The sequence below is a fragment of the Bufo bufo genome, chromosome 7 (genome assembly GCF_905171765.1).
Source record: "Bufo bufo chromosome 7, aBufBuf1.1, whole genome shotgun sequence".
NCBI lineage: Eukaryota > Metazoa > Chordata > Amphibia > Anura > Bufonidae > Bufo > Bufo bufo.
In genome coordinates this window covers 62,615,508-62,687,596 of record NC_053395.1, presented here as the reverse complement: position 1 = coordinate 62,687,596, position 72,089 = coordinate 62,615,508, and positions in this window count along the sequence as shown.

The window sequence follows — 72,089 nt, the reverse complement described above, 5'->3', positions numbered from 1 at the left end:
GGTGCAGATTGACTTGTGCCTGGGGGTGCTCAGACAGGGACCGAGGCTGTGGAAGTGTAATCCTCATTGGTTGAATGTGTTGGGTGACCTATCTGGGATTTCTATGGAAATTAAGGAATTTTTTGATATCAATACAGGGTCGGCTTCGATACCAGGTGTATGGGACGCCATGAAAGCATTTCTGAGGGGAGTTCTGATGAAAGAAATCAACAAACATAAATCCAGGACCAGAGAGGCGGATGTCAAGGCGCATGTACTAGTGTCCGAGGCTGAGAGAGAGTTTAGTAGATCCCCCACCATGGTTAGTAGTGAGGCGCTGGAGGTTGCTCAGGAGCAGCTGAGATGTCATCTGGTACAGGCCGCAGATAGAAAGAGAAGCTTTTACCGTCAGAGATCTTTTGAGGAAGGAGAGAAGGTGGGTCATTTGTTGTCAGTGGTCTCGCAGGCTCAGAGAGGCTCCTCTTGTATTCAGGAGTTGAGAGATGACAGGGGGAACAGTTGTCAGGACACAAAAGGAATATTAGGAATTTTAAAAAGCTTCTATGTATCTCTATATACTTCCACTGGATCTAGTTCTGATGAGGCCCTGAAGGATTTCCTAGAGGAGGCGCAGTTATCGGTGCTGTCAGAAGAAGATAGAGAGAGGCTAGAGGAGCCGATTACACTAGAGGAACTGGAAGCTGCACTTGGGGACATGGCAAGTGGTAAGGCCCCTGGAGCTGATGGTCTCCCAGTAGAGATATACAAAAAACTACAGGGGATATTACTCCCTGAATTACTTAAGGTGTTTGAGCACTCATTGGAGGCAGGTTCGTTACCACATTCGATGCAGGAAGCTATAATTGTGGTTTTGCCTAAGCCTGGGAAGGATCCTAAAATACCGGATTCCTACAGGCCAATTTCACTTCTCACGGCTGATGTTAAGCTACTGGCGAAGGTGTTGGCGAACAGGCTGTCCAAGGTAATTCTGACCATAGTACATCCGGATCAGACGGGATTTATGCCAGGAAAATCAACGGCTATTAACCTTCGTAGGCTGTACACTAGCTTAAATATTCCGGCGGATAATGGTGGTGACAGGGCCTTGCTTGCGCTTGACGCCGCTAAGGCGTTTGATAGTGTGGAATGGAGGTATTTGTGGGGGGTCCTGAGAATTATGGGCTTTGGTGAACGGTTCATTCAGTGGGTACAGGTTCTGTATTCTAGCCCTAAGGCGAGAATTAGAGCTAATGGAGGATTATCAGACTGTTTTCCCCTCGCCAGGGGTTCCAGACAGGGATGCCCACTGTCGCCCTTATTGTTTGCTCTTGCAATAGAGCCGTTGGCGGCGCATATTCGCTTATCTACAAGTATAGAGGGGTTTAGATATGGTGAACTGCATAATAAAGTGGCTATGTACGCTGATGATACCCTACTTTTCTTGGGCGATACTGGTGCGTCCCTGGATGCGGCCATGGCATTGATTGACAGATTTGGTAGCTTTTCCGGACTACGGATAAACTGGCAGAAATCCTCTTTGATGCCAATTGACGGGCAGGCCCTGGTAGGCAGACAAGTAGATAGTTTGGTGCCCTGGGTGGATAAATTTAAATATCTGGGATTACATATAACACCGAGACTAGCGGATTTTGAAGAACTAAATCTATCCCCTTTGCTAGCTACTTTTAGGCTTAAAGTGAGGTCATGGTGTAGGCTCTTTCTTTCGGTGGTAGGTAGAGTTAACCTTTTAAAAATGGTTATGATGCCCCAACTGATATATATACTGAATAATGCTCCAGTTTGGATCCCTCTGGATAGATTTAAGAAAATTCACTCTATATTTAGAGATCTTACTTGGAAGTATGGACAGGCTAGGATCAAACTGGAGACATTGCAGTATTCTAAGTCGGAAGGGGGCCTAGCTGTCCCTAACGCATGGATTTATTTTTTGGCTTCCCAATGTCAGCATTTTAAGGGATGGATTGATCTACAAGCACCAGATATGACTGGGCAGATATTGCAGCATTGGCTGGGCAGTCGTGACCTCATGGGCATTCTGGAAGGTTTAGGAATGCATGCAGGGAGGGAAAAACTTCCTCTGATTGAACTCATGAAAAAAGTTTGGGCAAAAGTGAAGCTGCTAAGAGGAGTGGGAGGTATTAGTGAACTTTCACCTATTGGAAAGAACCACTTGTTGCCAGAACTATTGGCCATACCAGGACTTAGGAACTGGGAAACTTATGGAGTGACGAGAATTGGACAATTAATTAAGGACAAGACATGTAAGTCATTTCAAAGCCTGCAGCAGGAATTTAATATCCCCAAGGAGTGGTTTTATAAATATCTTCAAATAAGACATGCCCTTGGGGTCACGATGCGGAAGGGATGTGTGATAGCTCAAATGGAGGTGGTCCATAAGCTTGTTCTTCCGTCGGGAGGGGGAAAAAGAGGGTTAATATCACAGGTGTACGCTCTTCTAATGGAAAAATTCTTAGAGGGATATCCGCTTTCAAGAATGAAAAAGTGGGAGGCTGACGTGGGGGATATGTCTAAGGATATGTGGGAAGATATTTTAGAAGCAGTCCCCAAGGTGTCTCTAAGTGAACAGGGCAAACTGTCCCAACTATTTATTATACACAGAGTGTACAAAACACCGGTGTTCCTGAAAAAGATAGGAGTAAGAGGTGATGACAAGTGCCCAAAGTGTATGGAAGATGGTGCAGACTTGTTACATATGTTGTGGTCTTGTCCAGTAGTTGCTAATTATTGGGAGGAAGTTGTAGAGATGATTAATAGTAAATTGACATTAAGAATTCAAAAAGATCCTAAGGTGTGTATTCTGGGGTATGTGTCTGAAATTGGAGGAAATGAACCGGTTAGGGTAGCTGCGGGGAGATTGCTATATGTGGCCAGGAAACTGATCGCTATGAGGTGGATCCAGGGGAGTCCGCCCACACTGAGTGAGTTTGAACGGAAGGTGCATGACATGCTGGTACTCGAAAAAGGGGTGTTTGTGAAGAGAGGGTGCCCTCAGAAGTTTGAAAAAATGTGGACTGAATGGTTATCTCATACCCACGTGGTTATATAGTCATGTGATGGTCAAGACCATTGTTAGGGTTGGGGGGTTAGGGTAGGGTAAGGGGGGGAGGGAGTTTGGAAAGGTCAAGTTTCTGGTAATTTTTTTTTTTTTTTTTTGCCCATAATATGTTTTAGCAAAGGTATATGTAGTGTATGGATTCATGTTAATACTGAGTGGTGATATACTTATGAGTATTGTTGTTCACTGAATCTGCATCGTGGATAATTTAAAGAAGAAAAAGTCAACATATTGTATTATGTTATAATATGTATTTATTGTTTAATAAAAACGATTTGATTCAAAAAAAGAAGTGTAAAGGTGAGTGAGCCACTCAACCAACTCTGGTGCGCCCTTTAAAGTAATCGCATGCGACTTCTCTAACTTCCCACTTAGGCTCTGGCCTGGTGCACCTGCCCGACCCCTACCACCCCTGCAGAACCGCCTGCCTCTTCCTCTGCCTGTCATTTTCAAAATGACTCTGTGCCTAAGTCCCTAGAGAAGAGCAGTATTTGTGGAAACAGGTATCTCGCAGGTCTCAATCAATATTTGGTGGAAACAGGTATATCGAACCCATTAATCAGTATTTTGTGGAAGCAGGTGTTTAGCAGGCCTCAATCAGTATTTTATGGAAGCAGGTATTTCAAACCCCTTAATCAGTATTTTGTGGAAGCAGGTAAATCAAACCCCTTAATCAGTATTTTGTGGAAGCAGGTAAATCAAACCCCTTAATCAGTATTTTGTGGAAGCAGGTATATCAAACCCCTTAATCAGTAGTTTGTGGAAGCAGGTATATCAAACCCCTTAATCAGTAGTTTGTGGAAGCAGGTATCTCACAGGCCTCAATCAATATTTGGTGGAAACAGGTATATCGAACCCCATAATCAGTATTTTGTGGAAGCAGGTATATCGCAGCCCTCAATCAGTATTTTGTGGAAGCAGGTATATCAAACCCCTTAATCAGTAGTTTGGGTGAAGCAGGTATATCAAACCCCTTAATCAGTAGTTTGTGGAAGCAGGTATCTCACAGGCCTCAATCAATATTTGGTGGAAACCGGTATATCGAACCCCTTAATCAGTATTTTGTGGAAGAAGGTATATCACACCACTCAATCAGTTTTTGGGGGGCAACAGGTATATCACACCCGTTGCAATTAGTTGTTCCAATAGCGTTTGTCCCTCTATATAGCTGCGGTATCGCAGCAGAACCGCACACAACTGCTGCACAATACAAATTCACTATAATATACTTTCTATGTTAGAAAGTATATTATAAGTATATCACACCCCTCAGTATATCACACCTATCGATAGAACACCTATACCAGTCATTAAAAGGACTTTTGTGGCACTATTAGCGTTTGGTCTCCCTAAAAGCCTGTCCCTGCTCCACACAGCAACCTCTTCCTACACTGGCAAAAGAATATGGTGCGGGCGGACTGTGAACGCGCAAAGTTCGCCGCGAAACGACCGCCGGGCGAACCACAATTCCATCTCTAATAGCTGATATCTTCATATGATCCAGAGGATGGGTCATTAATATTAAAACCCTGAAAACCCATTTAATGCTGCACGCTCTGAAGAAGTGGATGTCTTTCTGCTCCCCTTCCCATCTCAGTGTGCAGCCTTAAAGGGAGAAAGTCTGCATCAGCCTCCTTCTCTCTTACCTCCCCCTTTTTGGGGGACTTAAGAGTTTTCCATTCCAACTGTGTACATCCAGACAAGGCACGAACATTCAGAAACAGAAATTCTTTTTCACACAGAGGCCTGCTGTTACCAGGAAGGAACACAAGGAACCCCGCTGAAACCCCTTTTTGGAAGAGCTGTACTAAGCATGTCACGTGACATGACACATCTGCTGTATCTCTTCTTTATTATTCTTACTAGAAGTTTACAAAAACAGTACAAGTGGGTGTTACCAGTTGTAGTTGTGTCCCTGCACAGTCTGCCACTGTCTAATCAATGCTGTCAATATCAGACTGTGAAGGGACACATCACAACTTGTAACACCAAGTTCTATCTTTATCTGTAAACTTCTAGCAGGAATAATAGAGGAATGGCACAACATACAGTTATATGAAAAGTTTCCCCATACATAGTTACATATACCGTATATGCCGGCGTATAAGACGACTGGGCGTATAAGACGACCCCCAACTTTTCCATTTAAAATCTAGGGTTTGGGCTATACTCGCCGTATAAGACTACCCCTGAATGCCCAGCCCTCCCTGTGTTCAAGACGATCTTCTCCAGTCCAGGGAACTGACTGGGATCTGTGGATGGCACTGTTATGGGGAGGGGGATCAGTGGATGACACTGCTATGGGGAGGGGGATCAGTGGATGACACTGCTATGGGGGGATCTATGGATGACACTATATAGCATCTTATGCTATATGTGTCATCCACAGATCCACCCCATGACAGTGTCATCCACAGATCCACCCCATGACAGTGCCATCCACAGATCCCCCTCCAAATAGTGCCATCCACAGATCCCCCTCCAAATAGTGCCATCCACAGATCCCCCCTAAACAGTGCCATCCACAGATCTCCCTACCCATAACAGTGTCATCCACAGATCACCCCCCATGACAGTGTCATCCACAGATCCCCCCCCATGACAGTGTCATCCACAGATCCCCCCCCATGACAGTGCCATCCACAGATCCCCCTCCCCATAACAGTGTCATCCACAGATCCCCCCCCATGACAGTGCTATCCACAGATCTCCCTCCCCATAACAGTGCCATCCACAGATCCCCCTCCCCATAACAGTGTCATCCACAGATCCCCCCCATGACAGTGCCATCCACAGATCCCCCTCCCCATAACAGTGTCATCCACAGATCCCCCCATGACAGTGCCATCCATAGATCCCCCTCCCCATAACAGTGCCATCCACAGACCCCCTTCCAAATAGTGCCATCCACAGATCCCCCCCTAAACACTGCCATCCACAGATCTCCCTACCCATAACAGTGTCATCCACAGATCACCCCCCATGACAGTGTCATCCACAGATCCCCCCCCATGACAGTGTCATCCACAGATCCCCCCCCCCATGACAGTGCCATCCACAGATCCCCCTCCCCATAACAGTGTCATCCACAGATCCCCCCCCATGACAGTGCTATCCACAGATCTCCCTCCCCATAACAGTGCCATCCACAGATCCCCCTCCCCATAACAGTGTCATCCACAGATCCCCCCCCATGACAGTGCCATCCACAGATCCCCCTCCCCATAACAGTGTCATCCACAGATCCCCCCATGACAGTGCCATCCATAGATCCCCCTCCCCATAACAGTGCCATCCACAGACCCCCCTCCAAATAGTGCCATCCACAGATCCCCCCCTAAACACTGCCATCCACAGATCTCCCTCCCCATAACAGTGCCATCCACAGATCCCCCTCCCATGACAGTGCCATCCACAGATCCCCCTCCCCGACGCTCAGAGGAGTATACATTTATTAACTGTAATCTGTAACTTTAACTTTAAATGAGCGCTCATCTCTTTAATAGGGTACCTTACTCTCAGCTCTGGTAATAGGCAGTGCGGGCGGCGCTCACTCACTGACGTCACGCGCCTGCGCCACCTAGTGGGAGGAGCAGGCAAAAAAAATCGAACGGACACGGAAAGAAAATACGTTTGTGTCCATGAGCCCTAAGGCTAGGTTAACATCTGTGTCAGGGTGATCCGGACACCAGTTCCGGCAGAGAATGCCGGGAATCGGCCGGACATAAGTCACAGTGTGCAGTGGTTTCTGTCTGGCTGAGTCTCGGAGTATTTGCCGGGCAGCAGCTGGATGTATACCAGACCCCAATATAGTCAATGGGGTCCAGTTGGCAGTATCCGGCAGGCTGTTCCGGTAAGAATCCTCTGCCGCAGATGTGAAACTAGCCTAACGCTTCTTTCTTATTACTCCACCTTCTACACAACCAAACAAAAAATGTTTGTAGTGGCTTAAAGATGCAACATTTTAGCAAAAAACAAGCCCAAAAAATCTCTAAGCCTTTTGAAGCCAGAATTAGGCCTCATGAACACGACCGTATGTATTTTGCGATCCACAAAAAACGGATCTGCAAAAATACGGATGACGTCCGTGTGCATTCCGTATTTTGCGGAACGGAACAGCTGACCCCTAATAGAACAGTACTAGCCTTGTCCATAATGCGGACAATTATAGGACATGTTCTATTTTTTTGCCGAACGGAAATATGGACATACGAAAACGGAATGCACAGGGAGTAACGGACACGGAAAGAAAATACGTTCGTATGCATGAGCCCTTATAGAGAGCAAGACTTGATAAATTCCCCCAATGTCTTAGAAAAGCTCCAGCTCTACAGTCTTAAGACCTGTCTGATCTTATCAATGTTAATGAAATTTGTAAAAGATTTTTAATAGCTTTACTCTTAGATTTTTCCTTAGAGTATGCCACCTAGAGGATGGTTTTCAGTATTAGCCATTTATAGGACTATTTTATGAGTCATGCATTTGAAATTAAGAAAAATTAACCCTTTAGAGACCTGATCATATGTCAAAGATAATAGCTGAAGCTGATTCTATTTCTGCTCTTTTCATTCTGTACTATGTCTAATGCTCTAAGGACAGAGTTTGGCCTCTTACCGTTTATTACATGACATGTGCAAATATTGAAAGAAATGTTATTTGTCCAAGAGGATATTTTATACTGTAAACATTGGCCTCAAATATTGACTGAGGCCTTGTGAAAAATGTATTCTCGCACATGGAATGATAGGCACTTTCAGGGTACATTCACACCACTGTATGTATTTTGCGGTCCGCAAAATGCGGATACGCGAGATACGGATACCATCTATGTGATGCATTTTTGCAAACCCATTGACTTCAATGGTTCCATGGTCTGCGTATGCAGCCAAGAATAGGACATGTTTTATCTTTTGCTGAATGGAGACACGGATGCAGGAAGCACGCGGATATGTTGTGCTTGTTCTGAAAAGGATAGAACATGTCCTATTCTTAGAACCGACTTTCCCTGCCGAAGCCATATCATAGCGGTGAAACATGTCGGGAGGGTTTTGCGAGCATCTTTTAGGCCAGATGACCAAAATAAAAAACAAAGTGTGGATGTGAACTAGGGGCAGTTATTAGATATTTAGGAGAAAGTTGACAAGTCTCCAGTATGAATGTGAATACAGGGGAAGTGCCTCAGTAGGCAGGGAGAGTGTGGGAATGTGCCTTGGTGCTTGAATATGACAGCAATATAAAAAGCAATAATTGAATAATTGGATAATAACATACTCCAGAAGCGATACCCTCTGATGTCTAATATCTGGCAAAAACAGAGTATGTATGAAAGCTGGTTAAGTTAACGATTCAACAGATAAGGAGTATTGTCAAAGCAAAAATAAAACTTTGAATCGCTGAGCTTAAGGGTACTTTCATACTAGCGTTAGAAGAATCCGGCAAACGGATCTCATTTGTTTCCGGATGCGGATCCGTCTGACAAATGCATTGCAATACCGGATCCGTCTCTCCAGTGTCATCCGGAAAAACGGATCAGGTAGTTATCTTTTTCACAGATTTAAAGGTCTGCGCATGCGCAGACTGGGAAACCGGATCAGTTTTTCTGGAACACTTAATACCGGATCCGGCATTAATAGATTTCAGTGGAAATTAATGCCGGATCCTGCAATCCGGCAAGTGTTCCTGAATTTTGGCCGAAGAAAATACCGCAGCATGCTGCAGTATTTTCTCCGACCAAATACCGTATAAGGGACTGAACTGAGGACATCCTGATGCATACTGAACCGATTGCTTTACGTTCAGAATGCATTAGGACAAAACCGAAGCGTTTTTTTCCGGTATTGAGCCCCTATGACGGAACACAATACCGGAAAACTTTAACGCTAGTGTGAAAGTAGCCTAAAATAATCTGATATTATTACTGCACCATTTGCTTTACAAGTTTGTAGCAAATTGCATCACTGAGTTACAACAACTCTGTTATCAACATTGCACTGCAAGTTTTTGGCAAAGTCAATGCTACTCTTGAAATGAAACAGTTCAGTGCATAAATAAATAAACTAGAAAAGCTACAATTTCTGGGGAAAATGTGTGAAGTGTTCTTGCCTCCATTAGTAGTCTACAACTGGAGTCGGTGGAGTAACTGGGTGGAGTGGCTTGAGTAACTGTTGTGTGGTTGGAGTGGCTGGAGTAACTGTGGAAAGGTTGGACTGGGCAGAGTAACTTTATGGAGTGGGCAGAGTAACTGTGTGGAGTGTTTGGAGTGAGTAAAGATAGTAAACATTTACAGTAACCAGTTGATTGATCAAATTTAAAAAGTGCACATGGCAAGCTTGATAGAGTGAGAAATGCATTTCAACTTTTATTTATTAATATAGCACATTTAATTGCAATTATGTTGCCCAAAGTGCTTCACAGTTACATTAAAACATACATTTATAAAAAACATTAGCAGCCGATTTGTGCAGGTGGGATTGAAAATGAGGGGGTGGTGGCAGTTTAGAAATCATGTCCTGATTTTTCAGCTCACACTCTAGCTTTTGTCACTCTGCTGGCTGCTCACACACCTGGGTTCCTATGGCAACTCACTGAAGGGCAGAGAAGAGCGGTTAAAAACAAACTGCTCCAACTTGCTCACTTCACTATAAATCCTACAGTGAAGAGCTTTATATTGTGAGAATCACAAGACCCAGACCTACATTTTGATGCATAGTATGTGTTTGAGATATTAAAAATGAAGGCACAGTCGCAGTTTAGAAACTGCCCTTCAAATTTGAGGTGGCTAGAGTGGAGTTTCAATGAATGTCAATGGGCGGCGTGAGTTGCAAACAAATGGTCATATTGTGAAAACTATCAGGCCTATGGCTTAGTGGCAGCAGGGATAGCTGAACGTTTTGATATAAGATTTGTGTAGGTGGGCTTTAAAATGAGGGAGAAGTGGCAGTTTAGAAATCATGTCCTGATTTTTCAGCTCACACTCTAGCTTTTGTCAGCTCCCACTCTAGTTTTGAATATTCCGCCATTCATTCCTATGGGACCAATTTCGCCACAAAAACGCCGATATTTCATTAACCATTCGGTGAAACATTCCACAAAGTAATACCACACCAATCGGGAACAATTTGCACGTTTCGGTATAACTGTGGGAGGAGTTAGGGTGGTAAATTTGGCTATAATAATAAGAATATATATGTGAGATAACAGTAAGTGGTCTTGCCGTGCAAAAACACTTAATAAATATATGCAACGCACTAATCACACAACACTCACCTGCCATAACTCCCCATTCCAATCCCCTAACTCCATGCTTCAAGAGCCAATACTGGATTTACAAATACAATATTGATAAGTCAGCTGATAGTTTTAATCTATACGTTTTTTTCTTTATATAGACGACTAGTATATAGGTTAATAAAGGTTAAGTTTTAATGAAAAAATAAGAGGGTCCCTAGTGATATTTGTTGGTGATCAATTTTGACCACAGTGATAGTTGATGACAGATGTCCTATTCTTGGCCACAAAGGTGGACAACGGATCCATTGAAGTCAATGGGTCCACAAAAAATGCAGACGTCACACGGAAAGATATCCGTATTCTGTGGAAAACAAAATACAAACGGTGGTGTGATGTCACAGGGTTCCGAAGGTACACTCGGTCCCCCATTGCCCGCAGACCTTCTGCTTAGCTTCGGGAGCGAGGATCTGTGTTTGCCCTCGTTCCCAGGGTGGCTTTGCTAGCTGGGAGGCTCCCTGCTCCTAGGTCTGCCTTGAGCGCCGAGCTGATCACTCGGTGCTCGACTTGGCTGTCTGTCGGTCATGTGACGCTGGCCACGTCATATAACCCTCAGACCCCACTATAAATACAGGCAGCCTGCTGGCCACAGGTTGCCTGTTAATTCTAGGTTCCTGGCTATTTGTTGGACTACTGAATACTCACCTGATCCTGTTCCCTGACGATCCTTTGCCTGCTCCTCCTGTACTGCGCATCCCTCCTGGTATTGTGACCTCGGCTCCCACCTGACTACTCTTTGCGGACTTCTCTGGTACTTCTCTACTCTCCTGGTATTTGACCCCGGCTTCTCCTGACCATTCTTTGCTTAACCCTTTGTACTGTATAGCTCTCTTGGTTCTGACCCGGTCCGTTCACGTTCCGTATTTTGTCTTGTCTGTCTTCCCTGCACATATCCTAAGTATAGGACTGTCGTGCAGTTGTCCCCTGTCATCAGGACTCGTGAGGCAAGTAGGTAGGGCCAGGGGTGAGGGTGGAGCGTCACCCCTGGGTGTGTGTGAAGACGTGACCGTTACAGATTAACAGGCCCAATAACTACTGTATCATGAATCCTCTTGTGACCCTGACTGACCATGTCTCTAACCTGACACAGATGGTGCAGGAGCTAGGAGAGAAACTCTGTTCTTTTGAGTTAGGGCAAGGTTCTTCCACTCCTCAGCCCTCCAGTCCATATTTTGAGCCCCAGATCAAGCTCCCAGAACCCTTTTCTGGAGACCGGAAGATGTTTCTCTCCTTTAAAGAGAGTTGCAAACTCTACTTCCGTTTGCGCCCCGTGTCCTCCGGTCCCGAGAGCCAACGGGTGGGCATTATCATTTCTCTACTACAGGGTGATCCCCAGGACTGGGCATTCTCGTTACCTCCTGGGGCCAGTTGTCTAACTTCTGTGGAGGTTTTTTTTCAGGCCCTGCGTACCCTCTATGACGAACCAGACAGGGCACTGGTAGCCGAGACGGCTCTTAGGGCACTGGTTCAGGGCTCCCTGCGGAGAAGTATTGCACCCAATTTTAGACGGTGGTGTATCCCCTCAGGATGGAATGAACCAGCCCTGAAGAGCCAGTTTAGGTCCGGTCTGTCTGATAATTTAAAAGATCTATTAGTCTGTTCTCAGATGGTGGTCCAGCAGAGGCCTTTTCCAGGGACAACACTGAGGTCTCCACCGCGGAACCCATGCAGGTTAGCATGACCCGGGGTAATCTTCGTCGCAGACGCGGAGAGTGCTTCTACTGTGGATATCCTGACCATTGGATCAACAAGTGTCCTAAGAGGGTCCTCTCTGACAAGTCTCCTAAGGCAAGACAACCTAAAGACCCGGTACACCCTGATTTTTCTAAATGTAAGCTTTTGGTACCCATAACAATTTCTCTGGGGGTTAATATGTGGTCGGGTAAGGCCTTTATTAATTCCGGTTCAGCGGCCAGCTTTATTGACTTTGAATATGCTAGTAAATTGAGTATTCCAATGTTTGCTTTACTTACACCTATCCATGTCATGGCTATTGATGCTACTCCCCTGATTGGTGGTACGGTGAGGTCATGTACCTCTGAAATTTCTCTAACCGTGGGTGTGTGCCACTCTGAGAGATGTTCTCTTTTAGTCCTGGAGAACCTACCGGTTTAGGTGGTACTAGGGTTGCCTTGGCTCCGTTTACATAACCCCATAATAGATTGGTCCAAAGGAGAGTTGGTGAAATGGGTACCTAAGTGTGACTCATGCTTATCCGTGGTCCAGGCTGGGGTTTCAGTAAGGTCTAATACATTACCCTCAGTTATTAAGGAATATACTGATGTATTCTCATCCCCTACTCCAGAGGTTCCACCCCCCCCCCCATAGACATTATGATTGCGCTATAGAGCTAATAGAGGGGGCCAAATTTCCTAAAGGGCGAATTTATAATCTTTCAGGGCCCGAACGCAAAGCTATGGAAGATTATATTAAGGAGAGCCTTGCTAAAGGGCATATTAGACCTTCAGTCTCTCCTATGGGAGCAGGGTTTTTCTTTGTTAAGAAGAAGGATGGTGGTCTTAGGCCTAGTAATGATTACCGGAGATTAAATAAAATCACTATCCAAAATAGATACTCTCTCCCATTGATTCCGGATTTATTTAACCAGGTTCTGGGGGCAACCTGGTTTTCCAAGATTGACCTGAAAGGGGCATACAATCTAATCCGAATCAAGGAGGGAGACGAATGGAAGACAGCGTTCAATACTCCGATAGGACACTTTGAATATCAGGTGATGCCTTTTGGACTCAGCAATGCCCCAGCTGTGTTCCAAAACTTAATGAACGATATTCTTAGGGAGTTCTTAGGTAAATTTATTATTGTCTATCTTGATGACATTTTAATATTCTCTCCTGATTTCGAATCTCATGTGTCTCATGTCAAACAAGTATTAGAGGTGTTGAGGCAGAAATGTGAGAAATGTGTCTTTGGTGTACAGGAGATACTGTTTCTAGGGCATGTTCTGACTCCTCGCGCCTTTAAGATGGACCCTGGTAAGGTTTTAGCATTTAAGGAATGGGAAAGGCCTTCATCCTTAAAAAACTTACAACTGTTTTTGGGTTTCGCTAATTACTATCGTAAATTTATCAGGAATTTTTCTGTAATTGCTAAACCTTTGACCGACCTTACTAAGAAAGGGGCGGATTTGGAGAATTGGTCTACCAAGGCCATTTCTTCATTTGAAACATTAAAAAAGGCATTTAGTAGTGCATCCAGCCTGATCAGGAGAGACCCTTTATTGTAGAGGTGGATGCGTCCGAGTACAGCGCAGGAGCAGTCCTTTCACAAGGTCCTGCTAGCCTCACTAACCTGAGACCGTGTGCCTTCTTCTCCAGGAAATTCTCTCCCACGGAGAGAAACTATGACATAGGGAATAGGGAGCTGCTGGCTATTAAATTGGCATTTGAGGAGTGGAGGCATTTTTTGGAGGGGGCAAGGCATCGGGTAACTGTTGTCACTGACCATAAAAACCTAATGTTTCTCGAGTCTGCTAAGAGGTTGAATCCCCGGCAAGCCCGATGGGCTCTGTTTTTTACCCGTTTTGATTTCTCCATTGCGTTCAGGCCGGTAAGTAAAAATGTGAAGGCAGATGCATTATCTCTGAGCTTCCATGCTTTTCAACCCACTGAGGCTCCGCCTGAACCCACCCTACCAGAAAACATCTTCTTAGCAGCTCTAACCCAGGATATCTCTGCTCGCATTAAGGCTGAACAACATCTGGCACCGGCATCCACCCCAACAGATAAGTTGTTTGTTCCCGTACAATTTCGTCTCCAGCTGTTGGGTGAGTGTCACGATTCTGCCTTTTGTGGACATCCGGGTTTTGAGGGCACTAAGGATCTGGTTTCTAGATCTTATTGGTGGCCCACTCTAACTAGGGATGTCAAGTCCTATGTGTCAGCCTGTGAGGTTTGTGCCAGGTCCAAGACACCTAGGACTCGCCCTGCTGGTAACCTACGACCCCTACCCATTCCCAATAGACCCTGGTCCCATATCTCGATGGACTTTATAACTGACCTACCGCTGGTGGAGGGTAAGACTGTGGTTTGGGTAGTGGTCGATAGGTTTAGCAAGATGGTTAATTTCATTCCCCTGTCTAAACTTTCGAATGTAAAAACCCTGGCGTCTATTTTTGTGAGAGAGATTGTTAGTTTACATGGCATCCCGGAAAATATTGCTTCTGACAGGGGTGTGCAGTTTGTGTCCAAATTCTGGAGGGCCTTCTGTCAAAGATGTAAAATTTAATTGTCTTTTTTCTTCCGCCTACCATCCTGAGAGTAATGCGCAGACTAAATGCCTTAATCAGTCTGTGGAACAATTCTTGAGGTTGTATGTTGCTGATGGCCAGCAATTATGGGTCCAATTCCTTCCGTTGGCTGAATTTGCTTTGAATAACCGTGTCAATTCTTCTGCTGGGGTCTCCGCTTTCTTTTGTAACCATGGTTTTCATCCCCGTTTTCATTCTGGGTCGTCCGTCTCCTCCTCTAACCCTGAAGCGGATAAACTCTCCTCCGAACTGTGCACAGTTTGGGCCAAGGTTCAATCGAACCTAGAAAAGGCTCAAAGTTCTCAAAAACTCAAGGCCGATAGGAGACGTTCCAAGGGGGTGAACTTTCAGGTTGGGGATAAAGTATGGTTGTCCTCCAAGAATCTATCTCTCAAGGTAGCTTCTAGAAAATTTGCTCCTCAATTTATTGGACCGTATAAGATCACGGAGGTGATTAATCCGGTATCGTTTAAATTGGAGCTGCCCGAGTCGTTCCACATTCATAATGTATTTCATAAATCTCTACTTAAAAAGTATTATGAACCTGTTGTACCGTTGAAAGCCTCACCTCCGCCGGTTCTTGTTAGTGATGCTGTCGAGTATGTGGTGTCTAAGATAGTGCGTAATTCCTTACAGTACCTGATTCACTGGAAGGGGTATGGACCCGAAGAGAGATCTTGGGTACCCGCCAGGGAGGTTCATGCTCCTAGACTTGTTTGAAAATTTCATTTAGAACACCCTGAAAGGCCATCGCCTGAAGTCTTGGGTCCGGTGGCCCCTCGTAAAAGGGGGGTACTGTCACGGGGTGCCAAAGGCGCACTCGGTCTCCCATCAGCCACAGACCTGCTGCTTTGCTTCGGGAGCGAGGATCTGTGTTTGGCCTCGTTCCCAGGGCGGCTTTGCTAGCTGGGAGGCTCCCTGCTCCTAGGTCTGCCTTGAGCGCCGAGCTGATCACTCGGTGCTCGACTTGTCTGTCTGTCGGTCATGTGACGCTGGCCGCGCCACATGACCCTAAGATCCCACTATAAATACAGGCAGCCTGCTGGCCACAGGTTGCCTGTTAATTTTAGGTTCCTGGCTATTTGTTGGACTACTGAATACTCACCTGATCCTGTTCCTTGACCATCCTTTTGCCTGATCCTCCTGTACTGCGCATCCGTCCTGGTATTGTGACCTCGGCTCCCACCTGACTACTCTCTTAGGACTCCTCTTGTACTTCTCTGATCTCCTGGTATTTATGACCCCGGCTTCTCCTGACAATTCTCTGCTTGCTCCATTTGTACTTTGCAGCTTTCCTGGTATTGACTCGGTCCGTTCACGTCCTGTTGTTTGTCTGTCTGTCATCCCTGCACTTACTCCAAGTTAGGGATTGCCGTCCAGTTATCCCCTGTCATTAGGACTCGCGAGGCAAGTAGGCAGGGCCAGGGGTAAGGGTGGAGCGCAGTGGTCACTTCCCTCCCCCCTGTGTGTGTGTGTACGCGACCGTTACATGTGAATCTACCTTTAATGTGTTAATTTGTCATTGATTCTTATGATTTTTTAAGTTGAGACATTTATTATGTATTATAGCTTTTATAGTTAAGACATATGGGTTATTAGTAACTTTGAAGTTTTTCTTTTGAACTTGTACACATGGAATCTACAGTCCATAATACATATTTGGTACATAACAAAATGACAAAAAAATTTAAACTGCCAATTTCAGTTTGTATTATTGCATTCTGCTCTTCTTGGGCTAAAACATACTTTTTCCAATTGGCCTTTATTACAAATGTTTAACAGTTTTTTTTGTCTTCTGCAATCTACATCCTCACGGCTCACGGACATGACCGTATCCATTTTGCGGAAACATGTATTAGGCTCCTGAAGAAATGACCTATCCTTGTCTGTATAACGGACAAAAATAGGACATGTTCTACCTTTTTTGCAGGGCCGCAGAATTGGCATACGAGCTGTCTGCATCTTTTGCGACCCCATTTAAATGAATGTGGACAGAATATACAGTTGTGTGCATGAGCCCTTATATGCAGACAGTTTCTTCCCCTTCTTACTGAATTTCGACTTTGTCAGAGAGCTGCCCTGGCATCTCAATCTGTGGCCATTGTCTCTTCACTCCTGACAGGTCAAAAACACTCATTAGCTAAATTATGATCAAACTGATACGATTTTAGCTCAAATGAGTGTTTAAGAGTAATAACCATACACATATAACCATAAGCAGAGTGTGCACTGGATCTCTACTTGTTTATGAGCTGTCGGGCAACTAGATGTAAGGGTGTCTGCATACGATGCCGATTAAATGCGCCTTTTCAGTGTGGATTTTGGTGCAGAAAAGCTGCAGGGTAATTACAGTACCAGCAAAGTGTATGAGATTAGATAAATCTCGCTTTTTACTTAGGTGCAAAAATTGACCTGCTGCGCGGACTTTGGAATCTGCATGTCAATTGGTGTTGCAGTTTTCTTGTGCGAGTTCACCCTTTTCAATGGAAGGTGATATCTGTGGAAATCTGCACCAAAACCGTAATAAATAGTGCAGATTTATGTGTGTGTTTTTGTGTGGTTTTAGCTACATGCACACAACCGTTCCGTTTTTTGCGGTCCGGAAACCGCGGATCCCCAAAACACGGATGGCGTCAGTTTGCCGTCCGCATCTTTTGCATGCCGTGTGCATGAGGCCTTTGGTTCCGATTTCTTGCAGATTTTTTGCACACACACCTGCACCGCGTGCAGCCACCCTAATGGGCTCCAGACCGAGTCGTCATAGCGTTTCACCGAAAAGGAGCAACAGTCTGCAGATGCAGTAAGAAGTGAAAGCTGTAGCAGACAAAACTGTTGAAAATTGCAAATAAAAACCAATTGGGAAACTCAGCAACAGTTTTCTCATTTAATGTTTAAAACTCCACCTTGTGCACACAGTGTAAAATGGTAGAGGTGTTTTCAGAGGTCCGCAATGCACAGGCACCTACCGCATGCACGCTGTGCTGCGGATGTGAAACCATTGACTTGATTGGGTCCGCGATCGGCAAAATATAGCACATGTATTATCCTTTGTGGTGCTGCGGCATGGACCCAAAAGCCCTTCGTAGCGTTTCCTTGGGCTTTCGATCCAAGCCTCCGCTCTGCAATAGATGGGACATGTCCTATCTTTGGCTGTATCTTGCAGATCCCAACCCATTCAAGTTGCACAAGGCCATTACATTCGTGTGCATGAGCTCTTAGGCTGGGTTCATAAAAAAACGGACCCTGTATCTTAAGCATCCGTTATGCTCAGTTATGCACATTTTGCATCAGTTTTAGGCTACTTTCACACTTGCAGCAGAGTGATCCGGCAAGCAGTTCCGTTGCCGGAACTGCCTGTCGAATCCAGCAAAACGTATGCCAACTACATGCATTTTAAGACTGATCAGGATCCTGATCCGTCTTAGGGCTCTTTCACACTTGCGTTGTTGTGTTCCGCATAGAGTTCCGTCGTCGGGGCTCTATGCCGGAAGAATCCGTTACGATTTTTTTCACCTTTTTACCGGAAGGACGGATCCGGTATTTTGAATGCCAGGTCCGGCACTAATACATTCCTATGTAAAAAAAAATGCATTCAGGCAAGTCTTCAGTTTTTTGGGCTGGATATATATGCGTAGCATGCTGTGGTTTTATCTTTGGCCTGATCAGTCAAAAAGACTGAACTGAAGACATCCTGATGCATCCTGAACGGATTACTCTCCATTCAGAATGCATGGGGATAAAACTGATCAGTTCTTTTCCGGTATAGAGGCTCTAGGACGGAACTCAGTGCCGGAAAAGGAAAACGCAAGTGTGAAAGTACCCATAGCCATTTCTGTTTGAGATCCTGCATACAGGACTTTTTTTTTTTCAGTCTAAAATAACAGATCTCAGACAGAAATGGCTAAAACTGTTGCAAAATGTGCATAACTGAGCATAACGGATGCTTAAAGAGGACCTTTCATGGGTTTATGTGTTTTACAAAAATACCTCTCTGTTCCGGCGCTGTGTCCCCCGCTGTTTTTGGCACCTGATATGTCAATTTGGACCATCGGTACAGGGAGGAGGAGACATTTTGTTTTCTCAATGGGCGCCTCCTTCTCCCTAGCTGTGACGCCGTTCAATCGCAGCAGATAGAGTCACAGCCTGGAAGAAGGAGACCAGTTTTTTCTCCCTGGCTGTGACGCTCTCCGCTACATTTGGACAGCATCACAGCCAGGGAGAAGGAGGCAGCCATCTCCTCCTCCCTGTACCGATGGTCTAAATGAACATATCAGGCGCCAAAAACAGCAGTGGACACAGTGGAGCGGTATTTTAGAGAGAAAAAAAGTGCTTGCATCTGTAGGGGCCGCCCTATCTGGTAAGCATGCCAGTTTGTAACACATAAACCCATGAAAGGTCCTCTTTAAGATACAGGATCCACTTTTTTCTTTATTTTCAAAGTTTCAAATCTGACACCAAAAACGACATGTTTTCAGCTACTAATATGCTACTGATTTCTCTATTGCTGTGTGAACATTGCCACAGATGTTTCCCTGTCAGGAATCCTTCATATATAGTGGACAGCTCTGGGAGGGGCGCTCGGCATGGTGAAAGGCTACAGTGGAAATATTCAGACCGGTAATATCAGCTGATCATCGTGATTCATAGGGGGTATCCCAGTTTGTTTAGATTGTCCTCCATTGGACACCATAAATATACAGCATGCATTTTATACATAAGGGTCACAGATCTGGGACATTTCTAACCATGTTCACAAGCATTTCTATGGGGGGGCCACAAAAAATGCGGACAACATATGGATGACGTCCACATCCATGCAACTGTGTTGCAAATTGTAGAACATGTCTTATTCTTATCAGTTTTGCAGACAAGAATAGGCATTTTTACAATGGGGCCCGCAAAAAATGTGTAATGCACACGGACTACATCCATATTTTGTGGACTGCAAAACTGATACAGTTATGTCAATGTAGTTTAATAGGAAAAGGTTACAGCCATATGTTGTGTACATATGGCACACTTGCATGCAGAATATACTGTGGCCCTTTATAATAAACATTCACAGCCAATGCACATTCCATTTGTAAATTTCCAGCTTTTTTTAATTGTTCAAATATTTGCACAGTTTTTGTAATAATGAATATGACCACAAGAGGGCACCCACCGGCAAAGAAATATAGAATACCATTAATCCAGTATTTTAAACATTTGATGTCTGGCTTTACAGGGCTCTAAACAGTGGCGCAACTAGAAATGACGGGGCCCCACAGCAAATTTTTGAATGGGCCCCTTCTCCCCAGCAACTTCTTCACAACCCCCTTCTCCCATGCAACCCCCGCTCCTGTAGCTAGTCAAGATTACTCTCTCAGATGAGGCCCGGCAGCCCCTCCATCCATTTCCTACAGTGTCTCTGTATATAATGTAATTTTATAATATTGTTGAGGGGGCCCTGACAATAAAAACTTTTAGTCCTCTTCCTAGGGAGGCCCCTTCTGAGTTCGGGTCCCAAAGTATCTGCTTCCCCTATAGCTACGCCCTTGGCTCTGGTTTCTGATCTTTAATTCCTTAAGGCTACAGTTTAGCCAAAATACAATCAATTAATCGGGTGATTGCTGACAACTTGTCTCACTTTAGCAAATAGCATTTTTTTATGCAGAGGAATTTAATACAAGCCACTTACTAATGTACTGTGATTTAGGGGTGGGCGATATAGACGATATAGGCGATATGCGATATAAATTTGTGCCACGATATGGATTTTGAGCATATCGCCTATATCGCCGGACCGCGATATGATCGCGCTCTCTGGCGCACCATCTTCTCCTGAGCCAGCACACTGGGCACAGTGGAGAAGGAGAGAGTCCCTCCCTCCCCACTGTGTGCGGCTGCCGCTGACCACCAATGACAAAAGAGGAGGAGGGGAGGGACTGACAGTAAATCATTGAGTTTTCACGATCTCAGTGAGCGCGTGAAAACTCAAATCCGATGGTATATTCTAACCCCCAGGTGTTCCCATGGTGACAGGGACGCTTGCCTGGGGGTTAGAATATACAGGGCCACGCCGCTGACAGTAGAACATTTTAAAACTAATCAGTAACTTTAACTTTATTAATTGATGATCTCTTTACTGTATACCTTACTAGGTCTTAGCTCCGGTAACAGCAGGCAGTGCGGGCGGGCGGCGCTCACTCACTGACGTCACGCGCCTGCTCCTCCCACTAGGCGGCGTGGGCGCGTGACGTCAGTGAGTGAGCGCCGCCCCCCGCACTGCCTGCTGTTACCGGAGCTAAGACCTAGTAAGGTATACAGTAAAGAGATCACCAATGAATAAAGTTAAAGTTACTGATTAGTTTTTAAATGTATTCCTGTGAGCGTCGGGGGGGGGGGGAGATCTGGGGATGGCACCGTTTAGGGGAGGGGGGGGATCTGGGGATGGCACCGTTTAGGGGAGGGGGGGGATCTGGGGATGGCACCGTTTAGGGGAGGGGGGGATCTGTGGATGGCACCGTTTAGGGGAGGGGGGGGGGATCTGTGGATGGCACCGTTTAGGGGAGGGGGGGGTCTGTGGATGGCACCGTTTAGGGGAGAGGGGGGGTCTGTGGATGGCACCGTTTAGGGGAGGGGGGGATCTGTGGATGGCACCGTTTAGGGGAGGGGGGGGATCTGTGGATGGCACCGTTTAGGGGAGGGGGGGGATCTGTGGATGACACCGTTTAGGGGAGGGGGAGATCTGTGGATGGCACCGTTTAGGGGAGGGGGGGATCTGGGGATGGCACCGTTTAGGGGAGGGGGGGATCTGTGGATGGCACCGTTTAGGGGGGGGGGGTCTGTGGATGGCACCGTTTAGGGGAGAGGGATCAGTGTGTACTGTGTGCACAAAGCACAGGGCAGCAGGGAGAGTGTAAAGTCCTATTCACCCTAATAGAGCTCTATTAGGGTGAATATGACAAGGGTTCTACGTTCTAGCCCTTAAGGAGACTAATAGTTATTAAATAAAAAGTAAAAAAAAGTTTAAACACGCCCCCCCAAATATAGAAAACAATATATCGCGATATATATCGCATATCGCACATGCTTAAAATTATATCGCAATATAGATTTTAGGCCATATCGCCCACCCCTACTGTGATTGTATATTGCCTCCTTTGCTGGCTGGATTAATTTTTCCATCACATTATATACTGCTTGTTTCAAGGGGTTACGACCACCATGCAATCCATTAGCAGTAGCCGTGCTTGCACACTATAGGAAAAAGCACTAGCCTATGTGCACTCCCACGGTCCTGGCCACCAGAGAAGCCGGCGCTTTATCCTATAGTGTGCAAGTACGACCACCACTGATGGATTGCAGGGTGGCAGTAACCATGGAAACGATCAGTGTATAATGTGATGGAAAAATGAATCAAGCCAGCAAAGGAGACAATATGGACAATCACAATACATTAGTAAGTGCCTTGTGTTATCTTCCTCTACATAATAAATGCTATGTGAGCAGGCCCATCGCTAACAGACAGGCAAAACAAGCAATTGCTTGGGGCCCCGAGCTGGCCGCTCACAGCAGTATATTTATAAACTAATCAGTAACTACTATTGCTCATTGCTGAGCTCTTTACTTGGATTATTTGGATATCTTACTTTGTGGTCGTGGCAACCAAGAACGTACCCAGTCCTACCTAAGATACCCTACCCCAGGGATGGCTAACCTGAGGCTCTCCAGATGTTGCAAAACTACAACTCCCATCATGCCCAGACAGTCTACAGCTATCAGCCTACAGCAGGGCATGGTGGGAGTTGTAGTTTTACAACAGCTGGAGAGCCGCAGGTTGGCCATGCCTGCCCTACCCCTAAGCGGTTAGAGTTGTGCCGCAACCGCGTCGAAGAAGGGACGCCTGAAAGAGGGCATCCCCTAGAGAGTAACAGGTGAAAAGGGTGGGTGGGAGGGGAAACTCTGCACGTCGTACGATGTGGGAGGGGTGCTGGCCGTTGAAGTAGGCAGCCAAGCCCCTCCCACAAATACAGGCCAATGAATCGGCCTTACACTTGTGGTCGTGGCAACCAAGAACGTACCCAGTCCTACCTAAGATACCCTACCCCTAAGCGGTTAGAGTTGTGCCGCAACCGAGTCGAAGAAGGGACGCCTGAAAGAGGGCAAAAAGACATACTGATTGGCAGGAGTAATTTTATTACAACGTAATTATAAAACCAGACTTTGGAAAGCCATTGATATCTCAGTTTTGGGGTGAGGTATGTAACGGCTAAAACATGTGGAGCGCCAACGCCCTAACCTCAATGACATGCGCTGGCACCTGATTTCTAGAGGCCGCGGACGCAGCACCTATGCGGAACGAATGTCCCGAGATCGTGGCGGGGTCGCCGCCCAAGCTGGCTACTAGGGAGCGTACGTGGGACACGAACTGATGGGTGGTGAGTGGTACCACCCCAAAGGGCAATAGTGGACTATTTGGCCCGAACCCCGATAAGGCTGACAGTAGCTGACGGAAAACTGTGACGGGGCACCATTGGTGAGACGTGGGAAAATGGGACACCGGGACTGGGGGGCCCACCTGTGAGGTCTTGGATGTCCTCAGTAGTAGCACGTAACCCTCGGCGTTTTGGACCAACTGGCCGAGTGTGAGAAACCTGCCACTACCAGGAGAACAAGTGAACTCCCCAGGTCTCAAGAAGCCATAGAAAGCTAGATAAACAGCGCATTTGAGTACCAGGCTAGGTAGAACCCCGAAAGGATTCCTATCCAGGATGTCAGATAGTTTACGGAAAAGGAGCCCGGTGACAGCTTGCCTACGCACTTGGCCTTGGGGCCCACATTTGCTCAAACTCCTTAGCGTGGCTTTGACAGCATGCATGGAGAACACCGATGCCCGTTCGGGATGACTGACGGAGAAGAAATGCTGCACTCCCGACAAGTATGTCTTCACCGTGTTGTGGGAGAGTTTGAGTTCCGAGTGGCAGTAGCCAATGAACGCCAGGATGTACTCTACAAAACTGAATTCTCCCTGAGGACACTCCCCCTGAAACCTGCAAAACGCCTTCCACCCGGTGTTATACGCCCTGGTCGTGTTTCGTGAAAGGGACTTGGATATCAAAGCGTGGGTCGTCTCTAGGTGACTGGTTACGCTAGTATTAACGACTCGTGAGGAGGGACGGTAGCGCCCGCTACATCCGCCTCTGGCATGACCTGCAAGAAAAGGGAGAAATTAGCCCTCGACAAGGCGTCAGCAGCCACATTTTGTGAACCTGGCACATGCGCACTATTAACATGGAAATGGTAATGTAGGGAGAGTTGCACTAACCGTCTCAAGAGACACATGACATGAGATGACTTGGATAACCCACTATTTACAATGTCTACCACTGCAGTATTGTCAGTCACAAACAAAACAGAACGATTTGCCCAATGACTGCCCCATACGTGGGCGGCTACCACAATGGGGTACAGTTCAAACAGTGCCGAGGTTTGGAGGAAACCTGGGATCTGTCTCACCTCGGCAGGCCATTCGTCTGCGACCCAGTGGGTGCCAAAAATGGCGGCAAAACCTGAGCTCGCAGCCACATCTGAGAAGACTACAGGAGATTGACATGACAACTCGGGTATGAACAAGGACACCCCATTCCACTGGCAAAGAAAGTGATCCCACATGTGAAGGTCAGCTAAGGCCTGACTATCCAGACACACTAGGCTGTCTTGTTCCGGGGCCGTGACCAAGAGCGCCAGCAAGCGGGAGATAAATTACCTGCCTTGCGGGATGATGCGCATGGCGAAATTCAACATACCCAGTAGCGACTGTAAATCAGCCTTAGTGACCACGGTTGGGACTTCAAACCTATGGATGACTTCTCTGATTCTAACTAGTTTGTCCGAAGGTAACCTGGCTAACATGTCCTGCGAGTCTAGTTCGATGCCCAGGAAGGTGATAACTGTGGACGGGCCCTCTACTTTCTTGGGGGAGACCGGGACACCTAACTGGGAGAAACACCTCAACAACTTCCCCAACCCTAGGGGGGCTGCCCCTGGCCTCTCGATCAGCAGAAAGTCATCTAAGTAGTGGATGACAAATTCACAGTGAATCTTGTGTTCCAAAACCCAATGGAGGGCCTGGGCCAACTGATCGAAGAGCCACGGGCTGCTCTTGGAACCGAAGGTGAGTTTGGTGGAAAAATAGTATTGGTCCTTGATGCCGTGCCATTGCCAGAGCGCTGGCATGATGGGAAGCAACTTAAAGGCATCCGATATGTCGGCCTTGGACAACATCGACCCGGGTCCTAACTGCATGATGATGGCAATAGCCTGGTCAATTGAAGAATATCTCATGCCCACTTCTTCTGAAGGAACAAGGGAGTTAAGGCTGGGGACCTGGGAACCGTGTGGGGCTGACAAGTCGATGATGAGTCTCTCCTTTTTGCTGAATTTGCCCGTGACCACCCCCACGGGACTGACTCCCCACCGTTGGAAGGGGGGCACTTTGAAAGGACCGATCAAGAAACCTTTGTTCAACTCGGACTCTATTAGTATGTCTACAGAATTAGGATTCCTCTCGGCTGACTGAAGGTTCTTGCACTCGTACGTGAGTTCTGGAGTCGTGATTAACCCTGTATGAAAGCCCTCGTGAAACCCTGAGACCAGGAACTGCACGAACCCTGGATTATGGTGACCTCGCAAGTACTCCTGTAAACAACTGGTATTGACCACACTCATGTAATTTTTCACTGACTTTAATGAGCATGCTACTCTGGGATGGGCCCTGAAACAGTTGGTGCAGATGTGCAACAGACGGCATTGCCCGAAATTACAAGACGCGTAATTGTAGTTGTTACAGATCTGGGCCCTACCTAGCTGAACAATGGGCCGGCCTAACTTATCAACAGAACTAGGAGGTCTGAAGACATCGAGTGGCCCAGCTGACGAGCCGGAAGGGTATGATGATGTACTGGCGGCTGACTTGTGGCACCACTCTACGGAGTGGAAGATGGACTGACAAGCGGAACAGGAGGGAGCTTTCAGGCCCACAAATGCCTGCAAAACAGTTCTGTATCTAGGTTGGACCAATATGTAACATGTTGGAACTGGGTGAGAGCAGCTGCTGCCTTGGCTGAAAAAGAACAATGGTAATCATAAAATGAATTTCCTCCATACTTATAACCCAATTCTGTAACTCGGAAGAGGTACAGATCGAGTTCCTCCCTCCTGTCCGGCTTAGCAGAACATACGACATCCCTGAAAAGGCTAAATGCCATGACGAAATCCGGGATGGTTAACTTGCGGTTAAGCCTGTGGTCACGGCCTCTCAGCACCACCGAGACTTCCCCGCAAGCTATGACTTTGTTGTCAGACAAGTCTCTGGAGGCTACCAGCAATGAAGCGAGGTTAACATCCCTACCCTCTAGGATGTCTTTCCTGACGCTGATCGGGACGAAATGAGAAGGAGCCACATTGGGGATGGCCTGAACAGTACGGATTTCCCCTACAGCAGAGGTAGTAGCGACCGGAACCTCAGGGGAAGAAACCGGAATGACCGAGCCGTGAGACTCTATTAACTCCAACCTCGCCTGTATCGAAGTGACAGCAGATGTCAGACTGTTCAGCATGACATGTAACTGAGCAAGTGACGTTTGCACCGTGGTCATGGGGAGATGATCATGACTGGGCGCCAAAGAGTCTTTCCACAGCCGATATAATTCCGCCTTCCTGGCGGAAGCCGAGAATGGGACGCCCCTCTTCATCAGCTCCGACATAAGCCTAGGGATGGTCCATGCTCACAGGGACGGTATACTGCCCCCCTCGGACATTCCTGCTACGTTCTCGTCCACAGACGCCTCAACGATGTCTGATGCGTGTGACATCACAGCTGTGGAAACAGTAACGTAAGTGACCGGCTAAACAGGACGACCACCAGCATCCGTGAAACTGCTCAGCAACGTATGGAAAGGTGCACTGCCCCCGTGTAGCTACGCACACTAACACCAGAAGAACTGTGAGGGAGTGGCCAGGAACCGCCACCCAGAAATAGCACACAGGGGAAATATGATGTACTTACCTACTCAGAAATCTACACACTGACCACACGGAAAGCTTGTGAAACAGCACAACCTGGACGTGAGAGAGTGCATGAGACACAACCCTGCTGGTGGGTACGTCTTTCCCCCTCCCCCAATATGTACCCCTACTACCTTGCCGACAAGCCACAATCACGGAATGAGATCAAGACAAAAAACTAGGACCTGGAAGCAAAACAATTAAAGCGTCAGCTCTGGATCGTGCATGTGCCGTAAGGAACCATACAAGTAAGACATGAAATGATTGAACGTGAGCTGCAAGCTAAAGTGCGACCAGCAGCAGGGAGTTAGCCGCTGGCTAACATTGTTCCCCCCGACTGCTCCTAGTGTTGTCACGGATCCCTGCCTATCTATGCGGCACGGCGGCCCGTGCCAGACTTTAGTGAAGGTGAGGAGCTTGGCCAATGCGTCCCCCACGCGTGGGGGGCGCGGAGCTCCCTGGCACCATGGACCAGAATGGGGGACCCCTTTTGCGCAATGGCCCCCGCCCCACACCAACACAGTACGTGAGCCACGTGGAGAGCTTACGCGGCTCCCTGGTAGAGCGCCCAGTGCGGGGGTGCCCTCCTCCGCCTTAGGGGCCGACCCACCTGCCGGCTGGGCATTTCTACCGCGTGGGGAGTAGCGCTGCTCTCTGGCATGAACCGGTGTAGGGGGGGCCCCCGAATCAACGCAGGCCCCGCCCCACCGGTCGGTAGATGTTGCCACGTGGGGGGCCTCACCGCTCCCTGGTAGAGCGCCTAGTGCGGGGGTGCCCCCCTTCGCCTGAGGGGCCGACCCGCCGCCGGCTGGGCACACCCACCACGTGGGGAAATGGCATTTGGGAGCCGAGACAGGGGGAGGCCTTATGTGACATGGCCCCCAGCCTTCGCCAGTTGAAAGACGTGCCGCGTGGGGGGTCGCACTGCTCCCTGGCAGGGCGCCCAGTGCAGGGGGGCCCCCCTTCACCTGAGGGGCCGACCCGCCGCCGGCTGGGCACACCCACCACGTGGGGAAACAGCGTAGCCCCCTGTCATTTGGGAGCCGGGACAAGGGGAGGCCTTATGTGACATGGCCCCCCACCCTTCGCCGGTTTAAAAGACGTGCCGCGTGGGGCCGCACCGCTCCCTGGCAGGGCGCCCAGTGCAGGGGTGCCCCCTACGCCTGAGGGGCCGACCCACCGCCGGCTGGGCCCGCCCACCACGTGGGGAAACGGTGCAGCCCTGGCAAGATATCGGAGGCGGGGAGAGACCTTCCCATCACGGGCCCCGCCCCCCGCCGGTAAGTGACTACGGCACACTTGGCCTTCCGAACGGGGGAGGAGGGGAGCGCTGCCTCCGTTGTGGCTCTGCCCCCCGCTGGTAAGAGACTGCCACACACTCGGCTCTCCAAACGGCTCTCCCCGCAGGCTTGAGAACCCCCTCGTAACGTGACCCGGAGCGTGAGGGCCCCCACTCACCTAGGGGCCGACCGGACTGAACTTACCCTGCCTGCTGGGTAGAAATGACCAGGTACGAGCGCCCGCTTCCTGCGGAACTCTGCACGTCATACGATGTGGGAGGGGTGCTGGCCGTTGAAGTAGGCGGCCAAGCCCCTCCCACAAATACAGGCCAATGAATCAGCCTTACACTTGTCTTAGCTCCGGTAATAGCAGGCAGTGCGGGGGGGGCGACGCTCACTCACTGACGTCACGCGCCTGCTCCTCCCACTAGGCGGCGCATCATGGCACTGTTTAGGGGAGGGGGGATCTGTGGATGGCACTGTTTAGGGGGGAGATCTGTGGATGGCACTGTTTAGGGGAGGGGGGATCTGTGGATGGCACTGTTTAGGGGAGGGGGGATCTGTGGATGGCACTGTTTAGGGGAGGGGGGATCTGTGGATGGCACTGTTTAGGGGGGAGATCTGTGGATGGCACTGTTTAGGGGAGGGGGGATCTGTGGATGGCACTGTTTAGGGGAGGGGGGATCTGTGGATGGCACTGTTTAGGTGAGGGGGATCTGTAGATGGCACTGTTTAGGGGGGGATCTGTGGATGGCACTGTTTAGAGGGGGATCTGTGGATGGCACTGTTTAGGGGAGGGGGATCTGTGGATGGCACTGTTCAAATTTCATGCACATTAAATGCAACAGCAGTATTTGCACTGTAAACCTCCTTTTTTATTTATATAAAGTGTGGGTGAACTTAACCCCTTAGTGACCACCCATACGTGTTTTTACGGCAGTCACTAAGGGGCCTTAGGCTGGGCCGCCGCGTTTTTACGGCGGCCCAGTTTAAGCGCTGCACGGCTCCCCCATGCAGCGGGGAGCGCGGACCTGGCTCTCACATGAGAGCCGAGTCCCTGCTCTAACAGCCCCGACCGGCAGGAGTGCCGATCCGGACTGTTTAACCCCTTACATGCCGGGTGCAATGGCGCCCGCTGCATGTAAAGTGGTGACAGAGGGAGCGGACTCCCTCTGTCTCTCATCAGCACCCCGAAAATGCGATCGCGGGGTGCTGATGTGTTGGGAAGCTTACCTTGCTTCCGATCAGGGCCCCGAGGCTGTCTTCCGTTACCTCCAGCAGGCTGTGCCTCTCTGGCGCTGCCTGCTGGTCAATGTTTGAATAGCATTGCTTTTGAAATGCAATGCATTATAGAGATAATGCATTACATTTTAAAAGCAATCAAAATACTGTATATTATAGTCCCCTTGTGGGACTATTAAGTAGTAAAAAAAATAGAAAAAAAATACACATTTATTAAATAAATAAAAATCCATAAAAAAATATGCTTTTTTTCCCATTGAAAATACGCTTTTCAATGAAAAAACTTGCAAAAAGAAAATATCCCCCATATGTTTGGTATTGCCGCGTCCGTAACGACCGGGACTACATAAATATTACATAAATTATCCCCTATGGTGAACGCCGTAAAAAATGAAAAATAAAAAAAGACAGAATTTCGAATTTATTCTTAGTTTCCACCGAAAAAAAACATAATAACAAGCGATCAAAAAGCGGCATTTACTCCAAAATCATACCAATGAAAAATACAAGTCATCTTTCAAAAATCAAGCCCTCACACAATTCCATATAAAAAATAAAAAAAAAGTTATGGGTCTTGTGAAGTGGCAATGCAAAATCATTTTTTTTGTTAATAAAAGGTGTTTTATTGCAAAAAAAGTAGTAAAACGTAAACAAAATTATAAGTATTTAGTATCACTGTAATAGTACTGACCCAGAGAATAAAGATATTATGTTATTTGTACCGAAAAATGAACGCCAAAAAATGTATAATGTAAAAACGCAGTGGTAGTATTGCTATTTTTCCCCATCTCCCTCCCAGAAAGAGTTAATAAAAGTTAATCAGAAAGTTATGTGTACCCCAAAATGGCGCCATTAAAAACTACAACTTGTCCCGTAAAAAACAAGCCCTCATAAAGCTATATAGATGAAAAAATAAAGTTATAGCTCTTGGAACAAGACCATAAAAAAAGGAAGAAAAACGCTTGGTCATAAAGGCCCAAACAGGCTTGGTCACTAAGGGGTTAAACTGTATGGCTATACTGTGGTTCCTGTAGGCTTTGCGTGCGTAAGGTGGGAAGGGCGTGGAGGGGGGGGGGGCCTCCATGTCTATTTTGCTTGGGCCCCCAAATTCCTTCAAACGGCCCTGTATGTGAGACAACCCCTTTAACACGGGCCAATTATCAGGAACGAACAACTGCACAAATGCTTATGCCCTATAATTGGTTCAATTATCCATCTGTGTAAAAGCTGCTACAATATAATAACTTTTGCCACATCTATACAACATTTCCCAGAAGCATTGTTGGATAGCCCAGCTGCCCAAACTCTGGCAAACGTGAGATGGACGCAACAATTTTTTTCTTTGGACAGCAGGAGGAAAGAAAACACTGCACACCAACACCAAAGCCTCATCCCAACTGTGAAGCATGGTGGAGGGGACATCATGGTTTGGTGCTGCTTTGCTAACTGAAGGCCTAGATGCCTTGTGATCATTTAGGGGACAACGTTACAGGAGAATTGTAATGGCACATTGTGGAGACATTGGATGATTCAATAAAAAGTTTAAACCGGAACGCATTGGCCCTTTAATTGGTGATGAGGGAGGAGTTGTAGATGTCACCGCCAGCTCTCAGAGGGTCTGTTAGACGTTCTTCTGTACCTCTTGCATGATGTTCTTTGTTTTTGTTTCACTTTGTCATCTCCTTTCCTTCTCCCAGCTGTCACCTATTCACGCTAATTGCCTCCCTTTTATATTCCCTCCCATACTGCCTCACTTTGCGGTTTATATTACTTCCTGGATTGAAGTGATCACTGCTTGAGACTTCTGTTACTGCCTGTTCGGATAAGTCCTTTCTTGTATTGTGTTTACTTGCTGGCTTGATTCTAGGTCACCCTGACTCCCTCCGTATTAAGTGCAGGGAGCTGGTGGTCGTGTCCCCTCACTATTGTAGGGTTTTCAGGTGTCACACAGTCTAGGTACGAGGGCATGCAATCGTCTACCTCTGAGACCTTTGTATGAGCTTAGCAGTCAGGGTGAGCTCTTAGGGTTTTCCAGGGGTCACCTTTATGCTCTTTAGTTTGGGATCAAGCCAGTCGGATGTTTATCCATAACTTCCAGCTATCTGCAATATCATCCGTGACAGTAGAGCATGATGAAGTAAAAGTAAATCTATTAAATATATTTTCTCCACTTTATTTACTTAGGAAAAATAACTGTCAGATGAAATGCTAAGTGTCAAAGTAAACTCACCATTAAATGTGGCCTGTCTGACCCAGGAGAAAGTGCAGCGGCGTCTTGAAAAGATTAAAATAGAAAAATCACCAGGTCCAGGTGGCATACACTCCCATATCCTAAGAGAATTAAGCAATGTCATAGACAAACCCTTATTTCTTATATTTAAGGACTCTATAATGACAGGGTGGTTTTCTAAGAGATATTATACTGGAGTACCACAATGAAAATAAGTGTATAACGCCATATCGCCATATCAGCATGGCTTCATGAGGGATCTGTCATGTCAAACTTATTTTCACTTTTTTTTAAACTCTTTTATTGACACAAAAGAAATAACACCAACATCTTACAATTGTGTTGCATGTTATGATACAAACGGGTATAACAAGTCCATTTTGTGTAAGTATTCCAATCATTCACTGCACTGCTGTAACATTCCTTATCTTTTGTTGCAGGTTTGTACAAAACATTCCTGTGACTCCACTAAACCGACCAATCCAAGGATCCCATGGCTGTTGACAGTGCCTGAGTACAACGTGTGTGGAGAGCTGCACCACAAGCCCCAGACCTTTTCAAATTTTTGAGGTTTGTTACGGTGTTTAAACACCAACACTAAATATGGTATAATTTTATTTATCTGTAATTTCCTCATGGATAGGGTCAGTGTATTGAGGTCATAACATCTCAAGGCAATACATTTACGTGCCATAAATAATGACTCTCTCAAAAATAGTCATGTAGTGATCCCAGTTATCTTCGTTCATACAGTTGTGTTAAAAAAAAATCACTAAGACATCACTAACCTGATCACTAATCACTGTTTTTGGTAGAAATGATTTTTCTACATGGCAAATAATTTACTAGCAGGTGTAGTAGAGTAATAGAAACCCAACAGACCCAACAGTCATGACATGCACGCTGCTGATTCTCTGTAATTCAATCACTTATTGAAAGGGGCATGTTCAAAATAATAGCAGTGTGGAGTTCAATGAGTGAGGTCATTCATTCTTTGAAAAACAGGTGGCAATTATTGCCCCTATTTATGGAAGGAAGGCAGCAAATGTTGCACATGCTGATTACAGTGCATTTCTCTCTGAAATTCTGAGGAAAATGGGTCGTTCCAAACATTGTTCAGAAGAACAGTGTACCACAGCATACCCCCGCAAAGTCCCACTGTTGTGCTGAAGAGGTTACAATTTGCCAAAGAGCACATTGACTGGCCTAAAGAGACATTTTGTGGACTGATAAAAGTAAGATTGTTCTTTTTGGGTCTAGTGGCCAGAGACAGTTTGTCAGACGACCCCCAAAAACTGAATTCAAGCCACAGTACACTGTGAAGACAGTAATGCATGGTGGCTCAAGCATCATGATATGGGGATGTTTCTCATACTAAGGTGTTGGGCCTATTTATTGCATACCAGGGATCATGGATCAGTTTGAATACATCAGAATACTTGAAGAGGTCATGCTGCCTTATGCTGAAGAGGAAATGCGATCATATGAAGTATGTAAAGCCCAAAACATAACTTTTAATACATATTATTAATATAAGATATCCCTGAAAATGAGTGATATATCACAATACACAAAAAACACAAAAAATGTGGTAGAAAAAAGGCCGGTGCACAGCGGCACCTGATATTGATAACCAAATGTCCTACCACAACCCGGAAGGTTCCAATGATCCACGATCCCAGGAAGGAAGCTGAAATAGAGGTAAAAACTATCCCTGGGCTAAATAACGTGGTGATGAAATACGGCAATTCTTTCAAAATTGCATTTAAGGAATTAAACAAATTGTACAGAGAGCATCTTCTAAGTTGGTGGTAGTTCCAGAGTCTGGATAATTATATCCTGCACGGTATTGTCCCGAGAGGCCTTAGAATTCAACTGACCCCTGTTTACAAACAACGTAGCTCAGGCTTTGGTAACTGGTGGGAGCAACTGGCCACTAGCAGTTCTCTTCAGTTTATGACACTTCTACTAGAGGAAGAAAAAATCATCCTAGAAAATTTGAGTATTGAGTACCAGATTGAGGTTACCAAGACATTTTCACAGGATCCAGAATTCACAAATAAAAAAAAACAGCTGCAGACTTCCAATGAAAAATTCCAGTTTTATTTAAGGGAGAGGAAGCATCGCCAGTTTAATAAAGACTTGGGTGAATTTAAGGATAATAAGACCTATTCGGTCCTAAAAGAAAAACTCCCAAACAAGGAATCGGCATCTGATCTCTCCACTACAGAGACTGACCTGTCTGATAGTTAGAGGGATCAATCTAGGGCCCCCCTAGAAACAAGGCCCAAAACCCCAATAGGAGAGGCAGAGGCCGAGGCAATAGAGGACGAGGCAATTTCCCTGGTCCTCCAACAAGTTTTTTAGACCAGGGAACATCGTACCCCCTGAGAAATCGCTATAACACGAGGGAACAACCGTCCCAGAAGTAGTCAATCTCTCTGACAGACCTCTAAATAGCACTGAGATGACTGTTCTGAGCAAGGGTCTTTCTTTTGTCCCAACACGACGCTTTGACAATTTCACCTGGGTTAAGGACTTACAACTATTTGTCCGTAAACTCAGGTGGCATAAATATTTTAAAAACAAAGATAAGCGTCAGTGCTTGGACCTTGGAATACCTACTGAACTCCTTACCGATGTCATGCTTTTACACAGCCTATCAGAAGGAGATGAGAGACCAGAAGGGTCAGGTCCTTTTACTACATTACACAATAAGAGTAAACGTATGCCTCCACCAGGCAACATCTCTTGTTTAGATGTTTTCCTTCAAGTGGTATCTAATGACCTCACCCGAGTCTCTCCCCTCCCTCCATCACAAAATTGTACCAGAGAGGAAAGGACTGCCATTTCCTCTCTGAAAGATGACCCCACAATAATCATCAAACCTTCGGATAAGGGAGAGAACATTGTTATTATGAACCGCTGTGACTATAAAACCATGTGTGATAGAATTTTGAAGGACAGGGAAAGTTATGCGATCCTCACGTCCAATCCCACTGAACCCTATTTGATCGAGTTGAGGGACCTGTTGTATACAGCTAAACAGGACAGATTAATCTCGCAGGAAGAGCTTGACTTTCTATACCCTAATTTCCCAACAACCGCCACCTTTTATAGTCTACCTAAGATACACAAAGGGATTAACCCCCTAAAAGGTAGGCCCAAAGTTTCAGGGATAGGCAGTATTGGCCAAAATCTGGGTATCTATTTGGATCGCATTCTTATGCCATTTGTGGTGTCTCTCCCATCATACACGAGAGACAGCATGGATCTGTTGAAGCGCCTTGATGGCATCAGCATTGAGAAGGAATCCATTCTGGGCAGCATTGATGTGGAAGCTCTCTATTCTTCAATTCCTCATGACATAGGCCTCAAGGGCGTTGAACATTTTTTAAGCATGAGAGGACAAAAATTTTATGACCATAATCAATTTGTCCTGAGACTTCTCCACTTTTTGCTGACCCATAATTTCTTTCTCTTCGATGGCAAACTGTACCACCAGCTCAGGGGCACAGCTATAAGCTGTTCGTGTGCGCCAGCCTACGCAAATTTGCTCCTGGGCTGGTGGGAGTCTGCTATTGTTTTCAATGATGATTCCTCACTATGTACCGGTGCCATCTCGTTATGGGCCCGTTACATAGATGACATTTTTATCATCTGGAATGACACTTCCCTGTCTTTCAGTAATTTTGTCCAACGACTTAATTCCAATACTATTGGCTTAAGGTTCACACATGAGTCCAATACCCTACCCTTTTTTCATATCTATAAAAACACCTCTGGTGAACGTTCTACTACGATCTACAGAAAGCCAACTGCAACTAATTCAGTGCTGCACTGGAATAGCAGTCATCCTACACCGCTCAAAAGAGGGATCCCGCGGGGTCAGTATTTGCGACTCCGCCGTAACTGTTCTGAAAAATCAGAATTTATCAAACAGGCTGATGTGCTGAGGGCAAGGTTTTCATCTAGGGGTTTCCCAGACCATACACTCAAACCGGCCTTTTCAGACAGCCCTCTCTACTGATCGTACCAAACTACTTATACCCGGTGATAAGAACAATGAGGATCAGAAAATACGCCTCATCACCACTTTTGATGGTGCGTCAGGACGAGCTAAAGAGATCCTCAAAAAGCACTGGCCTATCCTGTTAATGGACCCCGACATCAGGGAGGTCATCCATGACTATCCACAAGTTACATTCAGGAAGGGCAGTAGCCTACGGGATCTCTTGGTTCAAAGTCATTACACCCCCGCCCCACAAAAGGGCACGTGCCTGGATCGAGAACCTAAAGGATGTTTCAGATGCAGCGGCTGTGTTGCATGCAACATGATCCAATGTAGTAAAACCTTTTACAGCACTAATCTAAAGAGATCCTTCACAATTAAGCAATTCATTAATTGTAGGACAAAGGGGGTCATCTATAAGATTACTTGTGACTGTAAAAAGGAATACATTGGTAAAACAAAAAGGGAGTTTCGTCATCACATAGGGGAACACCTGGGAGACATTGCTAATGGCAGAGACACTGCTGTCTCTAGTCACGTACACGAGTGTAACCAGGGTAACCCCAAATGCATTAAAGCCATAGGCATTGAGGTGGTTCACCCACCCATACGTGGTGGAGATTGGGATCACATCTTATTACAGCATGAGGCCCGGTGGACCTATCTTTTACGCACCATGTCTCCATCAGGATTAAATGAACAACTCAATTATAGTTGTTTTATTTGACTTTCTGTGGCCCTTTTACTATACTTTGATCTCTTATCAGCATATCTGTGCATGTTGCATGTATGCTGCACGTGTGCCACGTTGCATACGTGCTGCATTTATCATTTTAGACTGCTGATTACTATATACACTATATGACATATGCGCGGCATTTACATTGTTATTGTAGACTGCCGACCCTCCGCGACCCTTATATGGGCAGACTTCACTTGTTCCTAACTGCCTGATGCCATCACTGCGCCTGTTCCTTGGAGCACTATGATGTCATCGGCGCAGGCGCAGTGGAGATGTCTGAGCAGGGAAGCGGTCAGACATTCATTGCGCATGCGCAGAACAGAGACGCGCACGGAGAGGATCGCATTCAGCAGGAGATAGGCGGGCTGGAGGGACGCGCTGGGCGGCGGCAGTTTATGAAGGTAGACGGAGCCTCTAGGTGCTAATGACGCCCCCATAGCACCTAGAGGCTCATTAGCATATAGATATAAGTTGTTATTTTAGCAAAACGGCTGCCCCAAAACCTATCATATTAGGATGGTTGGGCAGAGCAGACACTAGCGGATCGCTAGTGTCTGACACCTAAATATGTGATACCAAGTGATAGAAACCCTTTAAATATTCTTTATGAAGAGGAAATGCCCTTTAAATGTGTGTTCCAAGACAACGTAAATTTGCAAAATGTTGGTTCCAGACCAACAAGATTGACGTTATGGAGTGGTCAGCCCAATTCCCGGATCTTAATCCAATAGAAAACTTGTGGGGTGACATCAAAAATGCAGTTTCTGAGGCAAAACCAAGAAATAGAGAAGAATCGTGGAATGTAGTCCAATCATCCTGGGCTGGAATAACTGTTCACAGATGCCAGAAGTTGGTTGACTCCATGCAACACAGATGTACAGCAGTTCTCAGAAACAGTGGTTATACAACTAAATATTAGTGATTCAAAGGAAAGAAAAATCTTCAAACATTTTTCAGTTTATATAATGAATGTTTGAGTTTGTAAAGAAGAATACAAACACTGCTATTTTTTTGAACAGTCTAATATTCACTTTTCTTCAATTTCTTTTAGAGGAACAACACACATTTGATATATTTTTCTTTATGTTTTGATTTGGAATAGAATGTGTAGTGTTCCCAATGCATTTGTGTGCATGGAAATAAAAGCTATTAGAAGGATTTTGAGTTTTATTAATTTTTTTAACCACCTCCGGACCGCCTAACGCAGATTCGCGTTCCGGAGGCGGCAGCGCTGCTTCATAGTCACGCATATACGCGTCATCTCGCGAGACGCGAGATTTCGCACAAAGCCGGCCCGCGCATGCGCATCGCGGGCCGGCAAAAGTTAAAGAACAATTTCGTCACCAGCCTGCCAGCAATGATCATTGGCTGGCAGGCTGGCGATTTTCAAAAAAACGAATCACAAGCCATATAACAGATCATATTAGTAAATATGATCTGTTATATGGCTTGTCTGCTCCTCTGCTGGTCCTTTTCGTCGGTTGGATCCAGCAGAGGAGCAGACTTTCACAGTGAGTAGCACCAACACTACACCTTAGCCCCAGATCACCCCCTGCACCCCAATTAACCCTTTGATCGCCCCTGTCAATCACTTAGTGAAAGATAAAAAGTGATCAGTGTAAACTGACACTTTTTTTTTCTCACTAGTATTGGCTGTTAGGTTTTAGGATAGTTTAGGCCCCTTGGTTAGGTAGTTAGCGATCGGTTAGCGCCCAGCCCACCGCACCGCAGTCACTGATTCGCTGATTAGCGTATCGCTAATCAGCATTTGTACTTTTATAGTATCTGTAAGTGATCAAAACTGATCAGTCAGATCTATAATTGTATTAGTGTCACCTTAGCTCGCCCTCCACCCAAAACGCAGTGTTTGCCCGATCAGGCCTGATCGGTCGCCCACACGTGCGCTCACCCACGCCCGCCCCACCGCAGTGACAAAATATATATTTTTTTTGATCACTGCACAATCACTTTACACGCTCTGCGGCGATAAAAAAATCAGTTTTGATATTTTTTATCAACCGCAGCGGCCTCCGGTACTTCGCTAGCCTCCCCTTTGTAAGACAGGCTTGCTTTTTTTCTTGGGTAGTCTCAGGGAATACCCCTAAATTTAGTAGTCCAAATGTCAAACAGGGGGTATTCTTCTGAAGAGGCCTACAGGATTCTGACCCAGTCGGATGAGGAATGGGAACCCTCATCTGACGAATCTAGCGGGTCAGAATATGAACCTGTAGAAAGCAGTGGCTCTCTGACCCAAAGTTCGGACGAGGAGGTGGAGGTCCCTGATAGAACCAGGTGTACCCGGCCCCGTGTCGCTAGACCACAGGTTGCGCAGGATCCGCTTCAAGAGCAGCAGAGTGCGGCTGGCGCTGCCGGATCACGTGGTGAGGCATACACCAGCAGCGCAGCCCTCCCTGGACCTAGTACCAGCACTGCCGTACAACACAGTGACGTGGCGAGCACCAGAAGGGCAGTTGAAGCTGGTACGGTGGCACGTGCAATAGTTACCCCGTCGCAGCCACCGCACAGACAGGCCCGTAGAGCCCCTAGAATGCCTGAGGTGCTGGCAAACCCTGATTGGCAGTCACCAACTTCAGCCGCACCATTAGTTCCCCCTTTCACCGCCCAGTCTGGAGTTCGGGTTGAGACGGCTCAGATCGGTTCGGCCCTGGGATTTTTTGAGCTGTTCTTGCCTGCGGAGCTCTTGGACTTAGTCGTGGCAGAGACAAACCGGTATGCCACACAATATATATCCGCCAACCCGGGAAGCTATTATGCCCAGCCTTTCCGGTGGAAACCAGTCCAAGTTTCCGAAATTTAAATTTTTCTGGGCCTTCTCCTCAACATGGGTCTAACTAAAAAGCATGAATTGCGGTCATATTGGTCCACGAACCCGATTCATCACATGCCCATGTTCTCTGCTGCTATGCCCAGGGCACGATTTGAGGCCATCCTCCGTTTCCTGCATTTTAGCGACAACACCACCTCCCATCCCAGAGGCCACCCAGCTTTTGACCGGCTCCACAAAATTCGGCCCCTCATAGACCACTTCAACCAGAAATTTGCAGATTTGTATACCCCCGAGCAAAACATCTGCGTAGACGAGTCCCTTATACATTTTACCGGGCGCCTTGGCTTCAAACAATACATCCCAAGCAAGTGTGCCCGGTATGGGGTCAAATTGTATAAGCTCTGTGAAAGGGCCACAGGCTATACCCACAAATTTCGGATCTATGAGGGAAAAGATCAGACCCTGGAGCCGGTCGGTTGCCCGGACTACCTGGGGAGCAGTGGGAAGACAGTCTGGGACTTGGTGTCACCCTTATTCGGCAAGGGGTACTATCTTTATGTGGACAATTTCTACACAAGTGTGGCCCTCTTTAGGCATTTGTTTCTAGAACGGATTTGCGCCTGTGGCACCGCGCGAACAAGTCGCGTGGGCTTCCCCCAACGACTCGTTACCACCCGTCTTGCAAGGGGGGAGAGGGCTGCCTTGTGTAACGAAGAACTGCTCGCGGTGAAATGGAGAGACAAGGGTGACGTTTACATGCTCTCCTCCATTCACGCAGACACGACAATACAAATTGAGTGAGCAACCCGTGTCATTGAAAAGCCCCTCTCAGTCCACGACTACACTGCGTGCAGAATTATTAGGCAAATGAGTATTTTGACCACATCATCCTCTTTATGCATGTTGTCTTACTCCAAGCTGTATAGGCTCGAAAGCCTACTACCAATTAAGCAAATTAGGTGATGTGCATCTCTGTAATGAGAAGGGGTGTGGTCTAATGACATCAACACCCTATATTAGGTGTGCATAATTATTAGGCAACTTCCTTTCCTTTGGCAAAATGGGTCAAAAGAAGGACTTGACAGGCTCAGAAAAGTCAAAAATAGTGATATATTTTGCAGAGGGATGCAGCACTCTTAAAATTGCAAAGCTTCTCAAGCGTGATCATCGAACAATCAAGCGTTTCATTCAAAATAGTCAACAGGGTCGCAAGAAGCGTGTGGAAAAACCAAGGCGCAAAATAACTGCCCATGAACTGAGAAAAGTCAAGCGTGCAGCTGCCAAGATGCCACTTGCCACCAGTTTGGCCATATTTCAGAGCTGCAACATCACTGGAGTGCCCAAAAGCACAAGGTGTGCAATACTCAGACATGGCCAAGGTAAGAAAGGCTGAAAGACGACCACCACTGAACAAGACACACAAGCTGAAACGTCAAGACTGGGCCAAGAAATATCTCAAGACTGATTTTTCTAAGGTTTTATGGACTGATGAAATGAGAGTGAGTCTTGATGGGCCAGATGGATGGGCCCGTGGCTGGATTGGTAAAGGGCAGAGAGCTCCAGTCCGACTCAGACGCCAGCAAGGTGGAGGTGGAGTACTGGTTTGGGCTGGTATCATCAAAGATGAGCTTGTGGGGCCTTTTCGGGTTGAGGATGGAGTCAAGCTCAACTCCCAGTCCTACTGCCAGTTTCTGGAAGACACCTTCTTCAAGCAGTGGTACAGGAAGAAGTCTGCATCCTTCAAGAAAAACATGATTTTCATGCAGGAAAATGCTCCATCACACGCGTCCAAGTACTCCACAGCGTGGCTGGCAAGAAAGGGTATAAAAGAAGAAAATCTAATGACATGGCCTTCTTGTTCACCTGATCTGAACCCCATTGAGAACCTGTGGTCCATCATCAAATGTGAGATTTACAAGGAGGGAAAACAGTACACCTCTCTGAACAGTGTCTGGGAGGCTGTGGTTGCTGCTGCACGCAATGTTGATGGTGAACAGATCAAAACACTGACAGAATCCATGGATGGCAGGCTTTTGAGTGTCCTTGCAAAGAAAGGTGGCTATATTGGTCACTGATTTGTTTTTGTTTTGTTTTTGAATGTCAGAAATGTATATTTGTGAATGTTGAGATGTTATATTGGTTTCACTGGTAAAAATAAATAATTGAAATGGGTATATATTTGTTTTTTGTTAAGTTGCCTAATAATTATGCACAGTAATAGTCACCTGCACACACAGATATCCCCCTAAAATAGCTAAAACTAAAAACAAACTAAAAACTACTTTCAAAAATTTTCAGCTTTGATATTGAGTTTTTTGGGTTCATTGAGAACATGGTTGTTGTTCAATAATAAAATTAATCCTGAAAAATACAACTTGCCTAATAATTCTGCACTCCCTGTATAATGCGCTCATGGGAGGGGTGGACTTCAATGACCAGATGTTGTCTCCGTATTTAGTTTCCCGCAGAACCAGACGCTGGTATAAGAAGGTGTCTGTATATTTAATTCAATTGGCTCTGTACAATAGTTTTGTTCTCTACAGTAAGGCTGGGAGAACAGGATCCTTCCTCAAATTCCAGGAAGAGATCATTGAGAACCTCCTGTATCCAGAAGGTTCCGTGGCCCCATCCACCAGTGTAGTTAGCCGTCTACACGAGCGACATTTCCCCAATGTCGTTCCTGGTACCTCAACCCAACCGTCACCCCGAAAAAGATGTCGTGTCTGTAGCAGGAGTGGAATAAGGCGTGACACCCGCTATTTCTGTCCTGACTGTCCTGACCACCCTGCCCTATGCTTTGGAGAGTGTTTCCGGAAGTACCACACCCAGGTACACTTAGCATAGGGATTGCATCTCACAGGACAGGCACACAGGGCTATTAGGGCCCTTTTACTCACAGCTGCTGCAAACCTCCTTTCACCTGGGATAAAGTGCATAACGTACTTCGCCACATCTTTGGGCGATTTGCGCTTTGCACAGTGTCCCATAGGGAAGGAGAGGTTTGTTCTATAAAGGTAAAAAAAAATAAACAAAAAAAAAAATACCGGTAAGTATAAAAGTTAACGTTCAGTTAAAAAAGTTTAAAAAAGTTTATATGTTCTGTTTAAAAGTTAATAAATTTATTGCGTTGCGGCCTGGTTTTTTCTTTTTTGTTTTGTTTTTTTTACCTTCCAGGTGGACCAACCGATCGACTAGCTGCAGCACTGATGTGCATTCTGACAGAAGCATTGCGCTGCTGTCAGATTACACGCAAGTCGGTGTATGCGGCGCTGCAAGACGAGATTTCTCCTCTGCAGTAAAAGATACGTTTGCCGAGGCATGAGCTGAGGAGGTGGCGGTGTTCATATACTTTGGCAAACACTTTGTATATATAAAAAAAAAAAACCCGGCAAGGATTTATTCATCCACATCGATTGATGTGAATGGAGAAATCTGGTTTGCCAGGGCATACGAGCTAAGTGGGTATGGATGTTGGGCGGAGCTCCTATGTCCTGGCAGACGCCTTTCCCCTCCTTTTTCTTTTTTTGGCAGAGATTTTTTCATCCACATTGATCGATGCGAATGAAGAAATCTGTGCCGTTCATTTTTTTCTTTCAGCCCAGAGGCTGAACGGAAAAAAAAAAATCTCATTACCCATATGCTCAATATAAGGAGAATAGCAGAAACTCCTAATGCTGGCCATACATGTAATGATTGCGGAGACCCTCAAATGCCAGGGCAGTACAAACACCCCACAAATAACACCATTTTGGAAAGAAGACACCCCAAGGTATTCGCTGAGGGGCATATTGAGTCCATGAAAGATTGAAATTTTTGTCCCAAGTTAGCGGAAAGTAAGACTTTGTGAGAAAAAAATCAAAAAAATCAATTTCCGCTAACTTGTGCCAATTTTTTTTTTTCTATGAACTCGCCATGCCCCTCATTGAATACCTTGGGGTGTCTTCTTTCCAAAATGGGGTCACATGTGGGGTATTTATACTGCCCTGGCATTTTAGGGGCCCCAAAGCGTGAGAAGAAGTCTGGTATCCAAATGTCTAAAAATGCCCTCCTAAAAGGAATGTGGGCCCCTTTGCGCATCTAGGCTGCAAAAAAGTGTCACACATGTGGTATCGCCGTACTCAGGAGAAGTTGGGGAATGTGTTTTGGGGTGTCATTTTACATATACCCATGCTGGGTGAGAGAAATATCTTGGTCAAATGCCAACTTTGTATAAAAAAAATGGGAAAAGTTGTCTTTTGCCAAGATATTTCTCTCACCCAGCATGGGTATATGTAAAATGACACCCCAAAACACATTCCCCAACTTCTCCTGAATACGGAGATACCACATGTGTGACACTTTTTTGCAGCCTAGGTGGGCAAAGGGGCCCACATTCCAAAGAGCACCTTTCGGATTTCACAGGCCATTTTTTACAGAATTTGATTTCAAACTCCTTACCACACATTTGGGCCCCTAGAATGTCAGGGCAGTATAACTACTCCACAAGTGACCCCATTTTGGAAAGAAGACACCCAAGGTATTCTGTGAGGGGTATGGCGAGTTCCTAGAATTTTTTATTTTTTGTCACAAGTTAGTGGAAAATGATGATTTTTTCTTTTTATTTTTTTTCTTACAAAGTCTCATATTCCACTAACTTGTGACAAAAAATAAAAACTTCCATGAACTCACTATGCCCATCAGCGAATACCTTGGGGTGTCTTCTTTCCAAAATGGGGTCACTTGTGGGGTAGTTATACTGCCCTGGCATTCTAGGGGCCCAAATGTGTGGTAAGGAGTTTGAAATCAAATTCTGTAAAAAATGGCCTGTGAAATCCGAAAGGTGCTCTTTGGAATGTGGGCCCCTTTGTCCACCTAGGCTGCAAAAAAGTGTCACACATGTGGTATCTCCGTATTCAGGAGAAGTTGGGGAATGTGTTTTGGGGTGTCATTTTACATATACCCATGCTGGGTGAGAGAAATATCTTGGCAAAAGACAACTTTTCCCATTTTTTTATACAAAGTTGGCATTTAACCAAGATATTTTCTCACATTCCAAAGAGCACCTTTCGGATTTCACAGGCCATTTTTTACAGAATTTGATTTCAAACTCCTTACCACACATTTGGGCCCCTAGAATGCCAGGGCAGTATAACTACCCCACAAGTGACCCCATTTTGGAAAGAAGACACCCAAAGGTATTCGCTGATGGGCATAGTGAGTTCATAGGACTTTTTATTTTTTGTCACAAGTTAGTGGAATATGAGACTTTGTAAGAAAAAAAATAATAAAATAAAAAAATCATCATTTTCCGCTAACTTGTGACAAAAAATAAAAAGTTCTATGAACTCACTATGCCCATCAGTGAATACCTTAGGGTGTCTACTTTCCGAAATGGGGTCATTTGTGGGGTGTTTGTACTGTCTGGCCATTGTAGAACCTCAGGAAACATGACAGGTGCTCAGAAAGTCAGAGCTGCTTCAAAAAGCGGAAATTCACATTTTTGTACCATAGTTTGTAAACGCTATAACTTTTACCCAAACCATTTTTTTTTACCCAAACATTTTTTTTTTTATCAAAGACATGTAGAACAATAAATTTAGAGCAAAATTTATATATGGATGTCGTTTTTTTTGCAAAATTTTACAACTGAAAGTGAAAAATGTCATTTTTTTGCAAAAAAATCGTTAAATTTCGATTAATAACAAAAAAGTAAAAATGTCAGCAGCAATAAAATACCACCAAATGAAAGCTCTATTAGTGAGAAGAAAAGGAGGTAAAATTCATTTGGGTGGTAAGTTGCATGACCGAGCAATAAACGGTGAAAGTAGTGTAGGTCAGAAGTGTAAAAAGTGGCCTGGTCTTTAAGGGTGTTTAAGCCATAGAGGCTGAGGTGGTTAAACACACTATTATTTAGAACACAACTGTAAGTCCCAGCAGGCAAATCTCAGGAGTGCAATCTATCTGAACCGGCAACAAATTGGAGAGAAAGGCAGTCACCTCCCTCCAGAATGTGGCAATTGGACTGCAACTCCATATCATATGCCAGAAGTCTGCTTCTAGTTCTTCACATCGTGGGCATGCTGTAGATGATGCTCTACCCATTCTGTAGAGCCTAGTTGGCGTTAAATATGTTTGGTGAATAATGTACAGTTGTAATATTTTATTATTAACTGCTGCTGTAAATGTGATTCCAATAAATCTGTTATGGCTTCTTCTGTGAGTGTAGGTATAATTTTTTTCCATTTATCTATTACCTTGAGAGGGCTGTTCTTGACCTTTGCTTGTACTAAATGGGAATAAATTGCTGACACTAGTCCTCTGGGACCCTGGGTTTTAACAACCCCTATTAGTGGGTACTTTGAGATCGTGGTATTGGTGCTCGGGAATATGGTCTATATGGCTGACCTAAGTTGTAAATATGAAAAGAAGTGAGTATTGTACTTCTGAGACTATGCTTCAAACGTCATTAGTACTCTCTGATCGTATATATTTCCAAGAGTTTTAACCTCTGCCGCCTGCCATCTTTCAGCCCCCATGACTACTTGTATCTGTGGCAGCGATTGATTGGTCCATAAGGGTATATCTGAGACAACCCCTGTGAACTGGGTCAGTAATTTCGCTTCTTTCCAGATCGTTTGTGCCAGCCTATGTAGCGGCAGCAGCGGTCTCTGGAATTTAGGAGGCATTTCCAAGACTGACCATATTGAATAACCGTTTAGGAAACGCTTTAAAAAGTACTCTGAAGTGGGTAGGTCCTCTGCAGTATACCAAGTTCTGCATACATAAGTCTCAGCTGACCTGCTAAATAATATATATAGTAATCTGGTAAAGCCATACCGCCTTCTGTTTTTGGTCGTTTTAATGTATCTAGACTTAGTTTAGCACGTGATCGTCCCCATATAAAAACTCTAGTCAAGAAGTCTATTTCTCTAAATATCGATTTAGGTATAGGTACCTCTGAAGTATAATCATTTTAATTAGATTAATACGTCCTGCCACGAGATGGGTAATGTTTTCCAATTTTGGAGCTTGTTCCATATATGGTCCTTCAAGGGGTAAATATTGAGTGACAGAGCTTGAGTATATCTTTTAGTAATATTTACCCCTAGATACTTATGGTGTCTACCACCTTTAGTTTTTCCACATGGGAGGGACCTGTCTGTCCAACCTGTCTTGCCTAGAGACATGTAAACTGATTTCTCCCAATTGATTCGTAGGACCGAAAACTCCCCAAATTTGTTTATCAAAGCCACTGCACCTTTAAGTGTCAGGTGATGATAAATATAAAATCATGTCATCTGCATATAGTCCTATACGGACTTCTCTTTCTCCCATGTTCACCCCGGTTATATTTTAATTGCCAGAGACTCAAATGCCAGTGCAAACAGTGGTGACAGAGGGCAGCCCTGTCTCGTACCTCTATGAAGAGGAAAGTTTTCAGATAGCTCTCCATTTATCAATAGCCTACTGACAGGGGTGCTGTACAGGAGGGTAATCCATTTGAGAAATTGTGGGCCAAATCCAAACCCTTTCAGGCAGTTAATCAGATAGGCCCATTCTATTGAATCGAATGCCTTGGCAGCGTCTAATGAAGCCAGGGCCCAATCCTCATTTAAGGAGAAACCCACCTGCATAACTACCTGGACCCGCCTGATGTTCTCAGTGGTGGATTTTCCTGGCATGATTCCTGTTTGGTCTGGATGAACCAATGATAGGATTACCTGATTTAAACGAGTGACCAGAATTCTGGTCAGTATTTTGTAGTCTACATTTAATAATGCTATGGGTCTGAATGAGCCACACTCTATGGGATCCTTATCAGGTTTGAGTAATAGTTTAATAGTGGCTTCCATAAAAGTCTCGGGCAAGTGTCCCCTTTCCAAGGAGAATTAATGGGTGGATAACAGTTCAGTGGCTAGTACCTACACATATTTAGCATACACTTCTTTGGGGAGCCCATCTGGGCCGGGGGATTTCCCATTATTAAGGTCTAATATTGCTTGTGTTATTTCTTCTAAGCTAATTGGTTGGTCTAGTTGGGTACGTTGTGTTGTAGTAAAAGTAGGTAGGGATATGCCCTCTAAATACGCAGCGATCTACACTTCAGTTGCTGTTATGCTAGATCTGCATAAATCTTAGTAGAAGTGTGTAAAGGTGTGGAGAATCGCTTCTTGCGTGTCGTGTAATTGTCCTGCAGGGTCTCTAACTGCTAAAACCTAAGATGGGTGGTGACCATGGCGGCCATTTTGAAGTCGGACATTTTGAATCCAACTTTTGTTTTTTCAATAGGAAGAGGGTCATGTGACACATCATACTTATTGGGAATTTCACAAGAAAAACAATGGTGTGCTTGGTTTTAACATAACTTTATTCTTTCATGAGTTATTTACAAGTTTCTGACCACTTATAAAATGTGTTCAATGTGCTGCCCATTGTGTTGGATTGTCAATGCAACCCTCTTCTTCCACTCTTCACACACTGATACCAACACCGCAGGAGAAATGCTAGCACAGGCTTCCAGTATCACTAGTTTCAGGTGCTGCACATCTCGTATCTTCACAGCATAGACAATTGCCTTCAGATGACCCCAAAGATAAAAGTCTAAGGCGGTCAGACCGGGAGACCTTGGGGGCCATTCAACTTGCCCACGACGACCAATCCACTTTCCAGGAAACTGTTCATCTAGGAATGCTCGGACCTGACACCCATAATGTGGTGGTGGGTGCACCATCTTGCTGGAAAAACTCAGGGAACGTGCCAGCTTCAGTGCATAAAGAGGGAAACACATCATCATGTAGCAATTTCGCATTTCCAGTGACCCCCTTAGACTTTTATCTTTGGGGTCATCTGAAGGCACTGTTTAGGGGAGAGGGATCTGTGGATGGCACATAGGAAGCGGTGGGGTTTAGAGAGAAAGGGGTTTGGCCTTGACAGGAAGGGGTGGGTCAAATTTATATTAGGGGGGTGCCTGAGTTTAGTCTCGCTTAGGGCAGCACAAAACCAAGATACACCACTGCACTGACAACGTCGCTGCTGCTGCCGCGCCTGCCGGGCTGCCGGCCGCGCTGGAGGACGAAGGAAGTAGTGAGCACTTGGCACTGACTTACGTGCTCCCTCCCTGCTCCGCCGCCTAGCTCGGCCGCTTCGCTGCTCTGATCTCTGCTCAGTCGCTTGCCTGACTGGGTGGGAGCTCTGGAAGGGGTGGTGGGAGGCCTGATAGATATGTGGGGGGGGGGGGGGGGTCCATACATTTTTTTTGCTATGGGGCCCATGCATTTCTAGCTACGCCCCTGCCTGGTGGCTTTTTGTGACAGAACTTGTAATTGTAGGATCACCTTTCTCTGGAAAATCCTCTGTAAGCCTTGGCTTTTTCCTTGTAGGTGACAGGTTTTCTGGACAGCAATAAAGGACGGACCCTTGGTCTTTCATAGCAAAAAGCTCCGGATTCGGTACTGATTCTGATAGAGTCATATCAGGTGTGTTGTCTTCAGCAGGCGGCTGAGAAGAAGACTTGGAGGCTTCATCACTAAACATCCTCTGTACCTTTTTCTGTTCTTCTGTTCTTTTTAGAAAGTCCTGTAATTTACTCCACCTGCAGGCTTTCCATTGGGCAAGGTTATCCTGCCAGGTGATCTCTTCATCACTGCTGGAACTGTTGAGGAACACAAGAGGGCGCTCTTGCATCTTGTAGTTTAGGCTGGCTGCTGTGATGGAGCTACACTGACCTCTTGTGGCAATTTATGGTACTGTCTGGGTAGTGCGGCTGGTCAAAGCTGCGGTGTGCTGCTGTACATCGGGAACTCCTGTCGGGGCAGAAGGACTAAGAACTCCTGGCTGTAGTGGCTCTGGCAACGGTATCGCCAGTGGTGGCAACCGGCGTGATGAGGGACACCTTACGAACCTCTCTGGGTAAGACGTGCCCCTGTACTCTGAGACTGAAAGTCATTACTAAGTTATTTATTTGCCCCACCTGTAGATTTGAGGCCGCAGGGAGTTCAGGGATCACTATGGGGACCTCCGGGTTCAAGCGTCCCGCTCTGACAGTAGTTGTAGCACTGGGCGGCGGAGTGGACGCTCCGGCCACCTCCGCCGCACCAGTAGGTGTCCTTAGCGGAGCAGGCCTAGGCCTGTTTGTGGTATCGGGACCCAGAGGGAGCGGTGCAGGGGCAGGTATGGACCGGGCCAGGGCCTCAGGGAGCGCGTCTGCTCCTACCTGATGTCGCGGCCGGGCGGCCGGTTCTGGTGCCTCCTGGTAGTCATCGCAGGCTTCAGGTGCCGTCTGCGGTGCAGGCTGGTCCAAGGCCTGGGCAGCTGCGTCAGTGGCGTCTTCCGCGGGAGCAGGTTCAGCATCGGCGGCCATCTTGGGGGACGTCTGGTTGTCGTCGGCTGTCTCTCCACTAGTTGCGGCATGCTCAGGCTCTGGTGACACTTTGAATGCACAGGGGCCAGCTCTCTTTACAAGCTGAGAGACCCGGATATCAGGTATGGTGATCTCGTATACAAGCTCTCCCTGGATCGCCATCTGATCCCATTTTGGAGGAGGGAGGGCCATCTTCCTTGCCTCCACTGTCGGGTGCTTTCAGGAAGTAAGGGTGGAGCCCAGAGGGAGGAGTCTGCATTCCCTTGGCTCGCATTGCAAAGTTCTTAGTGGGCAGGCTTTAGAGTTTCCGCTTCTAGGGGGGCGTATTCGGCATCTTCGCGCTCTTGAGAGGGCGTTCCTGTCTTTTCCCGCTTCTGGGCATGAAGAAGCAGCCCCATTTTGCAAATATGCGAATTAACCCTTTGAGTGCTGGAGCGCACGTTTAGTGCTTTCTGGCACAGCAACAAAGCAATAAAGTCAATTTTCAGGGTTTTTGCACAATTTGTAGATCTTACAGTACTGTGAAACATGCAGTTTGATCCGGTTCTGTTGTGGCACACAATTGGATCCGGTTCTGTTGACACACAGCTCGATCCTGTTGGCACACAGCTCGATCCTGTTGGTACACAGCTCGATCCTGTTGGCACACAGCTCGATCCTGTTGGCACACAGCTCGATCCTGTTCGTGACGCCAAAAAATGCAATGAGCAGGACCATGGTACGGTTACGCGGACGCCAAAATATGCAGTGGGTCCGGATATGGGTATAGAAGTCTATAGTTTTTGTTCGTGACGCCAATTGCAGCGTGCGCAGGGTACAGTCTCAGGGCCCTTTTAGGTGTTGCAACTCACGTACCAGGTGAGGAATGCCAGAGTGGTATAATGTCTCTGTGTGGTAGTAGGTATAGTGTCAACGGTGTCTCCTAACTGGGTAAGGCTGGACTCCTGGATCCTGGCTCACTTGCAATAAATTAGTGTGTTGCTATTAGGAGTAGTTGAGGGATTTAGTAGCAGTAAATGAGATCCAGACTTGTAATACAATTCAACTTGTCTTTACTGGTTGCAGCTTGAATCCATATTAGATACAGCAATAGCCTTGGGTCCCAGCAGGTATTGGCAATGTATGGCAGGGATCAATATCTCTTTCTGCATCTATCATGTGCCTGGAGAATATGGCAGGAATTACTATCTTCTGCTCTGTCTATCTTCTGCTGTGTATGGGACTGACTAGCTGAGTAGGAATTTGGCTTCTCCTGGTCTCTGGATAGTTACTCACAGTTAGCTCACAGGGAATGGTTCTTCCTGGAGTTCTGGAGGTGCTGCTTGCTTGTCACCAGCCGAGGCTTAAGGCTCAGACTGGGCATGAAGATCTTTGGTCTCAGCCGAGACTCAATCCTGGTCTGGGATCCCTAGAACTGGGAGCTCCTACCAGCACAACCTTCCCCTGGCCGGGGTGGCTGGCACACTAACACTAACTTCCTTTCCTCCCCATGAGGCAGGATGTGGGAACATTCCACACCTCATCAAAGAGGGGCAGCTAAACTGGAATGTATTATTCCAGTCTAGATATGCTAAACTGTTACTAAGACCCTGGTAACACATTGCTGCCACCTGCTGGTGTACATGGAAATTACAGCAAATACATGTAACAGACTTAGAAAATGCACATTTGTGAGAATGTGATGTTAAATTACACAGGATGACAATGCAGATACACTTAACAGGTTGTAGCGGGGTAAAAGAGTTTAGTAACATAACTCTGGGATGTTACACATGTGGAATCACATTGTGACATGGAGAATATGACAGGAGATAAAATACAAAATACAGGCATATCACATGACATTAATACATGATAAAAGCACGTTTGCGGGGCCCACGGTTACTTGAGTGGGACACTGCAGACATATCTGACTTCTGAATCAATGACTAAGTCTTTCACTTCCCAGCGCAATTGTTTGTGTACTAACAGGGACACTCCTCGTGAAGAAGAGGTGTGATATGAGTGCGTGGCTCATTGAACCCAAGGTTTCTTTAATACACAAGAGGTGTTAGCGATAAGATGCATATCTTGAAGACACAAAAAATGTGGATTAGAGTGTCTGATAAAAGCAAGCACCATAGATCTCTTTTGTGGTGTCCCCAAACCCCTAACATTCCATGAAAGTATTTTATGCTCAGCCATGGATTCAAAGGCAGGTATATGTGATCAGAGGTGAAGTCAAGTGCAGTGGATGTATTAGCATGCAACATTGCTAGATGAATAACTGTAAATAATGAATAAAACATAATTATTGCAGAACCAAAGAAACTAAAATTGCGAACAATCTGGGATCCCTAACGTTATGTTGTCTGCGTGTTAGGTCTGTAATAATTTCTTATTTCAGAACATAGGCCAGTAAAACCGGGATGCCCCCGCCTACGATGTCAGTTGTGGCTAGTTACACTTTCAGATAATGTGCTAGAGTCTCATCAGCTTCCTGTGCACTGCAGGGAGGCACCCATTGGCTATAAAGCAGTGACAATCACAGTCTAGAACTATGTGACAGGCACCTGCTGTACCCAATTAGCAGCATGGAAAGCCTGCGTTCAGCAGCACTACTATGAAGCAGGCTCTGAGTGTGCAGAGAAAGCAGCGGCTTCTCTCTTCTTACCCTCCCCTTAGTATACACTGTAGGGTCACATTCACAAGACTGTGGTGCCATCGCACCTGTGTTGTTAATCGCCTTCGATGGGTCTGCGATCTGCAAAATGTGGCAAAAGATAGGACATGTCCTATCTTTTGCTGCACGGATCCGGAACCCCATGAAAGGGCTACCATATGTTTCCATGGGCTTCTGGATCCATGCCTCCGCACAGCAAAATAGAGGACATATTCTATCTTTTGCCACATCCTGCCGATCACGGCCTTTTCAAGGCAATGGGCCCACACCACGATGCGGAGCGCACAGGGCCAGTGGCCATGATTTGCCGACCCGTGGTTTGCAATCCACAACATGGGCACAACGGCAGCACTGTCGTTTCCATCTTAGCAGGGGAAAACAATGTAAAGGAATACTTGGGAAAAGTGTATCTGAGCAATGCTTCCCTCAAGATAGCAGTCCTTCTACATAATTTAGAGAGGGGACATGCATATTGTAAGCTTCACCTGCTTGCTTCTACAATGCTGTCCTCTAAAGTCCCGCACTCTTTCTACTTGTCTCCATTACTTACCTCCTCCTTCACTTCAATCAGCTATGTCTTTGCCCCGATTCTCCAGCATCATAGATCCAGCAATGAGTAAAATGATTCAAAGGGGTTATCCCATGATTAACCCCTTCAGGACCCTGCCATTTTTCACCTTAAGGACCAGGCCATTTTTTGCAAATCTTACATGTGTGACTTTATGTGGTAATAACCTTAAAACGCTTTTACTTATCCAAGCCATTCTGAGATTGTTTTCCCGTCACATATTGTACTTCTTGACAGTGGTAAATTTGAGTCAAAATATTTCATAAAAAAAACAAAAAAAAAACAAATTGACCAAAAATTGGGAAAAATTTCCAAATTTCAATTTCTCTACTTTTATAATAAATAGTAATACCTCCAAAAATAGTTATTACTTTATATTCCCCTTTATGTCTACTTCATGTTTGGATCATTTTGTGAATGCCATTTTATTTTTTGGGGACGTTAGAAGGCTTAGAAGTTTAGGAGCAAATATTTGAAATTTTTCAGAAAATTTCCCAAACCCACTTTTTAAGGATTAGTTCAGGTCTGAAGTCACTTTGTGAGGCTTACATAATAGAAACCACCCAAAAATGACCCAATTTTAGAAACTACACCCCTCAAGGTATTCAAAACTCATTTTACAAACTTTGTTAGCCCTTTAGGTGTTCCACAAGAATTAATGGAAAATGGAGATGAAATTTCAGATTTTAACTTTTAGGCAGATTTTCCATTTTAATACATTTTTTTCCAGTAACAAAGCAAGGGTTAACAGCCAAACAAAACTCAATATTTATTGCCCTGAATCTGTAGTTTACAGAAACACTCCATATGTGGTCGTAAACTGCTGTACGGGTACACGGCAGAAGAAAAGGAACGTCATATGGTTTTTGGAAGGCAGATTTCACTGGAATAATTTTAAGCTGCCATGTCACATTTGAAGACCCCCTGATGCACCCCTAGAGTAGAAACGCCACAAAAGTGACCCCATTTTAGAAACTACACCCCTTAAGGTATTTAACACTGATTTTACAAACTTTGTTAAGCCTTTAGGTGTTTCACAAGAATTAATGGAAAATGGAGATTAAATTTCTGAATTTCACTTTTTTGGCAGATTTTACATTTTAAGAATTTCTTTCCAGTAACTAAGCAAGGGTTAACAGTCAAACAAAACTCAATATTTATTGCTGATTCTGTAGTTTACAGAAACACCCCATATGTGGTCGTAAACTGCTGTACGGGCACACAGCAGGGCGCAGAAGGAAAAGAACGCCATATGGTTTTTGGAAGGCAGATTTTGCTGGACTGTTTTTTTGACACCATGTCCCATTTGAAGCCCCACTGATGCACCCCTAGAGTAGAAACTCCCAAAAAGTTACCCCATTTTGGAAACTACAGGATAAGGTGGCAGTTTTGTTGGTACTATTTTAGGGTACATATGATTTTTGGTTGCTGTATATTACACTTTTTTTGAGGCAAGGTAACAAGAAATAGCTGTTTTGGCACCGTTTTTATTTTTTGTTATTTACAACGTTCATCTGACCGGTTAGATCATGTGCTATTTTTATAGAGCAGGTTGTTACGGACGTGACAATACCAAATATGATTTTTTAGTGTCTCCACATTCTGAAAGTCGTAGTTTTTTAAATTTTTTGGGCGACTGTCTTATATAGAGGCAAATTTTTTTCGGTATGAGATGACAGTTTGATTGGTACTATTTTAGGGTGCATAGGACTTTCTGATCGCTCGGTATTACACTTTTTGTGATGTAAGGTGACAAAAAATGGCTTTTTTGACAATGTTTTTATAAAAAAAAAAATTTACAGTATTCACCTGAGGGGTTAGGTCATGTGGTGTTTTTATAGAGCCGGTTGTTACGGATATGTCAATACCTAATATATATACTTTTTTTTATTTATTTGAGTTTTACACAATAATATTTTTAAAACAAAAAAAAATCATGTTTTAGTGTCTCCATATTCTGAGAGCCATCGTTTTTTCAGTTTTTGGGCGATTGTCTTAGGTAGGCTATCATTTTTGCGGAATGAGATGACGGTTTGATTGGCACTATTTTGGGGTGCATATGACTTTTTGATCGCTTGCTGATACACTTTTTGTGATGTAAGGTGACAAAAAAATTGCTTTTTTGACACCGTTTTTATGTTGTTTTTTTTACGGTGTTCATCTGAGGCGTTAGGTCATGTGGTATTTTTTTTTATAGAGAAGGTTGTTACGGACTTGGCAATACCTAATATGTATACTTTTTTTATTTACCTAAGTTTTACACAATAACAGCATTTTTTAAACCTTATTTTTTGAGAGATTGTCTTAGATAGGGGCTAATTTTTTGCGGGATGAGGTGATTGTTAGATTTGTACTATTTTGGGGGGTATATGCCTGTTTAATCGCTTGGTGTTGCACTTTTAGTGATGTAAGGTGACATAAAAAGTGTGCTAAATAAACAAATAATTTTTTTTTTTTTGCGGTGTTTACCTGAGGGGTTAGGTCATGTGATATTTTTATACAGCCGGTTCTTACGGACACGGTGATGCCTAATATGTCTACTTTTTTATTTATTTATTTAAGTTTTGCACAATAATATCATTTTTGAAACAAAGGAAAAATCATTTTAGTGTCTCCATAGTCTGAAAGCCATAGTTTTTTTATTTTCTGGGCGATTGTCTTAGGTTTGGTATAAATTTTTGCGGGATGAGATGACAGTTTGATTGGCACTATTTTGGGGTGTATATGACTTTTTGATCGCTTGCTATTTCACTTTTTGTGATGTAAGGTGACAAAAAATGGCTTTTTTGACACCGTTTATTCATTATTTTTTTTACGGTGTTCATCTGAGGGGTTAGGCCATATCATATTTTTATACAGCAGGTTCTTACGGATGTGGCGATACCTAATATGTATACTTTGTTTATTTACTTAAGTTTTACACAATAACAGCATTTTTTAAACCAAAAAAATTATGTTTTAGTGTCTCCATATTCTGAGAGCCATAGTTTTTTTTTATTTTTTGGGCGATTGTCTTAGGTAGGGGCTAGTTTTTTGCGGGATGAGGTGACGGTTAGATTGGTACAATTTTTTGGGGGAAAAGCCCTTTTTGATCGCTTGGTGTTGCACTTTTAGTGATTTAAGGTGACAAATTTTTTTTTTATTTTGGAACACAGATTTTATTTTATTTTTTTGGTGGTGTTCACCTGAGGGGTTAGACCAAGTGATATTTTTATAGAGCCTGTCAATACGGACACAGCGATACCTAATATGTCTACTTTTATTTTTTTTCCTTCTTTTTTACAATTTTTGTAACTTTATTTTGGGAAAAGGACGCTTTTTTTTTTACTTAAAACTTAAATTATTTTGTAAAACTAAATTTTTTTAGCTTTTTTATACACTTTATTTTTTGTCCCACTCTGGGACTTCAACTTTTGGGGGTCTTATCCCCTTTACAATGCATCACAATACTTCTGTATTGTGATGCATTGGCTGTAAGTGTATTTCACACCGTAATACACATATAGCCTGCTTGCCTGTGAGATGTAGGGGGCTGGATCTCACAGGCTCTCCCGGAAGGCAGCCACGATGCCTAAAGAAGGCATCAGGCTGCCTTCCCTGCCAGCAGCACGGGGACCCGATGGAAGCTCCGATCCCCGCATGGACATCGCACTCATCAAGGGTTAATGCGCCGGCATCGGTGATTTCACCGTTGTCGGCGCATGCAGCAGGGGTCCGGCTATCAGTGACTGCCGGACCCCTGCCGCGGATGGGGCGGGCGCGTCTCCAGCACCTGCCCGATCACAGCACCGTACATGTACGGCGCGGGTCCTCTATGGGTTAATTAAAAAAATTACAATCATATAGTACATGACAAGCTCTTTCTAACAAATCTAGAACCAGTCGTGTACCTCACATGGGTCTAGAGATCTCCCCATTCAGGGGGCGTTTCTCAGGGGGCGTGTCTTTCTTCTGTAGCTCTCTCCCTATCACAGCTCAGGAGGCAGCACTGACTGATATGACAGCTGTATACATTTGTGTGCAGACAGCTCCCCCTAGTGGTAAATATGTGCTGAAAGTGGAAAAAAAAAAACTGTAGCTACAATGCTGTGCCACTTTGTCCTATTACATATCCTAACAGTGACAGACCCCTTCAACTTATATAGGCTTTGTCACGGTTCCATTTTAGTTTACATTATTTTAAGAGCAAGAATAAGGCTGAATGTTGCGCTACTCTTGCTGCAAATATAATTGACAGTCTTCATTGACACTTTCATAAATACAAACAAAGCAAAAAAAAAATGTGTGAACAACAATACAAGTAAATTATGTATTTTAACGACTTAAGGACAATTTTCTGTTTTTGCGTTTTCGTATTTTTACTCCCTGCCTGCCAGAGCCCTAAACTTTTTTATTTTTCCATTCAGATACCCATATGAGGGCTTGTTTTCTTGCGGAACAAGTTGTACTTTCTAATGACACCATTTTATATTGCATATTATGTAGTGGTAAGCTAGTAAAAACCCAAATGGGTTGAATTTGGAAAAAAACAACAACAAAAAAACCGCAATTCCACCATAGTTAAATGGTTTTTGCTTCTACGGCATTCCCTGTTTACTAAAACTGACATGTTACATACATTCTATGGTTCAGTATGACTACAGTGATACCACATATACTCGTATATAGTTTTTCTTGTCATTTAATAAAATAAAAACTTTGCATTGCCATATTCTGACCACCATAACTTTTTCATAGTTATGACCCTTGTCGCACTCTGTTAATGTGGCTTGAAGTAGGGTTCCCACCCCACACACACAGTAAACTCCATCTCCAAAAGTAATAGAAATTGTAGTTTATTTGGTTATTGCTGCAGCTGCGATAGTGACGTTTCGGCAGTATGGCCTTCTTCAGACTAATGCCGCCTTTAGAGGAAAAGAAAAAGATGTGGTTAGTATAAGCGCTTGTGGAAGAACAGCAGATCACGCTGCAATACCCAAATAAACTACAATTGCATTACTTTTGGAGCTGGAGTTTACTTTATTTACATAAATTTTTCATAGTTATGTCTATGGAGCGGTGTGATGCCTCAAATGTTTTTTGATACCATTTATGTATGTATGACTTTTTGATCCCTTTTTTGGGGGAGGTGAAGTGACGAAAAAAACTTTATATTTCCCATTTTCTTAAGGGGTTTCCCATTTTCTCATGTCCTTAAGGGGTTAAATCTCCATTCACTCCAGGGCCAGAGTTAGACATACTGTATAAAAGTCTCTTTTACTACATGCAACATAGAACTTCAAATACATTCAATAGCAGCTGATTCCAAATACACAAGTAAGGCTACTTTCACACTGGCGTTTCTGGGTCCGCTTGTGATATCCGTTTCAAGGCTCTCACAAGCGGCCCAAAATGGATCAGTTTAGCCCCAATGCATTCTGAATGGATAAGGATCCAGAATGCATCAGTTTGCCTCCGTTCAGCCTCCATTCCGCTCTGGAGGCGGTCACCAAAACGCTGCTTGCAGCATTTTGATGTCCGCCTGACGATGCGGAGCCAAACAGATCCGTCCTGACTTACAATCTAAGTCAATGGGGACAGATCCGTTTTCACTGACACAATATGGTGCAATTGAAATCGGATCCGCCTCCCATTGACTTTCAGTGTAAGTCAAAACGGATCCGTTTGCATTATCATGTTCATGGTAATGCAAACGGATCCGTTCTGAACGGATACAAGCATTTGCATTATAGGTGCGGATCCGTCTGTGCAGATATCAGACGGATCCGGACCTAACGCAGGTGTGAAAGTAGCCTTAGGAATATGGAGGCAGGTTGGATGGCTGCAGTTCGGCACTTGTATGGTACTGGCCTTGTTGTAGTCTGGGTGATGAGTGTCTTAGCCGTAGTCCCTCACCTCAAAGCAGTGTCTTTTAATGCTGGTTCTAGCTGTTCACTCATCTGTCTGTCTTCTCAAGGATTTACTTGAGGCTCAAATCACAATCAAGTTGATCTCTCTGGAGAACCTCTTAGTAGTGAGAGCTTAGGAGTGTGCTTCCTCTCCTTCCTAAAGCTGCTCTAGGACGCCCCCTCCTGGTAGGAAGCAGGACCAGACCACTCTTACCAAGAAGGGAGAAACAGGGTGGTTAGCTCTGTTATTGGCCAACCTTTGCCAGCAATTTCTCACTAGAACAAACAACCAAAAACATATAAAATACATAACAATATAATACAAAACGATATAAATTTGTAGTACCCCTGGTCTGGGTTAATGCACATGGTTATGTATGTGATATGGTGTAGGATGGGAAGGATGCAGGGGTGAAGCCAGGGTTTGGGTGGGAGCCAGGGTGGACTTGGGTTGGAGCCAGCTTGGAGTGGGGGTAGAGCCAGGCCAGGATCAAGGGACCCCACTAAATTTGCCTGTATGGGGTCCTGAAATTCCTGCTTCGCTGTTCTGCTTACCGCCGCGGTCCTGTGTGCCATGTTCAGCTGTGATCTGCTGCCTGTGCTTCCCCATTCACCGCTGAAGTCCTGGGCTCTGTCCTTGCAGGTACTGTTTGTTCTGGGATCCACCCCACAGTTTTCTTTCAGCCCTGGCCAAAGCATGTTTGCTGCTTCTTCCCTGCAGCACTTCCTTAAAGGGGTTGTCTCAACTCATCAAGTTATATTTATTATGTGCAGGACATTGATATACTAATGTAGATGAATTAGCAGAAATGGCTCTGGTCCCCACTATCTTTCTTCTTCGTCTTTTTTATAGACTGCTCCTCTCCAGGGATAACGGCCACTGCTGCGGTGGCCGAGATTGCACACAGTTAGAAAAAAAGCCGGCCTTTCTGGTGGCCGGGAATTGATGGAATGTGCGCGCACGGGGCCACGTGCATGCGCAGCAGCTCCCGTTCCCGTCCACTCACTGTCATTCCCTCCTGTAAGATACAAATCGCGGCAACCACTTACCATAGGTTGTCATGAACTGTACAAGGTCTAGTGTTTCAGATAGTCTGGCAGCCTTACGAGCATGCAAGTGTAGTCAAGGGGCGGGATTATATTATCCCAGTGCCTCATGCCTGCTCCATTAGTTACAGCAGAGGTACCGTCCCCCCACTACAGCTTAGGAAGTGCCCCAGGAGCCGTGCACTGAGGACTGAAATAAGTAGGTGAGACAACCCCTTTAAGGGCCGGAACGCGTCACTTCCTGTGCTTTATGGGTTAGATTATGTGACCTCACTGACCAATCCTAGCCCTCCTGCATGTATATAAGTGGCTCAGCCCCCTTCCCAGATGCCTGAGTGTCAAGGTCATTGTGTCCTGCAAAGGTTCCTGATTTATCTGTTTCTGTGTACCTGATCCGTGCTTGTGTTCCTGGACTCCGCTACCTGTTTGATCCCTGCCAGCTTGCCTTGATTCTTCTGTTGCCAACCTAGACTGCCTGACCTGCACCTGTGCCGCCTGCCCTGACCTATTGTTTGTTTGACTTTGCCTCTGCCTCATCTTTCGGTCCTGCACTGTTGCTCCTGGTTACGACGCGGCCTGCTGACTACATCTGTACCTCTGGTACATTGCTCAGGTACCTCCTGGTCCGCCTGGACTAGCTGTCTCATGTGCCAATCCTCCTCAAGAGGTAGCGACCTGGTGTTCCTCTCGGGAAAGCCTATCCCCACCACCAGGGGTACTGTGAAGAACGAGGGGTTCACTTAGACAATACCCTTAGAGGAGGTAGGATGAGTGGCACGGTGGGTTCACACCCACTGGTTCGTGACACATTTGATACTGTCCCACATAAAAGGTTAGTATATAAAATAAGAATGCTTGGACTGGGGGAAAATGTCTGTATGTGGGTAAGTAACTGGCTCAGTGATAGAAAACAGAGGGTGGTTATTAACGGTACACACTCAGATTGGGTCACTGTCACTAGTGGGGTACCACAGGATTTAGTATTGGAGGCTCAATTAGGTGTGGTGAGGCGATCGTCTCAGGCGGCATTCCATTGTGCTATTTTTCATTCTAGCAGACAGCAGCGGCATTGGCATACATTATGGGGGCAGTATGGGGACATTGGTTCTACTGGGGGCACTAAGAGGATTTATTTTTTGTACTAGCACAGAGAAGGGGGGTCATTTTTTTGTACTGGCATACATTATGGGGGCACTATGGGGCATTATGGGGGCACTAAGAGGGGGTCTTTTTATACTCCCACAGTAGGGTGCACTGGCAAACCTTATGGGGGCATTTTTTGTACTGGCACACCTTATAGGGGCATGCATTTTTGTATTAGCGCACATTATTAGAAGGCATTTTTTGTAATGGCACACATTATAAGGGGCAATTTTTTTGTACTGGCTCACATAATGGGGCATTTTTTTGTACTGGCTCACAATATAAGGGGGCATTTTTTTTTTTTGTCACACATTATAAGGAGAATTATTACTACCTGGGGGGGGATTTTGATGAGCTTTATTACTACTGGAGGAACATGATGACTAGTATGGGCACTATAGGAGCATTATTACTTTTGGTGCACTGTGGGGACATTAGTACTGTTGGCAATAAGATTATAGGGTACATCAAAAGGGGCATAAATGCCCGTGATGATTACATAGTCCTGCCACTTTACAAATCACTAGTCAGACCACACATGCAGTACTGTGTACAGTTCTGGGCTCCTGTGAACAAGACAAACATAGCAGAGCTGGAGAGGGTCCAGAGGAGGGCAACTAAAGTGATAACTGGAATGAGTGGACTACAGGACATAGAAAGATCATCAGAATTAGGATGATAAGGTTTAGAGGTAGTGTTGGTGAACTCACTAAAAGAAGATACAGGATGGTTGTCAGGCAAGATTTGTCCCTAGTAACAGAAACACCGAAATACGGCAGAGAGGAAGTGGGCCGTTTTAGAGCTAGCTGAGCTCCTGACCCTGATAAAAGAACTGCTTCTGAAGATCACAGGAGGATGTGCCTTTCTGTGTGATCTCCTTATCTGTACTGTGAGCTCTAGAGCTGAAAATAAACATAGTGCGAAGTAAGGGAAGTGAGATCACAGCAGTACAGTGCTGGCAGGTTCCACAGAAAGGAGATACCCCCTGCTTCTAAGAGAAATGCATCCAGCTGTGCAGCTGAAAAGGGCATTAGGGAAGCCCAAAGAACTGCTCCTTCACTGTTATGATTGTACAAAGAAGCACAGCCATTATGATTTTTTATTTTTTTTAACTCGGGTATGCTCAGGGGTTATCCGAGACTAAAAAATGTCCCCCATATGCCAGGCCCCTCACACTGAATATACTTACCTGGCTCCCTGCGCCACTCATGGTTCCCGCACTGCAGCCAATGGCAGGTGGGGTTGGGGACGAGCCTCCCTAGGAACAACAGCTTCAGAGCCATATTGGATGGATGTCAATGTCTTCTTCATATTTGACTCTATAATTAGCAGAGCTCAACGGTTCATTTTCCCATCGGTAAAGCAAATAATGGTTCTTTGGTGAGGATGCACGTCCATTCTTTCCATTTACATGTCAGTACTGCATAATTAATACATATGGCGCAGGCCGAGATCTTCACAGCCAGACTTAATGAGCAAACAAAGCCAGCTGTAAAGGATCTGGATTAGATGAAGTGCTGGATGTGATTGTTGTTCTCTATTTTCAGGGCTATGATTCATGGCAATGTTAAACAAAGATCACTTCTGTTTTAGCTTTGACAAGTTAACGCTGGTAAAGAAAAAAGATGGTGTAAATGTCACTGTAAAAATAGCTGCTGCTCGGGGGAGAAATGCATTCTTTCTCAGGGTGAATTTATATATCTTTCCTATTTATGAATGAGAGAAAATTAGGACATGATTCCGTTACAGGGATGGCAGGAAATGTTTTATAGCTAGACGGGCCTGATTGTATCCCCTAGAGGGGTCCAGCACTTCTAAGGTTACTTTCACACTCGTGTTTTGGTGGAATCCGTCATGGATCTGCAAAAACAGATCCATTACAATAATACAACCGCATGCATCCTTCATGAACGGATCTGTTAGTATTATCTGTAACATAGCCAAGACGGATCCGTTATGAACTCCATTGAAAGTCAATGGGAGATGGATCCGTTTTCTATTGTGCCAGAGAAAACGGATTCGTCCTGACACACAATGTCTTGCTCCACACCACATGGCGGACAGAAAAACGTTGCAGGCAGCGTTTTGGTGTTCGCCTCCAGAGCGGAATGGAAACTGATCGGAGGCAAACCGATGCATTCTGAGCGGATCCTTTTCCATTCAGATTGCATTAGGGCAAAACTGATCAGTTTTGGACCGCTTGTGAAAGCCCTGAACGGATCTGACAAACGGAAAGCCAAAACGCTAGTGTGAAAGTAGCCTAAGGCTATAAAGGCTTAGATAGATCTGACCACTGAAAATGTATTGTTCATTCGAAAATATCGAGCAACCATAAGAAATCTTATGTGTGCATTAAGGTATCTGACCTTTAGTAAAAAAATGCAAAAAGGCAGTACTCTCCAATAATGAAAAAAGAAAGAAAAGTTTATTCACCCATGTGGATGCAGCGTTTCGGCTCAACCATAGAGCCCTTTTCAAGCCTAGGCTCTATGGTTGAGCTGAAATGTTTCATCCACATGGGTGAATAAACTTTAGTTTATTTTTTCATTATTGCAGAGTGCTGGCTTTTTGCAGTTTTTACTTTTTGGGCAATAGTCCCCTTGGGCTTGCACCTCAATTCTTTCTTCTTTTGTTTATTCTGATGCTGTCATTTTTCTACTTTTTTGACCTTAAGTAAAGCTATTTATATATACATTAAAGGGGGTGTCCAGCGATACATGGTTCACAGTGTATTAACAATGAAAACTACTACTCCCCACGCCTCCTGCATACTAATGATGGATTCCATAATGGAAGCTGTTGTTAGTAATCTTTTTATAAGATGCACTGCCATTTTTCTCCCACTTTATCTTATCTCTTATCTTATCCATTTCATCTTTATCTCTGCATCTTATAAAGTGAAAAATACAGTATCTATTGTAAGGGATTATGTACTTGCAGTGGGGTCGGCAGTGACTCTCAGACTTTGGGGGTTAAAGGTCAAAACAGAGCTTTATTTTCTACTCAGCACAATTCATGGCATCCAAGTTAACAGTCACTTGGGTGATTCCACGGCACATATACCATAATCATAAATAAATTTTAAAAAAAACTGCCTGTCTGGGCTCTAATACAGAGGAACGTCTCCCTCACCTAAGCTTTCAGCTTGTCAGGATGAATCGGCTTTGAACAGCCGCACAGTCAGATAGCCAGAAGACTCTGACACTGACTCAGGCTCTAAGGGGTTCTATTTATTCCCCAGTAATGATCCCAGTAGCTTTGGTCCACCTGCTATCTCTTCGGACTAGGGGGAATAGCCATACCGGAGTAAGGGTGTGGACTGATAGGTCCCACTACCAGACAAACCTACCAGTCCAAAATCATCCAGCACCAAAGAAAGGCTTAAAGGATAACTGTCACACTTAGACCCTAATTTCAATTTTCATATATGTAGTTACTAATAACATGATATTCCAGAATTAGTTACTATTAGACTGACTTACCCCATATTTAATAAGATTCAGCCCTTAGCAACCAGTCTGCATAAAACGGCAATTTCACTATTCAGTTAAGATGGCCACCACTGCCCTCACCCTGAGGCTAATCCCGCCTGCCCTCACTAGCCAGTAACAATAGCCCCCCAAAAGTGTCAGTAACCAGAGCCCTCCCCCCTAAAGGGTTAATCTCCTGCAGCACAAAGGGGTCCTCTTACCACATGTTGCTTTCATTTATACACTGAGCAGACGGCAGATCTCCCTTCCCTGGTCTGCACTGCTCCAACTCTGCATTCTCCAGCTCTGCTGAGTGAGGGAGCGTCTGCCAAGCGCAGGGACAGGGAGAAGTGCACACAGCGCAGGCAGTGTTATCAGCTGCTGGGGAGGACCTGGCTTTAATCATTTACTTACAGTCCCTGGATGTCAGTAATGTGACCCTGCACGCAGCCTGCTTCTGCGTCCTCCGTCCTTCAACAGATAGACGGACCATGCCTAGCAACCTGATTTTAAGCACAGGTAAAAGTAGGCAGTACAGGGAACAAAACTGTGGAATTAAGGGGTAATTGAGTACACAGTGAAAAGTTGAAATAGGGCCACCAAGGAGATATTAATCACCACAATCCAATACTCCCCAAAAAAAAAAATATGACAGTTATACTTTAATGTGCAAAGACAAATGCAAACACTAGAAACATGAATAAATGTAAACTGGAAAAAATCTGGTACCCTGTTAGCTAATAGAAAACTAGTTTAGTGCTCTCATTAAGAGAAACAAAATAAGAGTATCAAACCTGCAATACTCTTATTTTGTTTCTCTTAACCCCTTAAGGACCGGGCTCATTTTCACCTTAAGGACCAGGCCATTTTTTGCAAATCTGACCAGTGTCACTTTAAGTGCTCATAACTTTAAAACGCTTTGACTTATCCAGGCCATTCTGAGATTGTTTTTTCGTCACATATTGTACTTCATGACACTGGTAAAATGAAGTCAAAAAAATTATTTTTTTTGCACAAAAAAATACCTAATTTACCAAAAATTAGGAAAAATTTGCAAATTTCAAAGTTTCAGTTTCTCTACTTCTGTAATACATTGTAATACCCCAAAAAATTGTGATGACTTTACATTCCCCATATGTCTACTTCATGTTTGAATTGTTTTGGGAATGATATTTTATTTTTTGGGGATGTTATAAGGCTTAGAAGTTTAGAAGCAAATCTTGACATTTTTCAGAAATTTACAAAAACTCAATTTTTAGGGACCAGTTCAGGTCTGAAGTCACTTTGCGAGGCTTACATAATAGAAACCACCCAAAAATGACCCCATCTAAGAAACTACACCCCTCAAGGTATTCAAAACTGATTTTGCATACATTGTTAACCCTTTAGGTGTTGCACAAGAGTTATTGGCAAATAGGGAGGAAATTTGAGAATTTCATTTTTTGGTCTAATTTTTCATTTTAACCCATTTTTTCCACTACCAAAGCAAGGGTTAACAGCCAAACAAGACCGTAACTTTATTGCCCTGACTCTGCCGTTTACAGAAACACCCAATATGTGGCCGTAAACTACTGTACGGCCACACAGCGGGGCGTAGAGTGAAAGGTGCGCCGTTTGGTTTTTGGAAGGCTGATTTTTATGGACTGGTTTTTTGACATCATGTCCCATTTGAAGCCCCCTGATGCACCCCTAGAGGAGAAACTCCCTAAAAGTGACCCCATCTAAGAAAGTACACCCCTCAAGGTATTCAAAACTGATTTTACATACGTCGTTAACCCTTTAGGTGTTGCACAAGAGTTATTGGCAAATGGGGATGAAATTTGAGAATTTCATTTTTTTGCCTAATTTTCAATTTTAACCCATTTTTTCCATTTAACAAAGCAAGGGTTAACAGCCAAACAAGACTGTATCTTTATTGCCCTGTCTCTGCTGTTTACAGAAACACCCAATATGTGGCCGTAAACTACTGTACGGCCACACAGTAGGGCGTAGAGTGAAAGGTGCGCGGTTTGGTTTTTGGAAGACAGATTTTGCTGGACTGTTTTTTTTGACACCATGTCCCATTTGAAGCCCCCCTGATGCACCCCTAGATTAGAAACTCCATAAAAGTGACCCCATCTAAGAAACTACACCCCTCAAGCTATTCAAAACTGATTTTACAAACTTTGTTAACCCTTTAGGTGTTGCACAAGATTTAATGGAAAATAGAGACACAATTTCAAAATTTCACATTTTTGGCAGATTTTCCATTTTAATATTTTTTTTCCAGTTACAAAGCAAGGGTTAACAGCCAAACAAAACTCATTATTTATGGCCCTTATTCTGTAGTTTACAGAAACACCCCATATGTGGCCGTAAACCGCTGTACGGGCACACGGCAGGGTGCAGAAGGAAAGGAATGCCATACGGTTTTTGGAAGGCAGATTTTGCTGGACTGGTTTTTTGACACCATGTCCCATTTGAAGCCCCCCTGATGCACCCCTAGAGTAGAAACTCCAAAAAAGTGACTCAATTTTAGAAACTACGGGATAGGGTGGCAGTTTTGTTGGTACTAGTTTAGGGTACATATGATTTTTGGTTGCTCTATATTACACTTTTTGTGCAGCAAGGTAACAAGAAATAGCTTTTTTGGCACGTTTTTTTTTTTTGTTATTTACAAAATTCCTCTGACAGGTTTTATCATGTGGTAATTTTATAGAGCAGGTTGTCACGGACGCGGCGATACCTAATATGTATACAATTTTTTTTATTTATGTAAGTTTTATACTATAACTTCATTTTTAAAACCAAAAAAATGTTTTTGTGTCTCCATAGTCTAAGAGCCATAGTTTTTTCAGTTTTTGGGCGATTAGCTTGAGTAGGGTTTCATTTTTTGCGGGATGAGATGACGGTTTGATTGGCACTATTTTGGGGTGCATATGACTTTTTGATCGCTCGCTATTACACTTTTTGTGACGTAAGATGGCAAAAAATGGCTTTTTTTACACAGTTTTTGTTTTTATTTTTTTACGGTGGTCACCTGAGGGGTTAGGTCATGTGATATTTTTATAGAGCCGGTCGATACGGACGCGGCGATACCTAATATGTATACTTTTTTTTTATTTATGTAAGTTTTACACAATGATTTCATTTTTGAAACAAAAAAAATCATGTTTTAGTGTTTCCATAGTCTAAGAGCCATAGTTTTTTCAGTTTTTGGGCGATTATCTTGAGTAGGGTCTCATTTTTTGCGGGATGAGATGACGGTTTGATTGGTACTATTTTGGCGTACATTCAACTTTTTTGATCACTTTTATTACCTTTTTTGGGAAGTAAGGTGGGCAAAATTTCAATTTTCTCATAGTTTTTATTTTTTTATTTTTATGGCGTTCACCGTGCGGGGAAAGTAACATGACTGTTTTATAGATCAGGTCGTTATGGACGCGGCGATACCTAATATGTGTAGTGTATTTTTTTTATTTTTTTTTTATTCAGTGATAAATGGTTTTTTTTTTTTTTAATCTTAACTTTTTTCACTTTTTTTTACATTTTTGTGACCCAGACCCACTTGGTTCTTGAAGATCCAGTGGGTCTGATGTCTGTATAATACAGTACAGTACAATATATATTGTTCTGTACTGTATTTTACTTACACTGAACAGATCTATGCTTTTAGCACAGATCTGTTCAGCACCATGGACAGCAGGACGCCTGAGCCATGGGAGCCCTCCCAGTCTGCTCAGAACTTCGCAGACGGGGAAGGGTAAGCACGGGGCTGAGGGGGGCTCTCTGGGGGCTCTCTCCCTCTCCATCGGGGGGCTGCAAAGGCACAGCAGCCCCCCGATGGAGAGGGAGGGAGCTCCCTGACCAATGACAGTTAACTTTTTCCATACAGCGGTCCGTACGGACCGCGGTATGGAAAGGGTTAAACGGCTGACATCTGCACAGATGTCAGCCGTTTATACCAGGGTGCCAGCAATGTGCTGGCACCCTGGTATAACCACTAGAAGCCAACGATCGTTCATGGGGAGGCGGGCGGGGGATCGCAATCCCGCCTGCCGCACTGCCCGCCTCCCGCAACGCCCCCACCGCCTGCGACACCCCCCCCGCACTACCCGCCGGCATAAAATCGTGCAGGGGTGCAGGGGGGGGTGAAAAATAATGATTTTAGCCACTCTAAAGCTTCTGATCCCCGCGGTCCCTGATCAGAAACTGCAAAAAGCGCAGCAAACCGCAGGTCTGAATTGACCTGCGGTTTGCTGCGATCGCCGATACGGGGGGGTCAAATGACCCCCCCCCTGCATTGTTACGGGATGCCGGCTGAATGATTTCAGCCGAAATCCCGTTCCAATTAACCCCTGGGCGCCGGAATACAGATTTCAAGTCAGGACGTACCGGTACGTCCTGGGTCCTTAAGGACTCGGGAAATAGGGCGTACCGGTACGTCCTGGGTCCTTAAGGGGTTAATGAGAGCACTAAACTAAATGTAAACGGCAACACTGCTATACTTACTGCTGTACTTTCTATATTAGAAGATTTTTGCTCACATGTTTGATGAAAATTGTGTTGGGCCCATCTACCAGCGACAAGGTGGCTCTTAAATCAGAGTGTGATAAAGCTGGATTCTACATTGCCCTGAAATTTTGTAGGCCAAAAGCCCAGGAGAGGCAAGACTGTTAGTGTAGGTCCCATCTGTTAGAACTCACCTTGTCACTGGTAGTTGGTGCCGACAGTATTTTGAAAAAAATGCGCGCACACAGCTTCACATTTTCATATAGTAAGTACAGCAGTGTTGCACTTCACATGTATTCATGTTTCTCGTGTTTGCTTTTACCTTTGAGCATGGCTGTATGCTGCTATCTGTAGTCCTTGCTTTGTGTATACAGTGCCTTGCAAAAGTATTCACCACCTTGACTTTTTTCGTATTTTGGTACATTACAGCCTTAAGTTCAATGTTTTGTTAATCTGAATTTTATGTGATGGATCAGAACACAATAGTCTAGTTGGTGAAGTGAAATGAGAAAAAAATATAAATAAAACTATTGTTTAGAATTAGAAAACAAAAAATTGGCATGTGCGTATGTATTCACCCCTTTTGTTAGGAAGCCCATAAAAAGCTCTGTTGCAACCAATTACCTTCAGAAGTCACATAATTAGTGAAATGATGTCCACCTGTGTGCAATCTAAGTGTCACATGATCTGTTATTACATATACACACCTTTTTTGAAAGGCCCCAGAGGCTGCAACACCTAAGCAAGAGGCATCACTAACCAAACACTGCCATGAAGACCAAGGAACTCTCCAAACATGTGAGGGGCAAATTTGTTGAGACGTACAAGTCAGGGTTAGGTTATAAAAAAATATCCAAATCTTTGATGATCCCCAGGAGCACCATCAAATCTATCATAACCAAATGGAAAGAAGATGGCACAACAGCAAACCTGCTAAGAGACGGCCACCCAACAAAACTCACGGACCGGGCAAGGAGGGCATTAATCAGAGAGGCAGCTTAGAGACCTAAGCTAACCCTGGAGGAGCTGCAGAGTTCCACAGCAGAGACTGGAGTATCTGTACATAGGACGACAATAAGTCGTACGCTCCATAGAGTTGGGCTTTATGGCAGAGTGGCCAAAAGAAAGCCATTACTTTCAGCTAAAAACAAAATGGCTTGTTGTGAGTTTGCGAAAAGGCATGTGGGAGACTCCCAAAATTTATGGAGGAAGGTGCTCTGGTCTGATAAGACTAAAATTGAACTTTTCGGCCATCAAAGAAAACGCTATGTCTGGTGCAAACCCAACACATCACATCACCCAAAGAACACCATCCCCACAGTGAAATATGGTGGTGGCAGCATCATGCTGGTCAGAGTTGAGGGAAAGATGGATGGTGCTAAATACAGGGATATTCTTGAGCAAAACCTCTCCCACTCTGTGCGTGATTTGAGGCTAGGACAGAGGTCCACCTTCCAGCAGGACAATAACCCCAAACACACTGCTAAAGCAACACCTGAGTGGTTTAAGGGGAAACATGTAAATTTGTTGGAATGGCCTAGTCAAAGCCCAGATCTCAATCCAATAGAAAATCTGTGGTCAGACTTAAAGATTGCTGTTCACAAGCGCAAACCTCCAACTTGAAGGAGCTGGAGTAGTTTTGCAAGGAGGAATGGGCAAAACTCCCAGTGGTAAAATGTGGCAAGCTCAAAGAGACTTATCCAAAGCAACTTGGAGCTGTGATTTCCGCAAAAGGTGGCTCTACAAAGTATGGACTTTAGGGGGGTGAATAGTTATGCACATTGACTTTTTAAGTTATTTTTTCCTATTTGTTGATTGCTTCAAAATAAATAAATAAAAAACATCTTCAAAGTTGTCGGCATGTTCTGTAAATTAAATGATGCAAATCCTCAAACAATCCATGTTAATTCCAGGTTGTGAGGCACCAAAATACGAAAAAGTGAAGGGGGGTGAATACTTTTGCAAGGCACTGTATGTATATATATATATACACGGTGTGTGTATATATTCAGCAGGCTGAATCCAGCCTGCTTTTGTGGGAGGGGCGTAGGGGGCTTCTTAAGCTCCGCCGCCCAGCTCTCCTGGTGCACGTCCTCTCTCGCCTTTACGTTTGGTAGGAGGAGTTGCACCCGTCAGTCCATTACTTCCGGCCAAGCTGCCCGCACTTGCTGCGTTTCTGCGCGACAGAACCCGCCGCTACCCTGGTAAGTTGTTCCCTCCAGCTTCCTTTCATTCCCCTCCTGCGTCCGCACCACCCCGCAGCCACCACCTCATCCCCCGCCGGTCCGCTCCTTCGCCTGCCGCTCCCGCCCTGCCTCCATGCGCTCCAGCTAGATCCATCCTGCCCCTCGCACTCGGAATTGGCATATCCAGTCCCCAGGGTCCCCACAGATCCCCCTCTCACCGTGCCACCTCTCCCCGCAGGACCACGCACCGCTCGGCCAGCTCCGTCCTTCGGGTCCATCGCTGCGGCCTGCGTCTGGTCCCCCACTCCCGCCCCTTCCGCCCGCCGTGCGTCCCAGCGTGGAACGCATCGCGCCGCGGCGGGTCAGGGGTCGGCGGGGTGGGGCCTGGCTCCAGCATTCACTCCTGTCAACCGCGCGGCCCACCACTACTGTATACATTGGGCATATGGGGACAGGTTGGATGCAAGGGGCATATCTGTGCAGCGCCCCCACATAACCGCACTTGATTCCCCAATAAACGCCATAGACATATCTATTGCCGGTTTCCCACGCAGCCGCTCAGACTGATCACATTCCTGATCACCCCGGTCACATCAGCATGCATGGCTCGGTACTGAGGGAACGCCCATAATCGCGTCGGTCTCCGTGCATGCTGAGGTGCCTTCAGCGCTTTTGCCCCTGCCCAGCTCCCGGCAATGCATGTGTCAATTTGTTCACAATATATCTACTGCACGGTATTCTCACTATTTCACACATTCCAACTATGGTATCGCAGTTTACTTTCCACCGGAAATCCGTGGCGCTACTTCTCCCTTCCGGGCATAGTAAACTATCTTTCCCCCGCCATGCTGCCCCCCCCCCCCCTCTTCCTCCTGTCGCCAACATGTCCTTAGACGTGCATGGGGTCTCTAGTCTCACAGGGATCAGGGGATACTCAAGCAGCTGATTAGGCACATACGCATCCCCCACTGACTCCAATGCAGAGAATGTATCTCCAGCTGACCTTCTTCTTCTGAGCACAGGGACCGTGCGCCTCCTTTTTTCTTTTTTTTTTTTTTTTTTTTTTTTTTTCTTAGTGAAAAAAAAAAAAAAACACCCCCTGCATCAGGGGAGGGACAGTACGGTCTTCGCCCGGCATCTGTCCCTCCCGCTTTTGGCCCTCCCCCCCCAAAACCCGGTTCGCACACCCACTACTTCCTGTCCGCAGGAACGCCCTGCTCTCTTCTCTTTTCTTTCCTCTCTCTCTGGTCACTTGTCCACACCTGTTTCCATCCGGCATCACCTGTCTGTGTCCATCTCTCTCTTTGTTTTTTCGCTCGG